This window comes from Acomys minous (assembly GCF_964271855.1).
Source record: "Acomys minous genome assembly, chromosome: 9".
Lineage (NCBI taxonomy): Eukaryota > Metazoa > Chordata > Mammalia > Rodentia > Muridae > Acomys > Acomys minous.
Genome location: NC_140490.1, coordinates 69,798,654 through 69,868,944, shown reverse-complemented (window position 1 = coordinate 69,868,944; position 70,291 = coordinate 69,798,654). Strand labels below are relative to the sequence as shown.

At 46.1% G+C, this 70,291-nt stretch overlaps 6 protein-coding genes across 6 annotated transcripts; 3 read left to right on the top strand and 3 right to left on the bottom strand.

The window, feature by feature from the left end:
* Positions 1–49,567: 49,567 nt before the first annotated feature.
* On the bottom strand, positions 49,568–50,022 carry LOC311605820 (histone H2B type 1-F/J/L). The gene has a single exon (XM_084796673.1). The coding sequence runs from the start codon at positions 49,988–49,990 to the stop codon at positions 49,610–49,612; it is 381 nt and encodes a 126-aa protein (XP_084652799.1). The 5' UTR covers positions 49,991–50,022; the 3' UTR covers positions 49,568–49,609.
* Positions 50,023–50,121: 99 nt separating this feature from the next.
* On the top strand, positions 50,122–50,714 carry LOC311605818 (histone H2A type 1-B-like). The gene has a single exon (XM_084796671.1). The coding sequence runs from the start codon at positions 50,137–50,139 to the stop codon at positions 50,680–50,682; it is 546 nt and encodes a 181-aa protein (XP_084652797.1). The 5' UTR covers positions 50,122–50,136; the 3' UTR covers positions 50,683–50,714.
* Positions 50,715–51,497: 783 nt separating this feature from the next.
* LOC311605819 (histone H4-like) lies at positions 51,498–52,083 on the top strand. Its single transcript, XM_084796672.1, has one exon. The coding sequence runs from the start codon at positions 51,513–51,515 to the stop codon at positions 52,026–52,028; it is 516 nt and encodes a 171-aa protein (XP_084652798.1). The 5' UTR covers positions 51,498–51,512; the 3' UTR covers positions 52,029–52,083.
* A 12,624-nt stretch (positions 52,084–64,707) lies between these two features.
* On the bottom strand, positions 64,708–65,299 carry LOC311605305 (histone H4-like). Its single transcript, XM_084795717.1, has one exon. It carries the CDS (start codon positions 65,282–65,284, stop codon positions 64,769–64,771), a length of 516 nt encoding a protein of 171 aa, XP_084651843.1. The 5' UTR covers positions 65,285–65,299; the 3' UTR covers positions 64,708–64,768.
* Positions 65,300–66,074: 775 nt separating this feature from the next.
* Positions 66,075–66,607, bottom strand: LOC311605276 (histone H2A type 1-B-like). Its single transcript, XM_084795698.1, has one exon. It carries the CDS (start codon positions 66,590–66,592, stop codon positions 66,107–66,109), a length of 486 nt encoding a protein of 161 aa, XP_084651824.1. The 5' UTR covers positions 66,593–66,607; the 3' UTR covers positions 66,075–66,106.
* A 149-nt stretch (positions 66,608–66,756) lies between these two features.
* LOC311606150 (histone H2B type 1-F/J/L) lies at positions 66,757–67,226 on the top strand. The gene has a single exon (XM_084797227.1). It carries the CDS (start codon positions 66,799–66,801, stop codon positions 67,177–67,179), a length of 381 nt encoding a protein of 126 aa, XP_084653353.1. The 5' UTR covers positions 66,757–66,798; the 3' UTR covers positions 67,180–67,226.
* Positions 67,227–70,291: the final 3,065 nt, after the last annotated feature.

Below are 70,291 nucleotides of genomic sequence, written 5' to 3'. Positions count from 1 at the left end.
CCAGAACCTTTGCTTCTGAGTCACTTGATCTGGCACAGAGAAATATAAACTCAAGGGTTAAGCTGAATCACCAGGCAACGTGCAGATTTCTACGTGAGGGCAGAAGAGATACAGACATGTAAACCGAGGCCAGCTTGGATTCCGTCTTTCAACCAGGGCTCCTGTCTCCTCCCTTCCTCTTCCCTCCCCGCTTCTCCTCAAGGAGGCACAGATTTTCAGCACAGAGAAACAGCTGTTCTAAGTCACGAAGATACAGAAAGGCTCTGCAAATATGCAGACTAGAGTCTCCAGCCCAGGGATAACAAATTATCTCAAAGGAATTTTTTGGAGACAGGCTATCACATAGCTCAGTGTGGCCTGGGACTCACTGGACTTTTACTTTATCTACATACATACATACATACATACATACATACATACATAATGGGCTTCATTGTGGTGTTTTACATATGTATACGATATTCACGCCCCTCAGCCTTCTCTTACCTCCTAAATGTAATGCCTCCTTCCAAAGCTAGAGGCAAGGCTTCAAGAAACTGTTGCCCATAGAATTCCAGAAAGCTGTCCACCAACCCTGGGAGCCCAAGGGTGTGAGGAACAGGCCATCTGTCATCCTGCAGGTAACCAAACAAACATGCAGATTTACTGTACCTGGTGCCTCTACAAACCCTGGTCCTCAGATGCTGAGACCTCTCAGACCAACTATGGTTTGCCCTCTCTGGCCTCACCTTTCTTGTTTGTTTGTTTAAGAAGTTTGTATTTTAGGTCAAGGAAACTTAAAGGGACTACCACTGGATAATTTTATGTTGTAGCCTTTTGTACTTCCTTTCTAAAGTGGTGTTTTGTTTTACTATGGCTTTTACTCTTGTTATCATACAAAAAGAACAACTTCCGCCTGAACAGGGACTTGAACCCTGGACCCTCAGATTAAAAGTCTGATGCTCTACCGACTGAGCTATCCAGGCTCTTGAGGGCAAGTTTAATCTCATGATGGAAAGCGACTCATTGGTCACTAAATTATGTGGGGTTTAAGAATTCAGAAGTTGTGGGGCATTTTTTTCATTCACCCCCCCCCACCCTCTCCCACGCAGTTACCATGTCCCGAGCCACAGCACGATAACGAAACCTTTTTCTTTTCGTCGGGAATTCCGTTCAAAACGTTGCACAATTATCATGTAGTATTTATCTCCAGGGTCATGACCAACTTTAGGGTGACATCCCCTCAGCGAAGCTCAGTAGGTTAAGATCCACCCTTGCTCTTTCTCCAACTCTGCAGAGCACGTGGAGGTAAACCGTACCTCTGAAGTCAAGAAAGTCGTGGTGGGGTCAAATGGTTTCGTCGTCTTCTGTGCTCTTTCCGACTTGACAGTTTTCTGGAAGCTTAACGCCGAAGCAATAGCCAAGCTTCTATGTGTTTGTTACATTTTGCTTTGGTTTCAGGTTTGGTACTGGAGGCCTCGCCACAGCTTTCTAAGTGTTCGTTACAGTCAAGAACCTCTGGACGAGAGGCAGAGATGGTAATAAAGAACCCATAAAACTGAAAATACACAGAATGGTGGACTGCTTCCCAATACATTGAGCTTAAAACACTCAAGAACTTTGGAACACCGGGTTTTCAGGGTCTGCCTGTGGGCCTTATTTTCTTTCCTACGCCTCAAGTCCTTTGGACAAGGATATATATATACTAGTAATGCAAGGGGGAAAGAAAACACAAGCTAGCAGAGGATGGTTTCGATCCATCGACCTCTGGGTTATGGGCCCAGCACGCTTCCGCTGCGCCACTCTGCTACTTAAGACAGTTCTCTTCCAGACACCTATCAATTCACATGGCCTTTAATTTATGCCTTTTGTTGATCTTTGTTTCCTGGAATCTGTTTTTTCTTGTTTTGTTTTGTTTTAATCTAGAATCAACCTCACGCTTTCTTTCAAAGTTGTTGCCTACAGTGATTAGCATGTCATTGCAATCTAGTTAAGAAAGCCTTATGTCAAAAAAAACTTTTAAGAACATGTACTTTATTTGTAATGGCGCTATATTGATTTGGATTGATGGATTTAGAATACAGACGTACCCTCTCACAATACTTTTGATGTTAGCCTGGGTACTGGGTTTCTGAAGAATTCTTCTGCTCCCCATACATTCAGAAAGCCTGATTCTCACCTCCCTCTCACACTCCTGCACTGCTTTGCTTTGAGGAGTCCATCACATACAATTGCTCTTACAACTTTTTTTCATTATTCTTTTTTCTCCCTCTTGGTGTATAGAGAATTCAACTCAGGGCAAGGCAAATGCTCTACCATTGAGTTATAGGCATATATACATAAGTACTTTCCACACAAATATGTATATATACACACGGTGTTTCTTGTAGCCTGGCTTGACCTCAAACTTGGCATGCTGCTGAAACTAACCTTGAATTCCCAGTCCTCCAGCTCCACCATCCCTATTCTAGACTAAGAGACCTATGCCAAACTGACCTTCCATGTTACATTGTTTTTTTTTTTAATATTGAGCCAGGGTCTTGCAAAATTGCCTAGGTTAGCCTTTAATTTGTGCTCCTCCTGCCACTGGGATTATAGGTGTGTGTCCAGCTTCGACTGAAATTCTTTTTTGTTTTTGTTTTTTTTCAAGATAGGGATTCTATATGTTAGCCCTGGCTGTCCTGGAACTCGCCCTGTAGACCAGGCTGTCCTCGAAACTCCTACCTCTGCCTCCTGAGTACAGGGATTAAAGGTGTGTGCTACCACTGCCTAAGTCAACTTAACAATTGAAACATTTTTTTTTTTTTAAGGCAGGGTTTCTCTGCATAGTCTTGGTGTCCTGGACTTGCTTTGTAGACCAGGCTGGCCTCGAACTCACAGGGATCCACCTGCCTCTGCCTCCTGAGTGCTGGGATTAAAGGCGTGTTCCACCACTCCTGGCACAATTGAAATTCTTAATTCACCACGCTATCTTTGGTTTTGTTCTCTTTGTTTTGAAGGTCGCTCTGTAGCCTAGGCTTGAACTTTCATGAATCGTTGTGTTGCATCCTATTAAATGATAAGACTACAAACATGATCCAGTACAGTTAATTCATTTCATATTTAAACTTAACGTCTTGTGAGCTTAATTGAAATGCTGGCGTATGCGCAGCATGGTGCACTTGTTAAAGCCTCAATCCTTTGTACGGGAGACAGGAGTACAAGAGTCAGCTTCTCCGCCTGCCTGCAGTTCTAAGCTTCCAAACGAGTCTATGCCTAAAGGTTAGAGTTAGGAGCCAGCACTTCTCAGAGTGAGGCACGATGGCTTTTGCCCCTCCATTGGTGAGTATCTTGCTCATAAATTTAAGGCCTGGTCTACATATCAATGCCCAGTCTATCCAAGGCCACAGAGTGAGATCCTGACTCAAAAAGCAGGGAGAGGGGGCTAGAAGAAGGCTGGATCTAGTAAGGATTTTTGTGTTTTTAAAAATCCAGTTATGGGGCTGGTGAGACCGCTCAGTGGTTAAGAGCACTGACTACTTATCCAGAGGTCCTGAGTTCAAGTCCCAGCAACCACATAGTGCCTCACAACCATCTATAATGTCATCTGATGCCCTCTTTTGGCCTGCGAGTATATATACAGGCAGAGAATGATGATGATGATAATAACAATATAAACATAATAATAAATAAATCTTTTTTAAAAAGTTATGTTATGTGAACGTGTTTTTGTTTCAGTCCCAGGTGTGGGATGTGGGGCTGCTTCAGATTGCCCACAGCTGCTGTGATTTGTCTCATGCTCTGGGAAGGGCATGAATTTTGCCAACTGCAGATAGTTTACGTTTGGAACTCTGGTGATTCTGTAGAGGGTACAAATGTGAGAGGCTGTGGTGGCTTCTGCTCTTCCTGCTGCTGCTTTTGTTATTGCTGGATTGCTGGTGCTAATACTCTGATGATAAAGACTGGACGTGCCCCAGGGAACTCCTAATCAGCTGGAAGTAGTCTAAAGAGAGCTGTGCCGCTTTCTGTCTAACCTTCCCTCTTGCCTACCTAGTTGGGGGGAGAGGGGATGGTGCTGGAAGGAATTGGGGTGGAGAAGGATGGTAGATATAGAAACCCAAATAAAGTAGCCAAAAAACCTGGCTACTCATACCGTGTATTATTATATATGTTATAATGTATATTACTATTACTTTAACCCATGTTTCTTTATTAAGTGAGTCTTTTTTTTTCTTCTCGAGACAGAGTTTATTAAGTGAGTCTTTAAGGTAGCTCAAAGTACAGTTGTTGGAAACGCACTAAGCAATACTCACTTTTGGACGGATGGGCAGTATTATTAAATGACTCATGTTGGAGTCCCACTTCCCTTCTGATTATGAAATTAAAAATAAGATTTGATTAATCTAATAAAAATCAACAGAATCCTGACTTCTTGCAAGCCTGACTTGTCACTAAAGCTATTTAGTGAGTGGGGGGAAGGACATTTTTTTCCAGGAAGAAATTTAAAATGCTATTATGTTAAAAGTTACTCTTTGGCCGGGCGTGGTGGCTCACGCCTTTAATCCCAGCACTCGGGAGGCAGAGGCAGCCGTATCGCTGTGAGTTCGAGGCCAGCCTGGTCTACAAAGCGAGTCCAGGACAGGCAAGGCTACACAGAGAAACCCGGTCTCAAAAAACCAAAAAAAAAAAAAAAAAAAAGTTACTTTTTAAAAGATTTATTTCTGTACTTTATGTTTATGGATGTTTTGTCTGCACGGACATCTGCACACCAGAAGAGGGCATCTGATTCCATAGCGCTATACCTATAGACGGTTGTGAGTTGTCTTATGGGTGCTATTCATCGGACTTAAATTCTCTAGAAGAGCAGCCAGTGCTCTTAACCACTGAGTTATCTTCCCAGTCCCTGAAAGTTGTTTTTAACATTTCTTTACTCACTTATGTGTACCATAATACATGTGGCGGCCAGAAGACAACCCTGGGAGTTGGTTCTCAAGGGCTGAACTCAAGTCAAGAGCCATCTCTCTAGCTCTGTCCTTGATTATTCTCACTTCAGGTGTGGTGTGTCCATTTGTTCAGGTGGTCAGCCACACTACTGAGACTTGTGACACCAGAGTTGTCATTGTCATAATGCCTTGCATCCGTCTCTCATTCTCTACATGTCCTGGGCTCAGGCACTTCTCAAAACACTGAATCTGGTGAATGTCTGCTGTTAGCAACTCTCACTCCTCCGGGTGCCACCTGGGCTGGAGAGTGAACTTGGAACAAGCCACTAATAGTGTGCACAGGCTATTAATAACATACAAGCGCAGGTTCCTTTCAACAATAGGTAACACAAAAGGGCTCATCACAGAAGGGAGGATCAGCCAGCAATTCAAGGTCAGTAAGTTGGAGGCCAGCCTGGTTTCCATTAAAATCCTGTTTCAAAAACCTAAGTAACAGCAACAATAATTTAAAATTCTGTAAATTTAAAAAACAGCAACACAAGCCGGGCAATCCCAGCACTTGGGAGGCAGAGGCATGCGGACCTCTGTGAGTTTGAGGCCAGCCTGGGCTACAAAATGAGTCCAGGACAGTCAAGGCTACACAGAGAAACCCTATCTCGAAAAACCAAACCAAATCAAACCAACCAACCAACCAAAAAACAAACAAAAAACCCAATACTCCCACCACCACAAATACGATGCAGTAAGTGCCAGCGGTAGAAGTAGCTCCTCTTTTGTTTTCTTCATTGTGTCTGCAAGAAGAAATTTGGTCACATCCCTATTACTCTTCGTCCTGTATTTCAGGTGTTAAGGATCAGAAGTCGGCAGTCTATTCCTTTCCCTAATAAGTATGATGTGTGACAAGAATCATGCAGGAAACAAAACAAAACAAAACAAAGCCCAAGCGCTGCTCTGCCCTATACATGATTAACTGGAGAATACAAACAAACAATTCGCCCTCAGGTCCCTACAGGTGCTCGACTTCATCCGAGTCCTACTGCTTTAGCGCCTGATGTGCTGAGATTTACAAACATGAGCCACCACGCCCAGCTAGCAAATTTAACCTCTATAATTACCAACCCCCCCCCCCCCCAAATAAAAGGAAGCGGGCGTGTGTCACAGAGACATCCTCTCTGAAATGACCCTTTAAAGAAGGTCAGGCAGGAGGAGAGGCTGCTGCAGTGCACAGGACTCTATTCTCTGTGCGCCTGCACAAATGAGAAAACCCTCAGGTTTCCTTAAAGAGAGCCAGGCTTTGTATTACAGAACTGGCTTTTCTGGCAAGATGACAGAGCTTCAGGGGGAAATCCAGAGAGCAGGGAAGCGACCTCCGCAACTTCCACACTGCGGAGGAAATTGTCTTGTCCCCGATCTAGAGAGCAGCATCCGGCGCCAGCAGGTGTGCAGGAATGTTGTGTGCCTGCCCATCAGCTCGCGCCTTCCACGAAAACTTTTTAGTGGCATGCTGGTTCCAGGTGAAGCGGGGAAAGATCACCTGGATACTATAGACTCGTGAACGCACCCTAAACGAAGGATGCTTTCCGCGCCAGGCGCGCTCCCGCGCATCCCTCTGTAGAGTGTGCACAGCCATCGCAGAGAAAGCATGCTCCAGTGGCGCAATCGGTTAGCGCGCGGTACTTATACAGCAGTATATGTGCGGGTGATGCCGAGGTTGTGAGTTCGAGCCTCACCTGGAGCATGTTTTCTTCCCTTTCCGGTTCAAACATGCTTGGAAATGCATTTTTCCTTCTAAGAAAACTACAAACGGTAATATTTTCTATGGTGCGAACACATACATTCCTATAATAAAGGGCACCTGATACATCTCAAATGTGGGAGTAAAACCATGAGTCATAAGGTTAAATTAATTAATTTAACTATGCATTAATTTTTGGAAAAGTGAAATGTAAGAGCCGCCGAGTTCCCCCAGCCCATCCGAAGACCAGATTCTTAGCTTTTGGCGACTTAGTCAGTACCTGGTAACGCTATCACTGGTCTTATGCTCTGCTATTTCCACAAGGTTTGCCGTGAGGCATACATTTATAATTGTGCTGAGTCCAGCCTCACCACCTGTTTTAGAAAAACCTGCCTGTATAACCCCTACACTGGAGAGGCTGAGGCGGGAAGACTGCCTGGGATACAGAGTGAAGTAAACTTAACCATCCCAACTCCATCCTTTGTCAGCTTGGCTCATATACACATCTCCATACAATATACTTTATCTTGTTACAAGGAAAACTACAGGATTGCGTCCCTCCTAACATGAAAGAACTAGTCTACATACAAATGAAAAATGTGCTAACCCTCGAAGATGCCATTCTGGGACCGATGGCCATGTGCCCCAACCTGCAGGGTTTGACTAAACTCAGGAGGGAGGTCACCTGTTGAGAAATGCAAGACACAAGGAAGGAGAGCAAGTCTGATTGATCAAGCTCTCAACTTAATTAGTCAGGCATCAGCTTTTATAATTCTGAAGGCAGGGAAGCATATCGCTATAGCAATGCAGTTGCGGGTTCTTCTCAAAACATAGGGAATTCCAGGCAGGGTCATCATGTCCTGCCACACAGGGTATCTTGCTCTGTCTTCATCTAGCTTTAGTCTAGCTGCTGACCCACAACAGGGTCGCTCCATCCCTATCTGTCTTTAGTCTAACTGCTGACTCACAACAGGGTCGCTCCATCTCTATCTGTCTTTAGTCTAACTGTTGACTCACAACAGGGTTGCTTCATCCCTATCTGTCTTTAGTCTAACTGCTGACTCACAACAGGGTCGCTCCATCCCTATCTGTCTTTAGTCTAACTGCTGACTCACAACAGCGTCGCTCCATCCCTATCTGTCTTTAGTCTAACTGCTGACTCACAACAGGGTTGCTTCATCCCTATCTGTCTTTAGCTTCTGACTCACAACAGGGTCAGCTAGTTTCTGGTGAAAGGTAAGCTCTGGGAAAGACAGAGACTTAAAGGTGCAGACTTGGACAAGATGGCTGAACATTGGTCATATGGCCTATCGTCCCCAACAGCCATGCCCAGCTATTCAGAATAAGCTTGATGCTGCCTCAGACCAAAGATCTTGATGCTTCTGAGCAGGACTAAACTGAGTTAGCCTTAAAGAACTCTAACTTCAATCTGCCTTAGGGCATCCTGAATTCGCAGTAGAGAATTCTATTCTTTATGGAGCATAGTCAGAGTCTCAAAAGTTTGAGTCCCTGTGACTTGTGCTTACATAGTGCAGATAGGCAGCCCCCCCAAGGAAACAAGCCCATACAGTTGTCCAACTCTGTGAGACCCACAGCCCAGACACATTGATACTGAAACACTGATGTGCCTGCTGCCAATGAATTCCGTGTAGACGCTTACTCTGCAGTAATGTCTAATTAATTCTACTTATACCTTCTGCCTTTGGAGAAATTCCTCACAGACTGAACTTCACCATCTGGTGACCCCTGTTCCCAGCATGGTAACATCTTCCCCAGAAAAGGAAGTGAAGTAGTTACATGATGTTTTTTGTTCACCTGATATCATGTAACTTAAATTTTATGAAGTAAATAATACTTTAAGAGTGATAGAAAGTTATTACTGTCTTTTGAGAGAGGAAAAGATACTTAATATATGTGCTTACACATGCATAAATCTAGCAAGACAGAGGGAAGATGTTGATGAAAATGATAGCCTTTTTAATTGTTTTTAAATGTATTTACATTTATTTTATATGCATTGGTTCTTTGCATGCATGTTTGTCTATGCAAGAGTGTCAGAACTTGGGGCTCCAGACAGTTGTGAGCTGCCATGTGAGTAGTGGGATTAGAAACTGGGTCCTCTGGAAGCTCAGTCAGTGCCCCCAACCACTGGCCCATCTTTCTAGCCTAAATTCTCTCTGTATATGGGTGTTTTGTTTGCATGTATGTCTGTGTACCACATGCTTGCCTGGTGCCCCTGAAGGCTGGAAGAGGGAGGGTGTCAGATCCCCTAGAACTGAAGTTACAAGGAGTTATAAGCCTCCACGTTGTTACTGGGAATCGAAACCATGTTCCTCTGGAGGAGAATAGCCAATGCTCTTAACCACTGAGCCATGTCGCCAACCACAGTATTCTTTTCAGTAGCTCATCATGTATGTGATCATAGCTGCTATTTTATAATTATCTGCCTCTAGGACTTTCTGCGTCCCTTGGCCTTTTACCAAACGGCTTTTCCCCCCTAACAGTTCTTTACCTTCATTTTCCTGATGGGTCTGTGTTAGGGGTTGGCCTGATGCTATGTATTCTAATGTTGATTACTGGACCCCAAGATCTGGTTACGCCCCAGACAAATACATTTTTACATGCACCAAGTGGTGCTGTGTAATTTTCCTCCCCTGTTATCCCTGATTAGTTAATAAAGCTGCTGACAGCCTGGGCTGGGCAGAATACAGGTAGGCAGGGCTTTGGTTCCCAGGCTTGGAGTTTGTTTGACAGGGACCATGAAGCCGGCAGGAGGAAGAGACAGAGGAAGCAGAAGGAGAGAAAGCTGGAGAGAAGGAAGTCGCCGTGGAGCCCGTGAGCACGAGGCCGTGAAAACAGACTGATGGAACAGGAGCAGCCCAGACAGGAATGAATAAGGAAGGTAACATGGGATGTGTAGCTGGAAAATAGTAAACCAGCTTAGAGGGCTGGTATCTGGCCAGCTTTGGTGCTTTAAAGCTTATAAAATACATTATAGTTTCTTTGTGTCAATTGTTTGGGGGGGTAGGCGGCTAGAGGGGTTAAAGAAAAAAACTGTTGCTTTATTGATTTCATGCTACAAGTCTGGGCGTCAGCTCTAATGCTAAGGCCCAGTACTCTTAAGAGATCACCTAAAGGAACTAAAGGACCTCCTGTGCGCCACACTGCCCCTCCCCCTGCCTCAACCCCCATACCCTTCAGTACATTAATAGTCCAAGTTCCCTTTGGTTGTTAGGGTAGATCATTCTAGTCAAACCAGTTCCCTTCTTGATCTGTGAGGCATGAGGAAGGCAAAGTGACTGAGTGGCAGTCTTATCTTCCAGGGCAGCAGCCTCATAATTACACCTTTTAAGGGAAGCATCCCTCCATCAGAGCTAAGGCTCCAAGCCAGAAGTTGTGGGAACAGAAATCAAAGATCGGTCACAGTGTATGATGCCGATTTTATTTTTATCTGTTCATTCTGGGTCTCTAAATACTGGTTGTGGGCAGGATGGCACTATGTACCAAATGGTGGCTCAGAATACACGTAGCCACCTAGAAAGTCTTGTGAGAGCTGTGCAAGGAAGGACTTGCCTCCTAGCTGGTTTCAGCCTGTCAAAGCAGCAGCTTCAGGATGTTGGGGAGTGGATAAGGCCAGCAAATTGACAAGTGTGGAGCAGTTGGCAAACTATTTTAGTGGCAAAACAATTCTCTGACCAGAAGCATGGTGTCTGGAATATCAAGACAGCAAGCAGGTGATCCGTAAGTCCACACATGCTGGTTTTGGCAGAAGCATTGCAAACAATCAAAGGTTAAGTTTGTGTCCACACTCACATCTATTTCAGGAAGGACAAAAGGCTTCCCTTCCCATGACTGAAATGGACAGATGGAACCCAACTTGCCTTTGGGTGGCTGACTCCTGACTCCCTAGGAAGGATCTCTACTATTCCTCCTATGGGGAGACTAGACACTTAGAAGTAGGAATTGGTGAATAAAAGTTAATGTGGTGGAACCTCTGCAGAGCCTGGATCTGGCTAGATATATCAGTACATGCTGCAGATCTACGTGAGCTTGAGGCCCTGCTTGGTCTATTTAGTGCGTTCCAGGCCAGCCAGGGCTTCATAGTGAGACTCTGTTTCAAACGGCAGCAAACCTTGTATTTGTGTCATAGCCTTTTTGTCATGAGCCCACGGACAATGATGTGGATGACAGAGGAAAGCTTCCTGATAGTGCTCACAGGATAGGTCGTGCTATCTGTAGAGGGCTAAAAGGCCTTGTGCTCACAGATTAGCCTAGGGCATTACTTTTAGACCATAAAACCCATCCTTACAACAGCCCAAGTGACTTCAGTGTTATCTTAGGGCCAGGCTAATCATGACTCCCACGGGCAGTATTTTTACCTAGTCATCCTCCCTAGACCCTTACCTTGAGCATTGTTTCTAAGTCAGCAAGGGCCCATCTTAGCTATCATGTCCCTTCGTAAGAACTATAGTGTAAACATGTTTCTGCTTTTATCCTCACTCACTCCTCTGTGAGTGAGGATACTTCCCCCCAAATGTCATTGACTTCCTAATCATGTGCCAAGTCCCCAGTCTCTTTGCTTAACGATTAGCCACACCATAGGAACTGGTACTTTATTGCGCGTCTGGCCATTTCTCCTGCCAAGTCAAGTGCCTGGCCAGTCCACTGCCCACAGTTATGCCTCCTGAGATTTCTTATAACACAGTGTTGCAGAATGTCGAAGGTAGAGCTTACAGTGCTGCAGATGTCTACTTGCTGTTGTTGCCTGCATCCAATATGCAGTCATGTCTAAAGGGACCCTCCATCAGCTGATTACAGAGAACTACCCGGGATGCCAGAAGCATGGGTAGTGAGAGAAACAGTCACTGAACGGATAACACTATGGGTGTTCTGCTTTCTTCTTTATGGAAACGACATGTGCACTTGGGACCCGATAACACACGGAACACTTCCATTGGATGATGGAGTGTGGCTATGCAGATCCACCTTTGTGTCTTGATCCGTCAGATGATACCCATTTCAGCATAGGAGTTCAGTTTGCATGTTAACTTGGAAGCCCGGGGTGGGGTGGTCAGTTTCCACGGAGACCCATTAGAGAGCTATGATGGGCAATCTTGACCACCAACTCACAGGATCTAGAGTCACTTGGGAGACAAACCATGAGGAAATTTCTAGATTAGATTAATTGAAGAAGGTAGATCGCCTCACCTGTGGTCAGTACCAATCTATAGAATGGGTCCCCACTGAGCTCGAGTATTCAGTGCTCTCTGCCTTCTGTCTGTGGAAATAATGTGAGCAGTCACCTCCTGTCACTGTATCTTCCCTATGGAGATGGACATGGACTATATCCACTGGAAGTGCAATCCAAAATAAACCTTTCCCTAGTTTCTTTTGTCTGGTATTTTATCAAAGGAATAAGACAAGTAACTAATGTTGGAAACTGATAAAGGAAATAGGGTCAGTGTTGAGATAAAATTTAAAAAAAAACCTGGGGGTGGTGGCGCACACCTTTAATCTCAGCACTCAGGAGGCAGAGTCATGAGGGTCTCTGTGAGTTTGAGACCAGCCTGGTCTATAGAGTGAGTTCTAGGACAGCCATAGCTACACAGAGAAACCCTGCTTTGAAAAACCAAACTAACCAAACAAGAAATTGCCTGGATCTCAGAGGTGACTTCATATTAATGATTTTGAACAGTGTTGGAACTATTAATGGCGATGGGGATTTTTGAAATTGGCCTGAATGTGTTTTGCATTATGAAATGGGCATAAAATTCTGGTGACAAATGATGTGTTTTGGTGTCAAGTTGACAGGGGCAGAATCGTGATGGTTAAATCTTAACTGTTAACCTGACAGAATCTAGAATCACTTTGGAGACAAATCTCTGTACATGTTGTCACATTCTTCCTCCAGAAGAGAAGACCTACTAGGCCTCCCCAAACAGCCACTAACAGGGGACTGGAGGGTCCAGGGAGCAATATCAATATTGAACCAAGGTACCAATATCAAATTACTGATCACTGTTGTAAGACTGAGACCTCCAGAGAGATCTCTAGTCTATACCCGGAGTCCCTAGGGAGAAAAGGAGTCCAATGTCAATGCAATACACATGGGAATTGTATTGAGTCAATGCACATTGAGGTCTGACAAGCTCTTTCAAGCTGCCGGCCTCCAAAAGCAGGTGCAAGTGCTTTTTATACCTTTTTGAAAAAGCAAAATTTAGCAGGCTAGCTAGGAGGGGTAAGTACATTCCAGGGGTAGGGGTAGTGGAATATTTTTAGATACAGCTGGACCCTCAGCAAAGGTTGGCTGGTCTTGAGTCAAGCTGGACCCTCAGCATAGGCTGGCTGGCCTTGAGTCAAGCTGGACCCTCAGCATAGGCTGGCTGGCCTTGAGTCAAGCTGGACCCTCAGCATAGGCTGGCTGGCCTTGAGTCAAACTGGACCCTACAAGGGGGCCAAACAGCTGCAGAACACACATAGTGATTTGATATTGATCCCTTACTTCCGGAACCCTCCACTGTGTGTCTGGGACACAAGGGAAAGCTACTTGCCCTCTTGTGGAGTCCAGCTTGTCCCAAGGACAGCTAGCTTATGTTTAAAGATAATAAAAAGTCCAACTTGACTCAAGGTCTCAGTCTGTCCCTAGGGTCCAAGGACATCCAGCTGTGTCTAAAAATATTCTACTGCCCCTAAAGTGTACTAACCCCTCCCTACTAGCCTGCTAAATTCTGCTTTTGCAAAAAGATATAAAAAAGCACTTGCTCCTGCTTTTAAGTCTGCAGCTTGAAAGAGCTGGACAGGAGGCCCCCCCCCCCCCAAACACATCAGCTCAATAAAATTCCTGTGTGTATTGCATCAACATCGGACTCTGTTCTCTCTGGGGACTCTGGGTATAGACTAGAGATCTCTTTGAAGGTCTCAGTTTTACAGGGACCAAGCATTTAAATGCTTGGACTATGGTGCTAACCAATCACAACTACGGGTCACAGTGACCAGAACAAATGAAAAACTCCCCCTCCCCCCCAGGTCTGTCCCTGGACCTCTCACTTAGCCCTGGTCACCCAGCCAATCAGTTTAAAGGGCAACTTTCCTGTACTCCTCTAACCTATCATGTCACTGCTAGGCTTGGAAATGGCTTGTAAACCCCCTGCCTGCGTTTTTTTCCGTTAAAAACCCTGTTCCCCTAGCACTAGGGGCCATCATCTTCCCTCCTCATGAGGGGGCTGATGGTCCAGGCTCTGAGCTTGACTAATAAATGAGACCCTGTGTGATTTGCACCCAGCTGATTCCTGGTGGTGTTTGGGGCTTTCACAACTTGGGCATCACGAAGACACTGACCAAATGGCATCTAAAAAGATCTCGTAGAGCAAAAATTCTCTTAGGAAGCCTGGCCAACAGTTTGCAGCTAGGAAGGTCATGGGCCTTAGTGAGGAAGCTACAGATAGATGCTGTTCAGAGGAAAGGGAAAAAAAGAGAGCAATGGAATATATGTGAGAGACATGTAGAAAGGCGCCAAGGGGGCCCAGCAAGGGAGGGGTTAGGGTGAATAAATGAAATAAAAGGAGGAGGGCATGACTAAAGCACAGAGAAGATTTTTATTGTAGATAAAACGGAGAAAGCAGGCAAAGAGAAGAGTGTCTGATCACGGCAGATTAAACCAGAACATGAGAGAATAAAGGAAGAGTGAGAGCAAGTGAGGGGGGCTGACCAGGAGAGGCAGCTAGCTGGGAGACCAGGTGTAGCTCTTCAGTGTAGGGGCTGTGGGCTGTAGATGCATCTATTGGGGTTGGGCACCCCACAGTCAGTTGTGTAGTGGATGTAAACATGTTTTTGATGCCAAGTGTGGGATGTTAAACTGCCTTGTGTGAGGGTGTGTGATGTTTGTCCAATAGAAAGGAAACTGACTCTTGTGGGGCATGATTTTTTTTGCCAGTTAAAAAACTCTGAGAGGAGATAAATAGGAGCCCCCCAAACCCGAGGTTTGCCATACTTCGTCGCATCGCTTGGCTAATCATCACTCTCGGTTTGAGATGCTCCTAGAAAGAGACGTGCCGCTGTGTTTCCTGTTGCTCCCACTGCTGCTTGCTCCTGTTGTTGTGTTTGCTGCGAAGAGTGGAAACGCCGGAAGGAACTGAGTCTCAAAAGCTCTGTTTCCACTGTCGTCCTTTCCCTCCTATCTAGGGTAGGTGGTGGATTGAAGAGAGGCATCAAAGAACCCCAAATAAAGTAGGGTTTTTAAAAAGATAAAACGTCTACACAGCTGTTCTTTGCATTTTGACCAGTGGCTTTCTGTAATGGTTTCTGACCGTTGCCCCAAAAGCAGCTTCTTTGATGAGAGGAGAGAGCTGCCCTTATCTATGGGTGTATTTCGAATGCCCTTGGGGGTTATACTGGCGCAGGAAGTGGTAGTGCTTGGTTAGATCAATGATGTCACCCTCTGTGTGTAATTAGCTAGCTTCGCAGTACCAGGCAAAGGTTTCTCTAGTTGAGCAGATGTTAAGTCAGGCTGTTGGTTCCTGCCAAAATACAGGCATCGCAGCTGGGCACGACTGTCTGTTGCTTTCCTCCCCTGGCAGCTCACACAGCATCTTCCAGGGCTGTGAAGCTGGTTCTCAAGGCGGAGCAGGCTCGTGGGTCATGCTCTTTTCTTCACAGGGACTTAACCTTCGACCTCTAGAGCCACCAAGGGCAACAGCAACAACAGCCTGTATTGTTGGAGGAGTCTCTTCTGAGTCCCTGACTCAGAAGGAGGTTTCTCGTGCCTGCTGCTGGAGTTTTTATTAGATAGTTTATGGCTTTGGAAGAATCATTATCATCCCATGTTTTGTAATTTCATTTAAACATACACACACAGAGTATGTAATTTTAAGTAAATATAAAATAATATGATCCCTTTTCCCCCTAATCTTAGTCTTATTTATCCCTCCTCCCTCATCTTCTCCCCCTTTCCCACCTAACACCCCTCTCCCCTGTTTTGGGGATTTTCTCCCTTTCCATTGCATGTTTCCTGCTAGTTCCCTTTTATTTTCAGCACTTTTTTTTTTTTTTGGCGGGGGAGTGGGAGGGTGGTGGTGGTGTAATGGAACGTTTATAAAAAAAACTTTAGACTGTAGAGAAATTTTGCTTCAAAGAAAGAAAAAGAGAAAGACAGATAGACAGGGAGAGAGAACCGGTTAGAATGGAGAGACATAGGGACAGGGAGAAACAAGAGTTTGATCCAGAAAAGTTGGGTGCTGGGCTGGAGACTGCCCCCAAGGTAATGAGATGTAGCCATTTTGCCAGGGTCAACCCAGGCAAGGCCAGTTATGGACTGGCAGGGCTTCGGGCGGGGCAGTAGTCCGGGATCTGGGGCTTGATATTACGTGGTCACATGTTCCAATCTGTTTTGTTTGCCATTCCAGAATGTACCTTGCTAAAGGGGGAAATTGAGATCTCTTAAGCTCCCTGAAATTCTGCTGTCTGGTGTCCTTTCCTGCCCTTTTCTCCTTCTCGGTTTGAGGGATATAAAAAAGAGCTGTGCCGTTAATAACTCGCTGGCTTGGGTCGTTAGACCTTACAACCCTCTTGACTCTTTCTTTTCTTGATCTCTTTGTTTCTTTTTCATCCCTAGTCCTCCTCCTGGGGACCCTGTGGAGTCCTGGTATGGCTGATTAGAAAGCTAAAAACAAGCCGAAGTAGCTCAGTTGGGAGAGCGTTAGACTGAAGATCTAAAGGTCCCTGGTTCAATCCCGGGCTTCGGCAGAGCAATATTTTTCCCCACTCCATTGTGTTTTACACAGTTCCGTCGCTGAAGGTGCACTACTGACTCCATGATATAAGGGGTTGCATAATTTTGTTTCTAGCATTAAAAAAAAAAAAGGCTTTTGAAAATCTTCACGTGTCTGGGAAGCTAGTACTTCCTCAGTTTTCAGTAATTCCCTAAGGGAAGAAAACAATGTATATATGTTTTATTATATACAGTACCTTATTCTACTTTCGTGTGGAAGTAGATGCTATTAGACGTATGTATAAGATTCAGGGAAGGGAGTGTGGGTCAGAGATAGTGGCCCGGTGTGCTAGGCTCTGGGCTTTGTCCCTAGCACCATCATGGTTCCCGGCACCTCTGTGTTCCAAGAGGGAAAGCCATTGCCGGTCTCCTATGCACCGTGAAATTGGTAGCCTCAGTTCTAAGCCCAGGTGCTGATGTGTGCGCTTCTGTAGACTCCATTCCCCAACACCACGGGGCTCTGAGGTTTGCTTTGCGGGCTGCCTCGCTTAGGAGCCAGAGAAAGGAGTTCCTGGCGAGTTTGCATGTAATGTGAGAGATTAGGTGTGTTTTAGAGGTAGTTAGGAGAGATAGATAGCTCAGCCGTTAAAGGCTAGGCTTACAACCAAAAATTTAAGAGGATTTGCTTTGAACCAATTTAAAAGAAACAGGCAATAAATAAGTGGTTGAGAAGTTTGTCATTTGTAACCTAGTAGATTGGCTGCTTCTAAAAGCGAAGCATCGGGCCATGAGGGCTTTTTCAGGAAAAGTTCATCAATTATTAAAGCTTTTGGTGGGAATCCGATGCTAAAGCATTTCAGATTCTCTTGCTTAAGTCTGTGAAAAAAAAAAAAACCAATAAAAACTTAGGTTTTAGCCGCACAAGTAAAAATCTCCTTTTGTCTGACTCTCACCCAAATGTGCATCTGGCCGGTTAGCTCAGTTGGTTAGAGCGTGGTGCTAATAACGCCAAGGTCGCGGGTTCGATACCCGTACGGGCCAAGGATGAGGTGTTTTTGATTCTGTCCCAGGTTTCTTCCGGCTATTTTAAAAATAAGACGATCCTTTCGTGGTCCAGCCCTCGGGAGGCAGAGGCTGGCGGATCTCCGAGTTCCAGGACAGTCCGGTCTGCATAATGAGACTCTAACCTGTCTTTAAAACAAATACAAGGGGTAGGGGGTTGGGGCCGTTGGGGGGCGGGAGGGGGGAGCAAAACCAGGCGTGACTGCTCGCGCCAGCAATCCTCTCGCCTGAGAGAGGAGATTCTAGAAAGTTTTCAAGTAAGGTAAGAGTGGTAGTTAGGAGAAGGTGCGAAATACTCTGTCTCTGTATCTCCCCTGCCCTCACGTCCCCTTCAGTATACAGAGGGGCTCGGATTCAGGATAGTCAACGAGTGAGCTGGTGAGAGGCGATAACAGCAGCAGGAAAGAGGTTTTTGCTTTTGTTTTTAACAGTCTCACTCCGTGGTTGGTGTTTGTGTTTTTTTAAGACAGGGTCGCCTGTAGCCGGGGGTAGCCTTGAACTGCTGTGTGTCCAAGTCTGGACTTGAGTTGCTGATCCTTCCGCCTCAGGCTCTTTGCCTGGCTTACATTTTTAGTCTTTCTGGGATGAGTAAACTCTGGGGTAAATAAAGCTGGCTTAGGTGAGGCGTCCCGGTGGCTGCCGCGAAGGATCTTCTTAGGCGTAGCCCTGGCCCGAGCTAGCTGGAGGCAGGCTGGGCTGATGTGGTCTGTAGGGCTCTGTGGGGTCCTCTGGACTGCGGAGGCCTCTGCACCCTAGACTCAGTAAAGAGTGTGCAGTACAAAGACCCACCGAGGTGCAAGGATTCCCCGTAGGAGCAGCTGGGCGCTTCAGGGTTTCTCTGTGATTGAGATTTCTCTAATTTAAGTATCGCTCGCCCAGTTTCATCTAATCAGAAACTCAAAGAGTTAATATCTGCTCTCGGCTGCACTGTGAGGTACGAATGGCCGATTCTTTGTTGGCTATTAGCGCAGAACCCATTATTAAATGCATCCCACCTGAGTCTGCACCGGAACTGGGATCGGAACACCCCGACGTATATGCACTGTCAGCTGGAGGCCGCGCTTAGCTTCCTTTACCTAACACGTCTGTACTTCGGTAATCCCCAAACTCTGTGAGAGGGAAGATAGAAAATCCATTTCCAAACTAAGAAGCTCTTAGTGTAACTGAGAAAATTCCTCCCACTTGACAGTTAACCTCAGCCTCCAGCCTCCCTCTCCACTCTGCCTGACGCAGAGAAAAACTTCGCCGTTTAGTGGAGTAGTCTGAGGCTTCCTTTTCCAGCTCCCTGGCTAGTTATGGTGTCTTAGTTCTGCCAGGTCTTGAATGAGTACCCCCTGTCGAGCGGGTCCGTGGCCGAACCGACTCCCCCAGGCTGGCTCCACGGAGTCCAAAACGCCAGTATTCTTCACCTCCACAGCAGGGCTTGTATCAACACTCGTTAGGGAGATGTCCCTTTCCTGTTGGCAGTGGGCATTTCCATAGAAAGAGCTGTGCGAGGGAGAAGAGACTCCAAAAGTGAGAATTTCTTCTTTGTGGGAAAAAGTATTGATGAAGCCAGATAGAAACGGATTGTTTATAGCTTGTTTGTTGAGACGGAGCCTTGAAACTGACACTTTCTGCTTTCTTCTCCTGAGCGCTGCGTTTCTGGTGTGCAACGGGTCTCTCTTTTAGGATGTTTATTTAACTTAATTTATATTATTTTTAAGGTAGTATACAGAGCAGTAAGTTTCCTTGCGACATTTTCATACAAAAATCACTATAATTTGATATTATTATTCCACTTGCCCTCCGGGGTCCCCTTCCTTGCCAGTTCTCTTCCTCCAAATTCTTTCCAGATCCCACACTTTTACCCTCTTGTCTCAAGCCCCCACCCCTCACCCCTTTACACCTCTTCCTACTCTTTCTTTATCCTCTTTCTGGAGGAAAACAAAGAGAGCCCTTTTGCTGTGGTGCACTAACACGCACACATCCATGGACATTTACATAATGTGCTGGCTGGTTTGCATACCAACTTGACACAAGCTAGAGTCATCAGAGAGGAGGGAGCCTCAGTTGAGAAAATGCCTCCATGAGATCCAGCTATAGGGCCTTTTATCCCCAGGGCTGGTGATTCTGGGTTCTAGAAAAAAAAAAACCAGAGTGAGCAAGCCATGTGAAGAAAGACAGTAAGCAGCACCCCTCCGTGGCTCCTGCGGCAGCTCCTGCCTCAAGGATCTTGCCTTGTTTGAGTTTCTGTCCTGACTTCCTTCTGTGATCAGCGATGTGGAATTGTAAGCTGAGTGAGCACTTCCCTCCCAAACTTGCTTTTTTGGTCATGGTGTTTTGTCGTAGCGTTAGAAGCCTGAAGACACATATGATTCTGCATACGAGAGAAAATATGCCATATTTTGTATTTCCCTCTTTTTGAGTTTTTCCACTCTGGTAAAGTCCCCTGCCACACTCCATCTTAGGCCTTTCAGTTCTGGGACAAACCACTGGAACTAAGGGACGACCTGTTAATCAAAGACACATGTTCCCAGTCGTAAGATTGCTGTTGCTGAATCCACACTTTTCTGACTCCATGGTCCTTACATTCTGCCAACTTGTGCCTTCTTTAAAATAATGAGTCCAGCTGGTACTGACCAGTCCAGATAAAACTGCCCCCTTCCTATATATGCATATCTGCTTAAGGCTTTTGCTTTTAAAAGACTGTAACAAGCTTGCCCTTTGTTGCAGTTTCACTCATGAGATTGAAACCCCGTCCTGGCCAGTACCTGTTGCCTGGAAAAGGAACTTTTTGCTCCACTACATGGTGTCCTTGGCGTTTTGTTTTCAAGACCCCAAACCCAACACCTATTTTCATAAAGATCAATTTAACCTCTGAGATATTAGTTTTGCTATAAGAATGCCCCGACCTGCAGGGCTCGACTAAAACTTGGGAGGGAGGTCACCTGTTGAGAAATGCAAGACACAAGGAAGGAGAGCAAGTCTGATTGATCAAGCTCTCAACTTTATTAGTCAGGCATCTGCTTTTATAATTCTTAAGGCAGGGAAGCATAACGCTATAGCAACGCAGTTGCGGGTTCTTCTCAAAACATAGGGAATTCCAGGCAGGGTAATGACGTCCTGCTACGCAGTGCATCTTGCTTTGTCTTCATCTAGCTTTATTCTAACTGTTGACTCACAACAGGGTCGCTCCATCCCTATCTGTCTTTGGCTGTTGACTCACAACAAGGTCACTCCATCCCTGTCTGTCTTTGGCTGCTGACTCACAACAGGGTCAGCTAGTTTCTGGTGAAAGGTAAGCTCTGGGAAAGACAGAGACTTAAAGGTGCACACTTGGACGAGATGGCTGAACATTGGTCATATGGCCTATCGTCCCCAACATAAGACCAATTTCTTCGATTTGTGTTTGCGTCTTTTTTCTGTGCCAAGTTTTGAGCTTTTTCTTACTACAGTTCTGCTCCGTCACTGCCCACACTGACTTACTACACTCAATCATCTGCCCACACTGAGTTTCCCGCTCTGTAGCTGAATGAGGGCGCTGATGAGGCACATGGTTCACCGAAAGTATACTGGTGGAAATGCACTTATTGCAAAGATGAGGTGCCTTTCCACACACATCAGAAGATATTAACCATAATCTTTCCCCCAGGTCTAATCAAGAAGTGTAGTTACTCATCATGGATAAGTTTATTGTAAAGTGGTATGTTACAACTCAAAAAACTAAAGGCACTTACATGTAAAACAGAATTTAGTTCTATCAGTGTTCCCTGGATGATTTCAGGCTTTAAAGGGTTCTTTCAGGGTAGGGTGCTGTTCCCACCACCAGACCATCAAATATTTTACAAAATCAAACAGGAAAACATAGCTGTAAGCAGGATTTGAACATGAACTTGGATGCGGAGCCCCACTGGACTCAAAATGCAGTGCCTTAACCACTTAGCCATCACAACCTAAAGTATTCATTTCAAAGTTAACACATATCATTTGCTAGAGAAGAGAGTGAGCTCCATTTGACAGGCACACTTCAGAGAACTCTCTTCTACAGCAACTGCCCAACTCCATGCATCTTCTACCATAGGTTGGGAGGGAGGTTGGTGGCCGTGCAAACAGGGTCTCTTAACAGGCAGGTGGCATGTGCCTGCACTTCTAGCACTAGGGAGATAGACCCGAATGTCCAGGAGTTAAATCCCAGCCTTTGACACTTAGCAAGTCTGAGGGCAGCCTGTCTATATGACTCATCTCTCAAGTCCCCCAAACCTGGACCGTTACCAAGTTGCCTATGACAGGCTACTTACTCTGACAATACTCTCAATGGTGTGATCTTTTCTCCCACTTTATGTATTTTCTTATACTTCACTTCTGCTTTTTAGGAGATAACCCCCTCCCCCCCCCCTTTTAAAAACTGGTATCTGTCTCTTCTATAGAGCAGAATTGAATGTCTAGAAAAATAAGAAATCCCTTTAAAAGAGCTGTAGTTAGGAAGCAGGTAAGACATTTTTGTATTGTTTAATCACAATCTTAATGCCATACTTCTCAGTTTTTACTGAGACAAGGTCTCACTATGTAGCCTTGGATGTCCTAGAACTCAGAGAGATCCTCCTGCCTCAGGCTCTTGAGTGCAGAGATGGAAGGCCAGCTTACCTCTTGCTTTGGAGACCAGATCCCTTCTCTTTGCTCTCAGTGTGGGAGGGAAAAGGTCTGCTTCCTCACTTACCATGGATGTTGCCTACCATGAACGTTACAGCCCTTTCCTACTTTTCTTTTTCTTTCATAGTCGCTTTTGGAGTTCAGAGGGTTCTGTTTTTGAGTCCCAGAAGCAGCCCTTGAACTTTTACTTTTACAGGTGTCCACGTTGCTTGTATCTGTGTTTAACTCTTTGGTCTGGACATCACCTTTCTTCTTTATCCTGCATTCTTCTTTTCTTCTGTAGTAAGACTAACATTGAGCTACAACATTTTAATTAATATTAAAAAAATACTCGCCAGCTACTCTTGAAATGGACTTGTTTTCCACCTACCTGTGAAATATGCTCCCACACCTCCCTATGCTCTCTCCTCTCTCCTTTTTTGTTTTTTCAAGATAGAGTTTCTCTGTATAGTTCTGGAAGTCTCTGTAGACAGAGCTGGCCTCAAACTCAGAGATCTGCTAGTCTGTGCCTCCTGGAATGAAAAGTGTGTGCCACCATGCCTGGTATGCTAGGGTTTTTGTTTTAATGCTTCTTTTGTAAAGTTATTAAACTAAAATGAAGAGCATTTTAAATTAAAAACAAAAAGTAAAGAAACTGAAAAGGCTGTAAAATACATTTTTAAAAATGCATTTTATTAGATGTATTTATTTTATGTGCGTAAATGTGTTGGTGCACCGTATGTTTGAGGAGTCCACAGAAGTTGAAAGAGGGTGCTGGATCCCCTGGAAACAAAGTTAATGGATAGTTTGGGCCACCACTAGGATGCTGGGAATTGAACCTGGGTCCTCTTGGTGCAGCCATTGCTCCAATCTCACTTGTAAACTATTTCACTATTGCTAAGTGCAAGTTTGTTTCTGCCAGGACCCATCCTCCCTTTGTAGTTTCTGCTGCTTTTGTTTCAAACTGCACAAAAGCCTATCGCTTAGGATTGCCAATAGACTGGTAGTGTTGTAGCTATGCTTATGGAAGGAGCATTGCCACATCCCCAAATATGTTTTCAATCCATCTTTGACTAACATCTATCTATCTATCTATCTATCTATCTATCTATCTATCTATTTATTTTTGTTTTTTCCAGACAGGGTCTCTCTGTGTATCCTTGACTGTCCTGGACTTGCTTTGTAGACCAGGCTGGCCTCGAACTCACAGCGATCCTCCTGCCTCTGCCTCCCAGGTGCTGGGATTAAAGGCGTTTGCCACCACCACCCAGCCATGACTAACATTAAAAAAAAAAAAATAACTCCTGTGAATCCAGACAGTCAAGATAACACAGAGAAACTCTGTCTCAAAAAGGAAAAAACAAACAAACAAACTCCGGTGATAAGTCAGGGACAGCATTAATACACAGCAACTATCTAGTCTCTAAGCATTTTGAAATTTCTTTTATCTTGAAATAGGCCTTCCCTATGCTTCGAGGGAGCACAACGTTTGTGAGAGCTTGCTTTTGCTACTCTGTTCCTAGGGCCTCTTGTATGTCAGGTCAGCGTTTACCATTACGCTATGTCCCAGCCCTACTGGTAGCTTTGGATTTAAAATTCTTCTGCTTCAGCCTCCTGAGTGTTTGACATTACAGATCTGTGACACTTGACCTGGCTTATTTCTTCAAGTCTGAATTCTGGCTTTCTCTGCCCCTCCCTCAGTCTTTGTAGTCACCTTCATTCACTTTTGTCACAACCCCTCCACTGGAGTCTGTGTGACAAATACTGCACAGCCTGAGGCTACGACCCCTACCCAGGGGAGAGCCTCCTGGACTGGGGCTGATGTTCCTGCCAGGAGAAATGGGTTTCTTTCCTCTTATTGTGTTGGAATCTATTCTTTCTTCTTAACTCTAACTCCCGAATCAGGACTTTTCAGGCATGACCACGTTGCTGTGAGATGACCCTAACTTGGGGCTAGAGCCAGGAACTGTTAAGGACTGGAGTAGTTCTCCCTCACTTCCGCTTACTAAAAGAGACATGACCGGGCGGTGGTGGCGCACACCTTTAATCCCAGCATTTGGGAGGCAGAGGCAGGTGGATTGCTGTGAGTTCGAGGCCAGCCTGGTCTACAAAGCAAGTCCAGGACAGCCAAGGCTACACAGAGAAAACCCTGTCTCGAAAACCAAAAACAAACAAGCAAACAAAAAAAGAGACATGACTGAAAATTAATTATTAGTTAATAATTTGTATTATGGCTTACAAAGAAATATAGTGTTTCAAAAGAAAGCTCCAGATAGTGGTGCTCAGATATTAGAAAAGATAACTAAAAGAAAAAAAAATGTCTGGGCACACAGGTGTTAGGCATAAGTTCTGTTTATGGGAGAACACTGACCCTGGACAAAGGAAGCGCATGCATATTGATACCAAGCCAGTAACTTAGAAGTGATGACGTCTTTGCTGCGTGTTCTGTACCCTGTACTGTTTCATTTAAAGTTGTATTTAAAATATGACAACAGAATGACTTTGCATTCTGTACCTGCACTGTGTATGCTTGATTGCTCAGTCACTTCCTTGAATTTACTCCTGGGGAACTGTCACCACAAACCCCTGCTTGTTTTTGAAATGTATGTATAAAAATTTAGCCTGCTTGCCTGAAAAATACACTCAGATGCAAACTCAGTTCTGGGTTGCTCTGTTTGTCACTTTGCCTTATCTCTACCCACAGACGCTTCGAGAACTCTCGTTCCCCAGGACCTATGCCTGACTGAGCCAGTCCGCGGCACACTTTCACCTTCTTACTAACTACATCCCATCAACGATCCTTCCTTCTGCAGGAACCCGAGCCCCATGTATTTCATGAGTTGACCAAAACCCTGGGTTCAAATTCTTCAATTTGTATAATCTTGGGCAAGTTAGTTACCCATGTGTGCTTCTCCTGGGCTGCAGATATTTTACCAATACTGCCTAAAAATGTTTATTATTAGGCCTATAATTATTATTGCAGCGGCATTTTCTAACCCAATAGCAATCATTGATACAGGCACCTGTTATATTTTAAAATAGCCTTAGTTAACCTGAAGCAGGGCAGATATTAATCCCCTAAACTACCTCCCATATTGAGGCAGGAATCCCATACCTTGCCCCAATCCCATGCCATCTGCTTCTGATAATTTCTGTTGTGCTACCTCCCATCCATAATCCCAGATACTTGCTAATTATCGTCATCTGGGCCAAATCTCCATCCAGGCTGGCCATGTGCTGCTTCCTTTCTCTAACCTATTGGCACAGCCTCCTTCCTGCTCTTCTCCTCCACCCCCTCTTTCTAAGATTCTCCCTTCCTCTCCCTCTCTCCCTCTCCCTGCCCCCTCTCTGTCTCCCTTTCCCCTTCTGCCTGCCCCCCTCACCCCCCAAGCCGAGGAGCATTAGCCATGCCTAGCCTATTTGCCCTGCCCTGGTGTGATGGCCCTTTATTGGTCAAACATCCTTAGGCAAGGTTACATAGTAACCTTGGAGTACAGAGACACAAGCAGTAGTTAGCATCAAAATACATCAGACCAACCACCAACACTTCAGCTACTGTGACTATACGTTCTTAGTCCAGAATGATTGTAAGTAACAATGGCAGTTACCAACAATTTACTTGTTAGTTTATGGAAATTCACTATGTATTTGATCTAATAGCTAGAAATAAATGGCAACTATTGTCCTGGTGAGTTCTTTCTTAACTTATTTCCTGCCCCTTTTCCTTCTTTTCTTTCTTTCTTTCTTTAATTTTTTTTTAAAAATATAGACTCTTGCTAGGCATAGTGGCTTGTGCATTTAGTCCCAGAATAAGAAGGCAGAGGCAGGCAGATCTCTGAGTTTGAGATCAGTCTAGTTTAGATTTGCAGGCCAGAAGGCCATTCAAGGATTGGTGAAACCATGTCTCAAAAAAGAAACAAGCAAGCCAGGTGTTGTGGCACACACCTTTAATCAGGGGCAGGCTGATTTCTGTGAGTTCAAGGCCAGCCTGGTCTATAAAGAGAGTTCCAGGACAGCCAAGGCCACACAGAGATACCTTATCTCAAAAATATAAAAAACAAACAGACAAACTGGGTCTTAATATGTAGCCTTGGCTGGAATCTTACTTGTGCCTCAGCCTTCTCAGTGCTGGGATTAAAGGTGTGTACTGTCACACTTGGCTTCCTGTTATAGAAATTGCAAAGACAAAGGCTTGAAGAAGGTATGTCAGGAGTCCTATGTGTGAGCACTTGTATACAAGTTCCACACCTCTAAAGCCTCAGAGAGGGCACTGCAGGTTCAGTGAGTGTGCTTAATATGTACTGGCTGTGCATGGCCCAGTGCAGAGCACTTTGGATTCATCATAGATTGAGAACACATATTGTTTTGTTTTGATGCAACCCACCTTTCAAGAGATAGTTTAGGTTATCACAATGATAAAGATAGAAAAAGCCACAGGACTTTCACTTAGGGAATTCTCCCAAGAAATCTAACTTCATCAAGAGAAAACTAGGCAAAGCACAGAGATTTCCTCCCCGCCCTGCCTCCCCCCCACCCCCCTTAGAGAGAGAGGTGTGTGTGTGTCAGGGGCGGGGAGGTGGGGGGGTGGGGGTGGGGCAATGACTTCTTGTGTGAAGCCCAGTGGTATGAGAGATGCCACTACAGGGCATCAGAGTCTATTCCTGGAAGCCCATTGAGAGAGTCCAGAGTCGATGCAAAAGCAAAGGGATTTTATTAAACCAATGCGCTGGAGTCCACCAAGCTCCGAGAAGATGGGAGACCCCGTCCTGCAAAAATTCAGGGTTTAAATATCTTTTACAGAAGCAGAACTCAGCACAGTGGTTAGCTAACGTTAACGAGTGATAGGCTAACAATAAGTGACCTTTTAGGTGAATGGGGATTTGAGGTAGTAAATTTAAAATAGGGTGAGATAGGAGCAGTAAATTTCGGGGGCAGGGTTGAGATGAAGGCTAGTGGACAATTTTTAACTTGTCCTCAGTTTACTGTTGGTTTTTTTTTTTGTCCTCATTATTGGCCTGCAACTTTTAACTTGCTTTGCTCAGCTAACAACGCTAATTGTTATGATGGTTAAGTCCAAGTTGCCTGGAATCTTATATTGCTTAGTTAATACTGTTACTTCTGAGTTCAGGCCACCTGGGCTCTTACACATCTTCAGGTATAACAAGCTACAAGAGACGGTGTCCTGTGACTTGTGGTTGGCAGCCAGCTGTATAAAATAGACTGTAATGTACTCTAGGGAGAGGGAGACACAGGACCTCATTCTAAAGCTCAGGCTAGCCCAGAATTTGTGTAATCCTCCTGCCTCTGCCTCCCAAGTGCTGATACTATGAGTCACAAGCCTAGCTATTTCAGGCCATCCAGGGCTGTTGTATTTAATGTTTGTTGAAGAATGTAGAGTGAATTTTTTTAAACTTTATTTATTTATTGTATATGAGTGCTGTGTCTGCAGAAGAGGGTATCAGATCACATTATAGATGGTTTTGAGCCACCATGTGGTTTCTGGGAATTGAACTCAGGACCTCTGGGAGGGCAGTCAGTGCTCTTAACCGCTGAGCCATCTCTCCAGCCCCTGTAGAGTGAATTTTAGCATGTACAGCCTTGGGTGCTGGGTATATTAGACTTTAACCCCAACACGTGAGAGGCAGTGGTAGTAGAATCTCTTTGAGTTTGAACTGGACTTGGCCAGCTTAAGGCTACTGCCCCCATGCACCACCTCCCCAGCTTATTTTTTCCTTTTTTGTTTTTGTTTTTGTTTTTGTCTTTTGAGACAGGGTCTCTCTGTGTTAGCCTTGGCTGTCCTGAACTTGCTTTGTAGACCAAGCTGGCCTCGAACTCACAGCGATCCACCTGCCTCTGCCTCCTGAGTGCTGGGATTTTTTTCCGACTTTTATACCTTTTTTCCTCCTTGAGACAAGGTCTACTCTGGTAAGTAGCTCTGGCTGTCCTGTGTATCTATCAAGCTGGCTTCAGTCTCACAGAGATTTATTTACCAGCCTCAGGCCTCTTTCGGTGCTAGGATTAGAGGCATGCATCATCAGACACGATTTGACCAGGATATCTTGAATCCGAAATCTTCTGTGATTCAGTCTCAAAGAAGATGCATTTTGATGTTAATTGTTGCTTGCTGTCTGTGTGATCAACCTTTTGTTTAATAAAAAGCCATCCCACCAGCCGGGCGTGGTGGCGCACGCCTTTAATCCCAGCACTCGGGAGGCAGAGGCAGTTGGATCACTGTGAGTTCAAGGCTACAAAGTCCAGGACAGCCAAGGCTAACACAGAGAGACGAATACAAAAAAAATAAAAGCCATCCCACCTGGGCAGGGCAAAGGAGATAGGTGGGGTTAGGAGAGAGAGGAATTCTGGCAAGAAAAAGGACCGCCAAGAGGAGAGAGACCTAAAGTGAAGAGAGGAGGGCGCCATGGCTTAGCTGGAAGAGAAGCACATGGCCAGCATGGATGGAGAATCCGGCCCAGATGAAGAACATGAGCAAGTATTTGGGATTATAGATGGGAGGTAGCTTGATAGAAGTTATTAAAGTTATTAAAGGTGTGTGCCACCACACCTGGCCTGGCTTTCTCAGATCTTTTGTGGGCACAGGGAGGAAATTTTTGAAGAAATTGCTGAACACCAGCTCTACGTCACTGTGACCCTGATCTTTGCCATCCATGTGGTCACATAAAGGAGTGATGTCAGTTTTGTTCAATGATGGTGAAAACAGTGAAGTCCACTTTCCAGGGTATGGGTTAGCAAAGTAGAAACACCATCTAAGGGTATGTGCCTGAAGGGAATTTGTACAGCATGTTTAACGGATGAAATCATAAAGCAAGTGGGAGCGGGGTGGGCAGGAGCATTGTCCGGTCATATTTTGACATAAGGGGTTGAGCTAGGGAGTTTCCATCATGGTTTAGATTCCACTTGGGCGGGCTCATCAAAGGATGGAGTAAACACTGGTGAATGGGCCTTATCCAGGCCACCTGGCCTCTAATTCAAAATTCAGACATGGCTACTCTGGCAAGAGATCACATCCAAAGACCTTCTAGGTCTATGTGATCCTGCCGGAATATAAACATACCTTTAATCCAAGAAACAGAGGCAAGCAGATCTGAGTTCAAGTCCAGCCTAGCATAGAGCAAGTTTCAGGTAAAGAAAAGCGTAGGCCCAAGTATAGTGATACACACCTTCAATCCCAAACGAAGGTAAAATTAATTTGTAGAGGGAAGCACTGAAGGAGAGATAAACATGTTTTTTGTTTAGATCACAAATGGGGCATGAGAAAAAGACTTGTGAGAGAGCAGGTGATGTTTATCCCCTTAGAAGTCAAACCACCATGTTGGGGAGATTGGGTTTTAACCAGCTAAAAAACATCCTTGAACAAATTCTGAGAGGAGTATAAATGTGAGCTAAAAACAAGAGGCGGGGCCTTTGGAGTCTTGGGATAGTTTTGGCTGTTCATCGCTCCACTTCGAGACGCTCCTAGAGAGAACCACTCGAGGGAAGGCTTTGGAGCTCTGTCTTCCTGCTGAGGTTCCAGGTTCTGGTTACTCCAGGTTCCAGCAGAAGAAATCCTGCTACCTACCCCAGGAGAATCATTCCTCGGAACTGATATCCTTATGGTTTTATTGTTGTATTCTTTAATCTTCTTTTCCTATTGTTTAGGTTAGTAGGGTTATAAGTGGGGTACTCTTGGTTAATAAATTCATATTAAAATATATTTCTTAAGAAAATTGAGCCTACAAAGCACCCATGTTTGAAAGTGATGTCTAATTGAGTGGCAGATAAGGTGACGAATCAGAAGATTTGACAGAATAGGATACACTCAATTCTCATGAGAAGAGAGAGAGAAAAGGGAAGCTACTTAGACAGTTTTATAGAAAGAGGCAACGATTACCAGGACAGTAATAGAGAGAACTTAGAAGGAATAAGCCAGAAAATGAGAAGCCAGAAGTTTAGAGCAGATGGCTGAGTTAGTTTGAGGTCAAGCAGAGCAATTTTGGGCAGAAAGAGAAGCCAGATGAAATAAGTCAGCAGGGAGAAGAGTTTGAGCCAGAACAGCTGTTTCCAAGCTCAGAAAGAACAAGTAAAGATGGGCTTATTAAACATTAAGTCTCAGATGCTGAAAACATTATAGGCCTAAGTCAGATTGAATGGAGACTAGAAGCTTCCATGACTAGGCCTAGGTTAGCAGACAGAGGCAGGAAGCCTCCCAGACTTGTGAGAGAGCAGGTAATGTTTATCCCCTTATAAGCTAGGAGAATAAAAGTGACTATTACAGGGAACGAAAAAGTGGGCAAGATGCATGTAGTCAATTAGGTCATGACAGGCAATCAGTTATATGCATTTACAACTTCTGTATCTTAGTTAGCAGGCAACTTCAACCTTTATATTCCTTACCGGCTAATAGACAAACAAAAACATCAGGACCAACAACAGGATAGGAGTTCTTTTCTTGGCCTAGTAACATGGACTTAGTTTGACCTTGCCAGCAAGTGTGCTTGAGATAGCTGGACTCAGTCAACTGTCTCCTTACACCATGATAACTCTGCTGTGCAGGTGCTCCCGCTCCACCCCGCCCCCCCCCCCCCCCCAGCTTTCTGTCTGTCTCCCTCGCTTTCTTCTACTTCTCTTTGGAGACAGGGTCTGATTCTGTAACCTAGGCTTGCCTGGAACTCAGCAGTCTTCCTGTCTCTGTCTGCCAGGTGCTGGCATTCCAGGTGGATCCAGTGTTGTGGATTCTGATCAAAGAGAACACTGAGGCGTCTCCAGGAGAACAGCTTGATTGCGCATGTGCAGAGCTGTTGCTTGTAAAGAACCTAAATGGGAATACAGCAAAACGGCGCTTTTTCATGTGGTGTCTGCCTCTTTGTCTCCCAATACGTTAAAGTACGATTCTAAAGGTAGCCTGGATGTGGACGAAGGGAGGGCAGCTTGGAGCCTGCACCAAGGTCTTACATAAACATTTTGGCAGAGACTAAACCACAAAGCAGCCTCCCAGTCCCTCCTTTAAAGTTTCCAAAAAGGCTTAATACGGAAGAAGCGGGGGCTGGAGAGATGGCTCAGCGGTTAAGAGCACTGACTGGCCTTCTAGAGGTCCTGAGTTCAATTCCCAGCAACCACACGGTGGCTCACAACCATCTACCTATGTTGTGATCTGATGCCCTCTTCTGGCCTGCAGGTGCGCATGCAGGCAGAGCATTGTATACATAATAAATCTTTAAATAAATAAATAAATAAAAAGAAAGAAAGAAAGAAGGGGATTGTAAGAAAGGTGTGTGCAAGGATGCTTCTCGGCCTGTGCAGATATTTCCGTTTTTCTTTTTTGGGCTCTTCCTGAAGTAAAATGTAATTGGCTCCTTCTTTTTGCTTTATTTTATAATCCAGCTCAACAATCCCTGGATCAATCTTGGAAGGCAAGCCCCGGGAGGTGTCCTGGGTATGCCTCCTGCAGTTTACATATCCTTTGCTTAAAAACACAGAGCTCTCAGGCTTGGTGGGGGCGGTTTGGAAGGGGGTGGGACACTCACTCTCCCATGCCTCCCTCACCCTAGCTTCTTGTTTTGGTTTGTTAAAACATTAAAACCTACCTCTTCGACTTTCGGCTGTTATTTTATTTTGGCTTTTCCAGACAGGGTCTCTCTGTGTAGCCTTGGCTGTGCTAGACTCGCTTTGTAGACCAGGCTGGCCTTGAACTCACAGCGATACGCCTGCCTCTGCCTCCCGAGGTGCTGGGATTAAAGGTGAGCACCACCACGCCCGGGCTTCAGCTGTTTTTATTTTGACCAAGCGCGCTCCTTTCTCTAGCTTTCTCTGAAAGGGGCGGGGGGCGGCGGAGCTTCCTTCCCTCACTGGAAGAAATGCAGACTCCCCGGCGCATTGTATTAGCTAAGTGCTCTGCGTGAAGCTGGGGGAATCGGACCAGAAAGCTTCCTCCCTGCGGAGGAGCCCCTTCGTGCAACCGGTACTCGGGATAAAGCCTTCTTCACTTGGTCTCTTGAAGGCTGAAGAAAACTCAGAGCTGCCTCCCTACTAGCAGAACCTACAACAGTTAGCGTCGTTCTGCTTGACCGGTTAGCGGGACAAGCCGCTGATGGGACCTACAACTATCAAGCTGTGGGAAGCATGGCCGCGGACAGCAAGGCACAGTGTGGGGGCAGTAGACGAGAGATTACCTTCTGATACCCAGGCGGGAGGCAGAGAGTGTGTGAGTGTAGAGGGATGTTAATTCAGAACAAGGCTGTTCTGGCAAGAGATCACATCCAAAGACCTTCTAGGTCTGTGTGATGCGGCCGGGATACAAACACGCCTTTAATCCAGGAGATAGAGGCAGTGGTGGTACATGCCTTTAATCCCCAAACAATGAAGGTAGAGTTAGTTTGTAGAAGGAAGCACCCTGTTTGAAAGTGATGTCTAATTTAGTGGCAGAAAAGGTGACAGCAGAGAAGGTTTGACAACAGTTTATCAGAGAGAGGAGGCAATTTTACCAGGACAGTAATAGAGAACTCAGGTGAAGATGGAACAGGCCAGAAAAGGAGAAACCAGATTAGAGCAGATTGCTGAGTTAGTTTGAGGCCAAGCAGAGAGATTCCGGGCTGAAAGAGAAACCAGATTAAATAAAGCAGCTGGGAGAAGGGTTTGAGCTAGAACAGCCGAGTTGAACCAGCCAGCCCAGCTCAGAAAAAAAAAACCAAGTAAGGGTGAGCTTATTAAGCAGTACTTCTTAGAGGCTGAAAACATTCTATGCCTAAATTAGATTGTATAGAGGCTAGAAGCTCCAGGACTAGGCCTAGGTTAGCAGACAGAGGCAGTAAGCCTCCCAGACAGCAACTGAGTTAAGAGAATAAAAGTTTACTAAGAGTCTATGGGGGTCTTTTTCAGTCAAACCACCACAGTGAGTTTAGCTTCTGACACAGACATGTCTGGGACTTGGTGGAAACTCCATCTGAAGATGGATCCCTGGGTTGCACAGCTGCTGATAGGCCCAGTGATGAACACATTTCTAGTGTCCACTGACTCCAGACACCTTACAGGGGAATGTCAGAGTTGGAAGGTGTGATGGAAGTTTTGGTTTCCTTGTAAACTCAGTCATGTAAATATGTTTTTGTTTTAATCCCAAGTGTGGGACTTTAGTTTGTCCACAGCTGATTAATTGTCTCATGGGGGGAGGGGCTGGTCTTTGCCAGCTGGAGCTAGTTGAATTCTGAGGACTCTGAGGGGTATAAATGAGAGAGCATAAAGCGAGAAGGTGGTGGTTTGGAGGAGACCAGTGGAGGACTGCCTGCTGCTTTGCTGCTGACACATGAGATTGGCAATACCGTAAAAAGAACCCGATGACATTGCCCAGCCAGAAGAAGTAAAGAGTCTACATCCCTGTTTTCTTCCTTCTAACCTTCTTTCTCTCTTACCAAGGGTTGCAGGTGGGAATGGAGGTGTTTAAGAACCCTAAATAAAGTAGTTTTGTGAAAAATCCAAGCTTACAGGAAAGTGTCAAGATGCTTAACATTTTTCTGTGTGATCATGATTAAGGGGTGTGGGCCCAGATAGCCAAACAATTAATTGTTTGATAGATACTCCTAAGATGCTGAGCTCCTACGTGGAACTGTGGACTCAGCCTCTGTATTAAGCATGAAAGAACCCGATCCAGCAGGCCCCAGGAGAGGGCCCATTGGAAGCCGTTTCCTGTGGCATGGTGGTTCTGCTGTTTATCTCACTCATAAAGCCTCTGGTTGAACTCCACGCAGCACTAGTTGGGCCTCTCTTTTCCAGTGTGCTGCTTTTTCCACCATTTTGTGGACACCGTCATCAATTCACCAGTTAATTGAGTGCCCAATGTTGAGAATTAATCCTGGATACAAGAAATACACATCTGGTCCAAGGCAGCACTAGGCCTACAGTTGGAGCACAAAGATAAAATGAGTATGCTACTGTACTTGGGAGGTAGATGCCTTGGTGTGTCAGGAGTTCAGGGTATGTAGTAAATCTGAGACCAGCCTGGGTTACAAGAAAACAACAACAACAAAAAACTTGTCTCAGAACAACAGACAGGACACTTAAGGACAGACCTCTCTATTTGTAAAGGGTAAGTAGACAATACAGTAAGTCTAGAAAGTATTGATCCTTGGCCATAGATGCTTGATCAATTTGAGGTCAGCCTGGGCTACAGAGGCCAGCTTCATCTATAGTGTAAGACACTGTCTCAGAAAGAAGGGCAGAAAGCCATCCAGCCATGCTTTGGCACAGTTGCAGCCATGAATGCCTGAGCCGTGTTTAGTCAGCTTTCAGAGCTACATATCATTCTGTCATTAACTTTCATTGTAAGGATAGTTGTTATTTTATTTAATTTTGTAGTTATAGCAATCTAACACAGGGCCTTGAGCAAGCAACGTAACCCCCCTGTCACTGAAGTATGTCCCAACCTAGGTGGTCCTTTACAGTGTCAGTCTTCTGGCACACTGCATAAACTCGAATGCTCAGCTTAAAAAAAAATTATAAAATCCAATTCTCTGGTTGTAGAATTCTGTGAACTTTATTAAAGATGGAAGATGGACATTTGCAGAGTTTAACATAATCAGAAAATACATCTTAGACTATAAAAAGTAGGAACAGAAACAGAATAAACATGCATGTCTTAATTTTTCGTAGTTTGATGTTTTTTTGTGTGTGGCTATTCTATGTAAAATGCCTGAAAAGACTCAAGGACATCAAGTCTTAAGAGATTTTTTTCAGTTACCTATAGGTAGTGGTTAGATACATGTTTTGTTACTAATCACTTTTACAAAATAGGACCTTGATATATATATATATATATATATATATATATATATATATATATATATATATATATATATATATATATATATATATCAGAATCTAGTCTTAACTCCTGACCCTTTCACTTCCTCGTCCCGAATGCAAGAATTGCAGACGTGGACCATCACACCCAACATATTTAAAGTTCGTAAATTATCAACAGTGTGCAGCCCAGGGAACAAACCTCAGCTAGTCTAGACTGACTACCCACCTCTAATCTCATGATTTTAAAATCAAAGCTCTGTTCTGTCCTCTGGAGTTATGAGAACGCTTTTCCTGAATTATTTTGTTTCCCATCTCCATCTTCCAATGCAGGGCTGTTCAGTTTCCCATCCAAGTTTAAAAGGGTGGATGTGCTCTAGCTCATATGATGCCAAGAAAAACCATGCGATGCAATCAGTTCGAATACCAGGTGGGATTAATAAGAACCAAGCAAAAAGGCCCCGCTGGGATTTGAACCCAGGATCTCCTGTTTACTAGACAGGCGCTTTAACCAGCTAAGCCACGGAGCCGGAGCTGGAGAAAGCAGTAGTTATGTATTATTTGAATATCATCTAACACGTTTATAAGGCTCAGAAATTCTAGAAATTAGCTTGGAAATGAAAAAAGATCAGAAATACCAGTCACAACCAGAGAGAACTTTCTTTTAAAATGGTTGCATGTAGAAGCTAGACCGAAGGACCGACCTCCCGTTGGCAAAGGCCTTTTCTGAAGCCAGAGGAAACGCCATCTCATCAATCGCTGTGTCGAAACCGCACCTTCGGCTGTGTAATTACAGGTGCGAGCCCGAGTCTATGGGCGCCGCCGGAGGAGCGAAGACAGCTCTTTTCTCGGCGCAGTTCCTCTGGCTTAAAGGAAAACAAACCAAAATTCGAAAGAATCCTAAAGGCAGCGCAGCTTTCCTTGTTACGGCCAAATCGGCACGATTCCTTGTTTTGAAAATCAAAGCCTAAGAAAAAGTAAAATAAAGTAAAATAAAATAAAATAAAATAAAATAAAATAAAATAAAATAAAATAAAATGCTGTTTGAGATCTTCATAGGGTGGAAGGAAGAAACTTTATAACGTCTTGGCCGGTTAGCTCAGTTGGTTAGAGCGTGGTGCTAATAACGCCAAGGTCGCGGGTTCGATCCCCGTACGGGCCAGTGGTTTTGCACTCAATGAATAAATAGACTTTAAATAGACTTAAAGATCGGCGAGTGTCTATCTCTACTGTACTTCACTCCACCAAGCATTTGTTAAGAGGACTAAACCTAGTGATAAACCTCACATTTTGTGTGTGTGTCTGTGTGTAATCAAACGTAGCTGAAATACCTACCTCACTTACTGTCTTTTTGTCCTTCACTTCCCTTATTGACACCTGGCTTTTCTTCATGTCCACCGGACCTGGACATCACTATGCTTGTTCTTCATTGTTCTAGAATAGTCTCCTGTCTAACAGCTCCTAGTGTTGAGGTGATGACAAGCTACCTCCCTTCTTTCCTGTAGTTTTCCTGTCATTTTCATATCGTTGAGGGCAATAATTTATTCCTTGAGAAGTGAAGCTTGGATCATTTTCCTAAGACAGGTATAGTCCCTATGTGCTGTGTGCTATGCAGGCAAATCACCCACACACATAAAATAAAATAAAAAAAGTCGAAGTCCTCAGTATATTTTATCCCTGTAGGAAGTAAAAACATTCAGAGAAGAAAGGTAAATACATCCATGGAATAATACATGATTGAATTGAAATCTATACAAAATCAGGCAGGCAGTTGTGACCATTTCTGTTCACACAGCAGGGACACAGCTTGACAGTGGACTGGGTAAGTTCTCAACCTTGTACTGCTTGTCCTTGGCTCAAAGAGCAGACTGAAAAGCAAAATCAAAAGGCATGGTCATCTTTCTACCAGGGGCGACCATCTTCACAGGACTCCGGCTTCACAGTCAGACCCCGGGCTGCAGACAGATACACTGGGGCGGACTTGCTTACTCATTGACGACACTCACTGTGCGCTGTGGGTCAGTAAGGAGCAAACTCGTTAACTCTGACTTGGCAGCTAAAACCAGATTAACAGGTGGGATTCCTTAGGTCAAATATGATTCTTCCGATTCTGAATATCCAGATACTTAAGATGAAAGTAAATAGTGTCCGACACGAGGCAGATGAATCATAAAACAAAAACAAAACAACAACAACAACAACAAAAACAAGCAAACTGTTCACAGCGACACATCTGCAATCCCAACATCTGGAGACAGTAAAAATTCAAATTTGAGATGACCTAGCATAGTCCTTGCTTTGCTTGCTCAAAGCCTTGAGTGTGATCTTATGTCAACAGAGGGGCAAGGTCCTCTGTGAGTTTGAGGACAACTTGTTTGTATGTATTGGGTGGTAGGACACTCCTTTAATCCCAGGCCTGAGGAGCAGGGATTACTCCCACCCTCCCCCACCACTAGCGGCTTTTCTTTGCAAATCAAGGAAAAATAAAAATTTCTCTAGAATGCTACAAGTTACCACGAAAAGCGATAAATCACAGAGAAAGGTTTTGTTGTTATAATCATTCTATTTCAGCAAAAATAGATAAGGATTTGGCAAATGTTTGTGGATTCCAGTAGTGGATGGTCTTCAACTACCCTGCAGTAGCACTGGGATGGCCGAGTGGTTAAGGCGTTGGACTTAAGATCCAATGGGCAGATGCCTTCGTGGGTTCGAACCCCACTCCCAGTAGAGGTCTTTTTGCTGCTTCCTCTAGTTACTTTGAAGTATAATTACATACCCTCATCATAAATGCAAGATATTATATATAAGTTATATATATGTACACATGTATGTGTATATGTACTTTTTCCTGTTTATTTACTTATTTTGCGGTAAGCCCTGGTAGCTGGGGCTGGATTCCTGATTCCAAAGCACCTAGCACAGGGGCCAGACTTAGAGCGGTCAGGTGGTTAATGGAGGTTTGGCTGAAGCCCCACTCACAGCCCCGTCTTCACGTTTCACCACAGCAGATGGTTTTCAATCACACGCCTCACAGGTTTCCAACGTGAGGGAAACCTATCCGCCATTATTGGTTTGCCTGAGTTTTAAATATTCTAAGAGTACTAACAGAACTTTTGAACTTTTTGTCTTTACAGAAATAAAGCTCCTGTTCTCCGCAGTTTGTAGACCCAGAATTCTCTGAATGAAGAACTCCTAATGGGATGTAATAACACATCAAAAAAGTTTTACTGTTAGGCTTTCTCCCATCCTTCCTCAGAAGGACTCTATCCCTATGCTAGGGTGACTGTATATTGTTGGGAAAAGAAACAATCGAACTTTCTGGGGGCTATTGATACTGGTTCTGAATTGACATTGGTTCTGTGCGACCCCAGGAAGCACGCGGCCCTTCAGTTGAAGCCAGACTTAGAGAGGTCAGGGGGTTAATGGAGCTTTGGCTGAAGTCCAACTCACAGCCGGTCCAGCAGCCCTTGAACTCATCCTGTGATTATTTCTCCAGTCCCATAATTTGTAATTGAGATAGATAGATTTAGAAGTTGGCAGAACCCCCATATTGGTTCCCTGACCAATAGAGTGAAGACTGTTATGGTTGGAAAGGCCAAATGGGGAGCCATTGGAGTTGCTTCTGCCAAGGAAAACTGAATTAAAAACAACGATGCATCCCTCGAAGGATTAAGGAAGTTAGTGCCACCACCATGGACTCGAAAGATACATGGGAGGTAGTTCCTACCACATTTCCCTGTGACTGTATCCGGCCTACACAGAAAAACAATGGATTGTGGAGAATTACAGTTGATTATCACAAACTTAATCGAGTGGCAGTTCTGATTGCAGCTTGGTGATGTTCTTACTTCAGCAGATAGCACACCTCCTGGAAAATGATATGCATCCACTGACCTAGAAAACGCTGTTTCTCAGTACCTGCCTACAAGGACCACTAGGAGCAAGGCCAACAGTATAGCTAAACAATCCTCCATCAAGAATATATTAACTCTCCAGCCTATGGCACAACTAGAAAGGGTCTCCTCTACACGTTATCACACTGGCCGATGGCGTTATGATGATTGTACCAAGTGCACTGAGGGTTTGGTAGAAACCCACACGCACATGGAAGTATGGAAAGTAAATCCTCCCATAATCCAAGGGCCTTCTACTTCAGTGAAATTTCTAGGAATCTAGTGATACAGGGCACCTAGAGATATAAAGCATAGCACTTAGTGGGCCTGTTTAGCCTCTGGAGTCAGTGCTTTTCTCATTTCGGTGTGTTACTCCAGCCCACGTACTAAGTGGTAGGGAAAGCTGCTAGGTTTGAGTGGGACCCCAAACAGGAGAAGTCTCTTCCACATCTCCAGGGCACTGTGCAGGCTGCTCTGGCACTTGGAGCATATGCTCCGACAGACCTGATAGTACCTGAGGTGTCAGTGGCAGATGGGAATGCTGTTCAGAGCCTTTGGCAAACCCCTGTGGGTTAATCCCAGAGGACACCCTTGGGATTTTGGGGCAAGGCGCTACCATTGTCTGCAGACAACTGTTCTTTGCAGAGACAGCTCGCAGCCTGCTATTGAGCCTCAGTAAAAGCTGGACTTTTGGTAGTGGGCTGCCGAGTTAACATGGCAGTGACTGAACTGCCCAGAATGAACTGAGCATTATCTGGCTTACCATGCGCACATGTACACAGATGCAATCCTTGTCAAGTGGAAATGGCGTGTGTGTGTGTGTGTGTGTGTGTGTGTGTGTGTGTGTGTGTGTGTGTCTGAACAGGTCCAGAAGGAATTAGAAAGTTGCATGAAATAGTTTCCCAAATGCCCATAGTTTCTGCTTCTCAAGCATGTGGCCATAGCCTCATGGGGGGTGCCCTATGATGGACTAGCCGAGAAGAAAGAGACTATGGCCTGGTTTACTGATGGTTCTGCATGATACTTAGGAGCCATACAGAAGTGGACAGATACAACCCCCTTTTGAGTCAATCCCAAAAGACACAGAGAAGGGAACACTTGGCAGTGGGTAGAACACGGTACAGTACTCATGGTCATATATCTTGCTAGGAAGGAGATGTGGTCAGATGTGCACTTGCCTTCTGATTCATGGGCTATATAGCCAATGAATTGGATGAATGGCCAGGGGCTTATAAAACACATGAATGGGAAATTGTGGAGAAAGAGACATTGGGGCAAGAAGTGTGTCCCTAGCTCTCTTTGAATGGGCAAAGGCTGTGAAGATGTTGTGTCCCATGTACATGCTCATCAAAAGGTGACTTCAGCAGAGGAGGAGTTTAGTAACCAAGTCACCGGCACTTGATTTTGTGGACAGTCTTCTTTCCCTGGTCATCCATGTCATTGCCCAGTGGGTGTATGAAAATGTGCCCATGGTGGCAGAGATGGAGTCTACTCATGGGCGCAAAAACCTGGACTCCCACTTGCAAAGGCTGCCCAGATTACAGCTGCTGCTGAGTGCCAAATCTGCCAACAGCAGAGACCGATATCGAGTCCCTGATATAGTACCATTGGCTGGGGTGGCCGTTTAGCGATCTGGGGGCGGGTCGCCTGCATTGTACTATATCCTCCATGGAAAGAACAGCTCTTTGTCCTTGCTGGAGTAGATATTTATTCTGGGTATGAATTTTCCTTTTCTGCACGTAAGGAGGCTTCTGACAAAACACCATCTATGGACTTACAGAATGCCTCACCCGCTGTCACGGTGTTCTACACAGCGTTGCTTCTGATCCAAGAACTCACTTCCCAGCCAGAGAAGTAGGACAGTGGGCCCACAGTCAAGGAATACACTGGTCATACCGTGTTCCCCACCACCCTGAAGCAGCTGGCCTCCTAGAAAAGGTGGAATGTCCTTTTCAAGACAGTTATTGTGTCAGTTTGGTGGCAGCAGCCTGCAGAGGTTCTCCAAAAGGCGGGAAGTGCTTTGTAATAGTGTCCGATATATGGCATGTTGCTCATAACCAGGATGGACAGGTGCAGGAGTTCAGGGGTGGGTGTGGGAATGGTTCTACTCACAGTTGCGCCTAATGACTCACTCTGGGCATTTTTACTTTCTGTTCCCATGGCCCTAAGTTCCGCTGGCCTAGAAGTTTTGGTTCCAGAGCAGCATTCACTCCTGCGAGAAGACACAGCAAATGGCCCATTAAACTGGAAGCCCAGCCTCCTCCCTGGCCACTGACTCTTTATCATAAGCTCAACGGTGACGAATGGAGTAGTTGGGAATGGCATTCTATCAATACAAATCTTTGAAAGAAATTCCCACTGGGTGAGAGAATGTCCTAACAGTATGCTTTCCCCCTGAAGTAAGTTTCACTCTAAACTTTTCTCGATTCTAAGTTCCCACAGACTCTGTTCAACTTGTCTTAGATGATATGACACTGTCTGGCAACTTAGGACACTGTAGACGAGAACAGAAGGCAAGGTACACTGTGACCTTGTTTCTTGTATTCATGGTTGGAAAATTATTGTCCCTGACTTCTGTCTGAGGCCGTACTGCTGTAAACTGTACTACGCAGACGCTTGCTTCTCTCACTCTTGTTAGCTCCCTCAGATCATCTCAACTCAGTGGTCAGTCATGTGCTATATATTCTTTAAAGCAACCCATATTATTATAACGTAGAAGATGCATCTGATACACTCTCCTTTCTTTCCAAATCCAAACTGGATTCCTGGAAATGCTCCAAGAAGCAGCAGCAAATGACAGGAATGCAGGAGTGCATTGCAGCAGAACTCCACAGACACGCTCAGGAGGAAAGACACCTTTTTTGGGGGGGGGGGGGAAAGGCCCAAGAGAAGACAGCTAGTCAAACACCCCTTTATAGGCAGTTCAAAGGCTTATGTAAAATTAATTTAAACTCTGTTGTTAGTAACAAATTTTATTGTTACATCTTCTTGTCACTCAAGTAAAATTGGAGACATTTTCTTGTCAAAAGCTTTTTGTTACCAGTTAGAGCCACACATGATGTTGAACTTCTGTTTGGTGTTGGTATATTTATAAAATTAGTAGAGTATGTGATAGTGGCTGTTTTGTTTATTTGGTTGTTGTTTGAGAAAGGGTTTTGATATATGGCACAGGTTGTCCTCAAACTCATGGATTCTTCTGTTTCAGACCCCCAGAATTCTGGGGTTACAGGATTCTGCCACTTTGCCTGGCAGAGAGTTGCTTATTGATTGTACTGGCATAGGTGTGGGGCCACCCACCTGGGCATCGGCAGCATCCTGAAGGACAGTGACCCTCTCCCACCGCTCACACGCTTTTATATATACACACTGTAATGCACACATTCTCATATTCACATACACGTACATACATAACATCCTCATACATTCCCCCCCCCCCTCCCTTTCTGGAGTGGCTCCCTCTGGAATCTGGAAAGTCTCTAGCGTCACAGGCTCCCAGCGCCTCCTGTTGGCTTTTTGGCTGGCGGAGCGCGGGAAGATAGAGCAAGCTGACGAGCCGACCTTCCAGCGTGTTCCTCATCTTTTGAACAGCTTTGCGTCAAGAAGCTGAGACGCTGTGGACATTTGTCTCGCGACAGAGTACACATTGAATTTCTTGGATCTGGGGGATACTGTGGCCTCCGAAGTCACCGAGGCAAGCCCCGAGTGTCTTGCGACCCTCTGGTGGACAAAGTGCTCCCTCTAGCGCCAGCCGCCTCAGCAAACTACAAATAAAAGTTCAATCAATGCCCGGCAACTAGCCGGCTCCTTGTTGGAGTTCCTTCAAGGCAACTCTTTTTGCAACTGTTTTGCCTTTCGCCAGCGGTAACAAAGACCGATAGGAAAAGGACCAAAGGAAAGTGTAGAGGAATTTTAATTCAGAACATGGCTGCTCTGGCAAGAGATCACATCCAAAGACCTTCTAGGTCTGTGTTGTCTGGCTAGAATACAGACACAACTTTAATCCAGGAGACTCAGGCAAGCAGATCTCTGAGTTCAAGGCCAGCCTTGCTTAGAGCAAGTTTCAGGTAAAGAAAAGCTTAAGTCTAGGCGTGGTGGTACACACCTTTAATCCCAGCACTCGGGAGACAGAGGCATGCAGATCTCTTGAGTTCTAGTCAGTGCTGTTCAGGCAGTTCAGTTCAGTGAGTTCAAAGGCAGTGAGTTCAAAGGCAGTTCGAGTCTTGGAATTCAGAGGCAGTTTTTACCCTGGAGAGTTTTACAGAGACACGTTAAAGCGAAAACAAGCTAGACACAGGTGAAGACAGAATGAGCCAGAGAATGAGAAGGAGCCAGAAGATTGGAACAGATTGCTAGAGTTAGTTTTTGAGGCCTAGCAGAGGGAAAAAGTCAGAAGCTGAGAGAGACAGAATCAGTCAGCTAGGAGAGGAGTCTGAGCCAGAACAGCTGAGTTGAAGCAGCCAACTCAGAGCTCAGAAAGAACAAGAAAGGGTGAGCTTATTAAGCGGTAAGTCTCAGAGGCTGAAAACATTCTAGGCCTAGGCTAGACTGTACAGAGGCTAGAAGCTTCCAGGGCTAGGCCTCGGTTAGCAGATGGAGGAGGTGAGCCTCCGAGATGACAATCACTTCAGGAGAATAAAAGTTACTTTAACAGAAACGTTCCTTACATAAGGTGGATTTCAGTCTCCCATGGGGAAAGTTCTGCAGCCTTCTTTCACAGCCAGACTGGAACATGCTAGTTCATCCATTTTCCAAAGCCAATAAACATCCTTGATGCTGTGGGGTAGGCGACCAAAAATGTACCACAGGTGGAGCTGCGGCCTGGGCCCTCAGCAGAGGCCCTGGGGCCTGCAGGTGGTACTTACTGTCTCCAGTGTCATCTTCAGACTCCTGCTGAGAGTGCATTGTGACATTTACTGACCTGGAAGAGAAAGGGCCTGGGGGCTTTGCGTCTCCTCCCAGCATCTTTAAGAGGGAAACAGGTGCCCTCAGCCCACAACCGTAGCTGACAGTGTGCATGAATAGAACAGAACAGAACAGAACCCTTCAGTTTAACCACGTAAGGTTAGTGTCTTCCAGAGCCTTCTGCAGCCAAAAGTGGACCTCCAGGGCTGCTGCCCAAGATGGGACTTGGGTTGGGGGTCAGGCTGGGCAGCTGAGAGGAGCCTTTCTTCCCCCCAGGGTGAGTTCTTAAGCAAAATTGGAAAAATTAGGGGCTCATGTTCACCGTTGAACTCCTACTTCGAGCCACCTGTGGAAAGACTGGAGCTAAAAACAAGACACAGCATGTGCTGTCTGGCCCAGGGAGGAGAGAGTTCACAAAAGAAGTAGAGTTTGAGGGCAGCATGGAAAGGGGAAACAGATCGGGTGCCTAAGCCCCATAAAGGGAAGCCTGTGCAGAAGTCAGCGTGAAAGTCTGCACGGTCAGCGCTAAGAATTGAGGAAGGAATGGAGATCCTGATGAGAACTATGGTAAAAAAAAAAAAAAAGCAATCCCAAACACACACACACACACACACACACACACACACACACACACACACACACACCAGGACAGACCTAGTAGCTGAGTCCAATCTTTGACACTGTTCAGGATGCTGCCATCTTCAGAGTACCCACTGTGGAAGTATTCAGTCATGCTATTGGCTTAGGGGAAAAAAGCCCCCCTCCCTTTTTTTTTTTTAAACAACTCATGTTTTAATTACTTTTATCATTTTGTATTTTGGCACATTTGCAGTGATTTTCAGCTGCAGATGCAGCTTTATCTAACGACACTGGAGAAATAGTCCAAGAAAGAAACCCAGGTGGCTGTGACTGGACGCAGTGGCCTGACCAGGAACTGCTGATCCATTGAGCTCCTTACTGTGGGTGAAGAGCGCATGTTTGTATCCAAGTTATTGCCTTCACACTGGCTATTTATCATTTCTCAGATACTGTTTTTCAGTCATAGGTTAAATAATGTGAACATTCTCAAATAGTAAAAAAAAAAAAAAAAAAAAGGTATCTTTTTAAAATGAATTTATTGTTTTCCAGGAGCAAGGAAACACCAGAAATGTGCCCTTTCTCTCTCACCAGAATGGGTCCCAGCAACTGGGGAGGCGCTATGTGGTATTGATCTAGGACCGTGGGCCTGCTTACACATGTAAGCTCAGATGTCTGAGGACAGATAAAATTAGGGACTGGTGTTAATACCGGGAGACACGTAAGTTTCAAGGAATAAGATTACTCAATAATGAAAAACCTGAGATGGTCCCATAGGATTTGAACTCAGATCACTCGGTTCAAAGCTCAGAGCAGTATCACCTTGTTGGACCAGCAAGTTGTCTGAAAGAGACTAAGTCATCTCTGACATACTGCTGACTGCAAAATTTGTCATTTTCTATGAAACTCTACCGCCCTCTTGTGGGATATGGTGACAATACATGGGTGGTTTGCGTGTCTGGAGGATAAAACTGACTTTTCAAGTTATACAGGGCAAGGTCAAAGAGGCTAAACTCGAGCGACGATAAGGGCAGTTCTGCCGCATAGAATGATCCCGAGGACCACTCAGCTTTGGGGAGTGTTTTGTCAAGTTTTCTAGGGATCCTGTCTGGATCCGTTGAACCATCCTCTCAAATGCAGGGTAGGATTTTATTGTGTAATGAAGGTTCACAGCTTTTCATGTCCAGGGGTGAGGGTGCTGAGGTGGCTGCTGGTGGTGTGGAGGGGAGACTCCCTTTAACGAGCTGAACTGTCACAGGGCACATCTGACTCTGTAGGAGGTCACCATAGTGGTCGCCTGAGAGTCCCAGCCCACTGTCAACAGCAGTCACCAGGTGTGTGTGGACAGGTCTGACGTGAACTCCAGTCCTCAGGGCCTACCCCACAAATATCCCAAGCCATTTTCTGCCCGAGCCTGCAAATCTCACAGATTCCAGCTGTGGTCTATCCTAGTCACTGGGCCCAGAACCCAGGATTATGATTAATGCTAATCAAAGATTGTAATACATGCTAATTCAGGATTGTGATACATGGTAGTTTGATGTCACTAAGTTTTGGATTGACATGCAATAGAACAGTAAACAGGAATTTACCTAAAAATCCACTCCGTGTTGTCTAACAGTACTCCCCCGCCCTCTTTTTCCACCATGGATCAGTGAACTTTAGTGGCTACAGACTCCTGATGGGATTATTGAATAATTTGTCACATATCTCCCCAAATGATACCTGTTTTAATATTGTTCACTCTGGGTCTGCAAGAGTAGGATAAAATGTGAAAAATTTAAAACAAATTAAGCATATTAGTATAATTTGGGCTTTAAAAAAAATCCAACACAAATAGTATTCAGTTTTAAAAAAATCTACCAAAACCATTATTTTTTAAAAATAGTTTTATTATTTGAAAAAGTCATATGACATATATTGATCATATTTACTCCTTGGACTCCCACCCCCCCACCTCCACCTACAGTTTACAAATCCACTTCTGCCTTCATATGTAATGAGAATTTTGGTTTCTTAAAAAACCCAGTTATGTTATGTGCATGTTTTTGTTTTAAGCCCAGGTGTGGGATCCAGGGCTGCTTCAGTTTGTCCACAGCAGCTGACTATTGTTTGCCTCCTGCTCTAGGAGGGGCATGGCTTTTGCCAGCTGAGGACAGTTTATGTTTGGAATTCTGGAGACTCTTATAAATGCCTTGAGGGGGGCCCGGGGGTACTCTGTCTGAAGAGGTCGGCTGTTGCCCCTCCCCCTTGCTACTGTGGTTTGTCAAGTGGTGGCCACAAAGAGATGAGCAGAAGAAATTGAATATCCTGTCAGCTAACATCAAATTTGCCTCAAGGAACTCAAACACCTTTAATCAGCAAGAAGTAATTTAAAGAGATCAACACCCACATTCCCCTTTATTCTTCTTTCTTTCCTACCCAGTGTTTCAGTGTTGGAAAGTATTGGGGAGGAGAAGGTTGGTAGGTATTCGAACCCAGATAAGTAGGCTAAAAGCCTAGTTAAATTCATACTCCTGAAGTTTTGTGTGCTCCCCTTTCGAAAAGAACCTATCAAATCCAATCGGTACTACCTATGGACTCCTAGGTGTGGGGCCATCCTTTGGAGTGTGGCCAACCTACCAGGGACCACACCCTCAAAGAAAAAAATCTCTCCCTCTCCCAGAAGCTATCAACGGTGCCAGATGTGGAATGCCTCCACTCGAGTTGTTGGTGAGAGGTGTACCAGCGATTCCCCCAAGAATACAGCTGGTGCTACTGGTTTTGGTTGCCCTCCACAACTTGATGGTAAGACTCTAGCGCCGAAGACATTGCACATAGGACAAGGATCTGTTCACGCCTCCTGGGCGGTGTGGGCTCGTGAGTCACTTTCTCCTTTCATGTCAGATCTTGTGCAGGCAACCACAGGGGCTGTGAATTCATGAGTGCAGTGGCCCTGTGGTGTCCACACGACATTGGTTCCCTCTGGTCTTCCCTGTCTGGTTCTTACAATCTTTCTGTCCCCTCTTCCATGAGGATCCCTGAGCCTTAGTTATGTGTGTGTGAGAGAGGTGCCCCATTTGTGGCATATTCTCTGTACTTTTGACAACTTGCCGAGTTTCTTTGTTAAACACTACCCACTGCATAGAGAGACCTCTCTGACGAGGCCTTAAAGCTGCACAGATCTGTGGGTTAGAAGTTATAAACTTAGGGGACTGGAGAGATGGCTCAGTGGTTAAGAGCACTGCCTGCTCTTCCAAAGGACCCGGGTTCATTTCCCAGCACCCACATGGCAGCTCACAACTGTCTGTGACTCCAAGATCTGACACTTTCACACCAATGCACATAGATTAAAACTAAATTAAAAAAAAAAAGAAGTTATAAACTTGGAGGGCAGCTTGATCCTATGTACACATAACAGAGCAATAGTAGTGGGCTCTCCCAGGGGCCCCTGAGCTCCCTGATGATGGGTTCTTGACTGGATTTATAGTATCAGGCAGTCGCTGTTTTCCCTTTGGTGGAGGCAGCCTTAAATGCAATGAGGAAGAGATTGGGTTTTCCTATAATAGTTGTGCTATTATTACACCCATGGCATCTGTTGCTGTTGTTCACAGGGTTAACAGCTAAGTAAGCCTCCCAAGCTAACCAACAGGAAGATTTCTGGTCAGCACTGTCTTGATTTCCCCATGTCTCATGTCCCATGTGCGGTGTCTACCAGCACCAGGGTCTTACGTTGTGGAGGGCAACCAAAACCAATAGCACTAGCTGGATTCTTGGGCATCTCTCACCAATAACTCAAGTGGAGGTATTCCGCATCTGGCCCTGGGCTTTTTAGTTTTAGATGCCTATGACTTCTGGGAGGAGCACAGTCCTGTGTTGGGTAGTTCCGATTTAGTTCTCTTCCTGTAATAATTCATTTCTCCTTAATTGGCAACATTTACTTTTCTGTTGGAAAACTGTCGTATTTGAGTCATAAAGCTTCCTGAAAACAGGCTGGCTTTCTACTCCTACACTGCAGATAAAGTAACGAGTCCCCCTGAGTCGTGCATGACTGCAGAGCCCTCAGTGGCTTCTGCCTGTGCACTTGTGCGACAACCTTCGTGGCCTTGAATCCTCCAACATTTGCTTAAGAGTTCTAACTGCTGCCTCAGTTCACAGAAAGGCACAGGAAAAGAGGCAACATTTGGAGGACTGGATTCATTTGCTTAGTCATGCCCACAGGCTTTCTTGTCTTTCCCTTCCTTCCCGTGCCAGTTCCTATACATGCGAAAATATTCTTTTAAACATGGCTAAAGCTGCCAGGAATGGTGGTGGCGCACGCCTTTAATCCTAGCCCTCTGGAGGCAGAGGCAGGCTGATCTCTGTGACTTCGAGGCCAGCCCTGTCTACAAATCGAGTCCAGGACAGCCAAGGCTACACAGGAAAACCCTGTTTAAAAAAAAAAAAAGGCTACATTCTTCTGTTTATACAAACACTTAGGTTCCAGGTACTTGAGAATCTGAACTTTGCTAGAATTTAAGTTGAGTGAATGCTAAGGAAATACTACTCAGGAATTTAATGTTGCAGTCTCAAATGTGTTTTAAAACTTAGTCCCCCCTCCCCCCAGCCCTTTTCCTCCTTCAGATTTGAAGAAAAGGCAAAGAGATAGAATTTGGTTATAAGAGGCTTTTTTTTTTAAAGGGGTGGGGGTGGGGTTGAGTGAGCTGGCTTTGAACAAGACGTCAACCTGCTTCTTGTCTCCAAGAGTGACTGGACTAAAGGCATGTGCAACCACTGCCCAGCTCTATTTATTTTCTATTTCTATCCTACCAAGCTTATGGGTAAATAGTAAGTAGATATTGAAAGCAATGTTAGCTGCAATGGGAAAACACAGGCGGCTTTAGTGCTAGCGACAAAAACAATTTTAAAAATGTACTTGAAGCCAATTGGGTAAGATTTTTTTTTTTTCTTCCAGATCTCAGGACCTAACCCTACGGCCTTGCGCTTGCTCTACCACTTAGCGAAATCCAAAAGTTGCGTCATTTTTTTCTTGGATCAAATACTTACATTCATGAGATCACATGAAGCATGAAAAAAATTCACTGCACAAACATCGCCCCCTTTAAGGAAAATGAGCACAATCGCTTTGTTAGGCCTACTCTTTTAATTTTGACAAGTTGAGTTTGGCCCAGTGTCCACTAAATAAGGGAAAGACCAAGGACTTACCCGTTTCGTCCGAGTACTTCGTTTCTCTTCACCTCTTGGAGAGGTTAACATGACGGAGCTTCTCCTCTGGGCGCTGTGAGAGGCAAAGAAACTCAGGGGCCTCACAGGAAACCTGAACTGCAAAACCTTATTAACACACATCCATGTCTATGACCCTGAACTAACTACAGAGACACTTGTGCAACAGCTTTTTCCACTGAGAGTGTGGGTGGCTCTGAAAAGAGCCTTTGTGTGCGGGGTGAGGCGCGCGCGCTCACTTGGAGCTGGTGTACTTGGTGACGGCCTTGGTGCCCTCCGACACGGCGTGCTTGGCCAGCTCCCCGGGCAGCAGCAGGCGCACGGCCGTCTGGATCTCCCGCGACGTGATGGTCGAGCGCTTGTTGTAGTGCGCCAGGCGCGAGGCCTCGCTGGCGATGCGCTCGAAGATGTCGTTGACGAACGAGTTCATGATGCCCATGGCCTTGGACGAGATGCCCGTGTCGGGGTGCACCTGCTTCAGCACCTTGTACACGTACACGGAGTAGCTCTCCTTGCGGCTGCGCTTGCGCTTCTTGCCGTCCTTCTTCTGCGCCTTGGTCACCGCCTTCTTCGAGCCCTTCTTCGGGGCGGGGGCGGACTTCGCGGGCTCAGGCATGATGAAACTCCGGCTAGAGCAACTGTACCGCTGAGACTGCCGGCCCTTCACTTTATATAAGAGTCTATTCAAATGAGGCTCAGGAAAGAACACTCATGATTGGCTGGTGGTTAGGTGACGTCATCTAGGAGGTTCGCCCAATCGACATGCTCAATGTCAGACTCGCTTCCATTGGTCTAGAGGAAAAGAGGAAGCCAGCCAATCGCATGGGCTCCTTTTCGATGCCAGAGAGAACTATAAAGGGCAAGCTCGCCCAGGTTGCGAACGCTGAGTTGTTAGTTGCTGTTTTCATTTCAAGGATGTCTGGACGCGGCAAGCAGGGCGGCAAGGCTCGCGCCAAGGCCAAGACGCGTTCGTCCCGCGCCGGCCTGCAGTTCCCCGTGGGCCGCGTGCACCGGCTGCTGCGCAAGGGCAACTACTCGGAGCGGGTGGGCGCCGGCGCCCCGGTCTACCTGGCGGCCGTGCTGGAGTACCTGACGGCCGAGATCCTGGAGCTGGCCGGCAACGCGGCGCGCGACAACAAGAAGACGCGCATCATCCCGCGACACCTGCAGCTGGCCATCCGCAACGACGAGGAGCTCAACAAGCTGCTGGGACGCGTCACCATCGCGCAGGGCGGCGTCCTGCCCAACATCCAGGCCGTGCTGCTGCCCAAGAAGACCGAGAGCCACCACAAGGCCAAGGGGAAATAAGTCCGGGCTATCATCCTTAGGACACAAAAACAAAGGCTCTTTTCAGAGCCACCTACATTTTCAAACAAAAGAGGCGTAACATCCCCCTTTGTCCTTGTGAGCGGAGAAACGAACGAAAGCAAAACCCCACGGTCCCCCATTAACACCTCAGCCTGACCTCCTTTCTCCCCTGATGGCCACTGATTTCATGACTTTGCACTGTACGTGGGTATCCACTCGCTAGCGCACGGCTTTGCTCGCGCCTCAGTAATAACAGTGTACGCCACAGCTCGGGCGCTCTAGCCCTTTTACTTTCGAAAACCAGCAGGGAGGGCTTGCTGCAAGGCGACGTCCACCGCCACAAGTGCAGCCATTTTCTTCCCCTAGTGGGCTGTGACAAGGAGACATGGCTGAAGAAACAGCTTAAATACTTGGCTTTCTTGTGTTTTGTTTATTCCTAGGTAACTTATAACTGGCATTCCCTTAGCGTTTATACTCTTACCTCAAACACATGGGCCTAGTTTTCCTGTACTTAAAATGATTTCAAAACCTCCCTGACTTTCACAACCTGTATACTGTTACAAACCGGCCAGTACCAAGCAGAGCCAGGCATCTGAGTTGGAAACCATCCGGGTTTATACAGCGACAAGAAGGGGATTCTCAAAATGAGCGTGAAAAACAGTAATGACAGGATTTAAAATGGTTCCCGTTACGAACACATCTCATAGAATTTTTAGCTGGTTGGCACAACTAGTGTTTTTCTCGTTAATTTATTGTTTGATTCACTAAAACTCATCTCAATACCGTTTTCCTAGACGAAGTGCTAAAAGGAAACACGTAAATAAGGGAAGATGGCGGATTTTGCTTCCTTTCCATTCATAGCCAAGGCTGAAAGGAACGAACCGCTGGGCTTTTGCCGCGCCGAGGGCTCCTCCCCCAGCACAGGCATTTCCCGCCCCTGCGCTTCCTGTTTTCACTCCGGTCCGCACGTTCCCTATAAGAGAGACCTGCCGTGGTGCCAGGGCCGTCAGTCCGCTTGCTCTTTGTGTTCAGCCATGTCTGGTCGCGGCAAAGGCGGGAAGGGCCTGGGCAAGGGAGGCGCCAAGCGCCACCGCAAAGTCCTGCGCGATAACATCCAGGGCATCACCAAGCCCGCCATCCGCCGCCTGGCCCGGCGCGGGGGCGTCAAGCGCATCTCCGGCCTCATCTACGAGGAGACCCGCGGGGTGCTCAAGGTCTTCCTGGAGAACGTGATCCGCGACGCCGTCACCTACACGGAGCACGCCAAGCGCAAGACCGTCACCGCCATGGACGTGGTCTACGCGCTCAAGCGCCAGGGACGCACGCTCTACGGCTTCGGCGGCTGAGCGCTTGGCCTCTGGTCCGCTCTGCTCTTCGCTAACGGCCCTTTTCAGGGCCACCCACACACTCTCGGAAGGGCTGACATTTTGTCTCTAGGACTTGTCTTTTTCCTCAGTCAGCTTGTAAATCTATACTTTACTTTGGTTGGGTGTCCTAGTTGTAATCTTACTGTCTCTGCAGTGTATTATAGGCATTCACTTCAAGTCAGGTTCCACCGTGGATTTCTCCAATGACTAAGTCACAATCTCTGGATGGCTCACCCCCATTATGAGTTTCTAGCATTTTCCACAGTTTGCTGGTCCCTTTGGAGACTGATCCCAAGTGTTTCACACTAGTTTCTAATGTCTGGGTTCCTGGGATCTAACACTCACTTCCTGTGGAACTGCCAGACTACGATATTTCTGTTCAAACTCAACTCCTGGGGTTCTAAATAGCATCTCTCAAGACTTCCAAGTCCATAGCTCTACCTGACATTTTCCTCCATAGCTTCTAAAATATATCCAACTTCACTTTTTCCACATATCCGGTTGTATTTTTTAAGACGGGATTTCATGCTGTCAGGGTGGTCTCGAACTTGTGCATAGGTTTGAGCGATGATCCAGCTATACCCTTCCTTCACCCCCAGTTTATGCAGTGGTGACTGAACGCAGGGCTTCCACTTGCTGGGCAAACTCTTGAACAACTCTACCAACAGAGCCACAACCTCAGACCCATAACTGTTTAGTGATCTAAGGAATGGTCTCTCACTAGTCTACGTTTGTCTTAGTCAGGATCACTATTGCTGTGATGGACTCCGTGACCAAAGCACGTGGAGAAGAAAAGGTTTACTCGGTCTACTTTTCCACATCGGTGTTCACCATTGGAGGAAGTCAGGGTAGGAACCTGGAGGCAGGCACTCAAGCAGAAGCCATGGAGGGCGCTGCTTAACTGGCTTGTTCCCCACGGCCCGCTGGGCTGCTTTCTTGTAGAACCCAGGACCACCAGCCCAAGGATGGCACCACCCACAATGGGCTGGGCCTTCACCCATCTATCACTAATTAAGAAAATGCCCTACAGGCTTGAAGACAGCTGGATCTAATATATATATATCCCTGCCTGCAGTGGTAGCAAACTCCTGTAATTCCAGCACTCCATGCCTGCCTGTCTATCTGCTGCTGCCTGCCCTGCTGCCTGCCCTGCTGCCTGCCTGCCCTGCCACCATGCTCCACACCACAATGATCATGTACTCAAACCCTCTGGAACCAGCAGTCTCAATAAACATATTCTTTTATAAATTGCCTCGGTAATGGTGTGTCTTTGAAGCAAAAGAAAAGTCACTAAGACAATAAATATCTCATGCTTGCTTATTTACTTATTTTTAGGAATAGGCTTTCTCTGTGTAGGCTTGGCTGTCCTGGACTTGCTTTGTAGACCAGGCTGGCCTTGAACTCACAGAGATCCTCCTGCATCTGCCTCCCGAGTACTGGGATTACAGGCTTGAGGGACCATGCCCAGTTCATCTTATGCATATTTAACATCTGGGACTATCCTATATTAATGGTGCATTATGAATGCTAATCTTTAGGTTCTTTTATATAGGTAAACACACATGTATAACTTACTCCTTATCTATATCTAACACTTTTTAGAATATTGTTTTATCTATCACATTTGTTTCTCAGTAACAGAACTATGTGATTTCAAATAGTAGCAGGAAGGTATTTCAAAAGTTCAGGAAACGAAGACCATGAATTGTTCCAAATATGATCCAATCCTGGAACGTTTGTGTAACAGATGGTACACTCTAATAAATCTAATCTTTGGTTCTAGTCTATTTTAATGATATGATTATCAAATGACAAAGAACTTGCTTGTTTTAAAACATTTGTTTTATTAATGTGTGTATATCATGTGTGTAGTGATCTCATGGGTACAAGTCAATCTTAAAGAGTTGCTGTTTTTGTTTTGTTTTGTTGTTTTTGTGAGACAGGGTTATCCTATATAGCCTTGGCTGTCCTTGAGTTTATTTGTAAACCAGGCTGGCCTTGAACTCACAGAGATTTGTCTGCTTCTGCCTCTGCCTCTGGGACTAAAGGTGAGCACCATTGTACCTGGCTAAGGAGTCACTTCTTTCCCTCCCATCCACCTTTATGTGGAGGAAATAAACTCTCATCATGATAGCTATGTAGTAAGAACAAAAAAAAAATTTTTTTTGAGACACTATGTCTCACTATGTAGCTCTGGCTGTCATAGAACTCACAATGCAAACCACAATCACCTGATTCCCAACTCCTGAGATTACAGGAGGGCACCACTATGCACAGCTGTAAGAAATCATTCTAGCCAGGCGTGGTGGTGCACGCCTGTAATCCCTGAACTCGGGAGGTAGAGGCAGAAGGATCTCTTCGAGTTCAAGGCCAGCCTGATCTACACATCGAGTCCAAGACAACCAGGGTGACACAGAGAAACCCTGTCTCGAAAAACCACACACACAGAAAGAAAGAAAGAAAGAAAGGAAAGAAAAGAAAAATTCATTCTAATCCATGTGAATAAATTCATCCCGCGAAAAGTAATGGGACTTAACAAAACCTTCTGTGTAAAATCTAATTACCGCTCACCTGAGTTTCCGTGTGAACAGGGCCAGTGCCTGTTTTCTGCGAATGTGTGTATGTGTGCCTGGTGTGGGGGCAGAAGAGGGAACTGGATGCTCTGAGCTAGAATTACAGGGGGTTGTGAGCTGCCATGTGGGCCACTGATTGCCGACTGGGGTTCTCTGGAGGAGCAGTAAATCCTCTTAAACCACCAAGCCCCTAAAGTATACATTTCCCACAAAGTCATTATTCTCCATTGCTCTTTGTTTTGTAAGTGCTCAATGGGCTCCAGACCTCGGTAGGTCCAGAGACCCTAGCTCAGCTGACTCCATGATGAAAGTGCCATTCAGACCGGAAACCCAGCTAATAGACAGCACCACCTGCCCAAACGAAAACAAAGACCTAACTAATCAAAGCCCATAGGTCTGGGAAAGTCTCTAAATGTACTAACCTTGCCTTTTGAATTCTACAGGTTTGCTTTTGGCTAACTGTTCTTGGTAAGTGAAGTATGTCAAGCCAGGGCATGCCTTGTGCGCTTCCACGCTCACACTGTGAAAGGCGTGTAGTTACCAGCTGACAGCTTTCTATTGGCTTAAACCCATGTCTGAGCAGTCTTTTCTAGTGAATACCCCCCCCCAAAGTTTTGGAGATCTGTAGGCTGTTTCTTAACAATTAAACTTTATTATACAACCCAATTAGCTTACGCAAGAGGGAAAAAAGGTTAAAGGGAAAAAAAAGTGAACCTTCTGGTATCTGTTCCACGGGATGGGTCCTTCGGTGTCTGGCCTGCATGCTGGTCCAGCCTGTTCGCTGAAACACGTGTGCTCAAGCCCAGTCTCATCCTGCTGTTGCTCTCCTTTCCGCCTGTCTGAGTCACCTTCTCCCATTGAGGGTCAATTAGAAACACAATAGTCCAGGTGGAGTCCGCAGGTCCACTTCCTGAATTCCAGGCCTAGGACTGCTCCAAGCAGTCTATCACAAGGTATCCATGGGGTGCCCAATGGTAAAGCCCGCCAAGACTGCTTTTACCTGTGACAAAGCTTACAGTCTTTCCCAGAGATCCCACTGAGTTTCCAGAGACCATACATGGAGATACCCGGTAGTGTGTGGTAGGGGGGGTGGTGTAAGGTGTTCCAGGGCTCCAGGGCTGCTTTTCAGCAGTCATTGCTTCAGAGGATCTGACACCTCCACTCTAAAAGGAACAAAATTAAAAAGTCACTTAGTCTCTCACTTCTGGAGGTAGATCGAGTTCAGGTGCCTTCTGTTTAAACTTCTAGGAGAAGTTGGATGCCCCTGTCCACCCACTGTCTAGGATCCAAGTGAGATGTCACTGGATCCCTCTGAATGTGTGGTGGCCCTGGTTGTTTTTGTTGTGTATATGTTTGTGTGTGCTTCTGTCAGTTGTATTTCCCTGTGTTGGTCAATGGCTTCCTCTGGTGTGGGATCCTCCCCAACCTGGCTTAAGGCCTGAGCCCCGTCCTGTTGGGGACCCGAATCCTTTAGGCTTGCCAGGTTGAGTTGGACCCTGGGAGTCCAATTCGGGAAGGAGGTCGCTGCAAGAAACCACTCAAGTCACACCAGCTGAGAGGTATTGGTAAAATTTATTACTGACACACCAAAGGTCCCAATTGTTGATGTGTCAGGGTCCCTCAGCACTCGGGAGGTGAAAGACCCTGAGTAGCGGTTACAGGCTAGTTTTAAAGGCAAAAACCACAAAACAGGTGGGGTTGCTTATCACTGGAATCTATACAGATATTAGGACATCTGGCCTGGGGGAACCTCTTGTGAGGACATCTGATATCTGCAAATTTGCATGTAACTATTCTGGGAATTAGGGTGGAACTCTTGAGGTTAGCAGTTCTGAGAACTGGGAGAAGCCTCTGGGGTCAGAAGTTTAGGTTCTCAGGCCACTGGGCAAGCAAGGCTGGAATTTTACAGTTTCTCAGTCACTCAGGGAAAGCCCCCAACCTCCACTCTGGGAGCAGGACTGCTTCCTTGTTTCATTGCTTGGTCGTGTGTGGTGGTAGTAAGGAGCCCCCCCCCCGTTCCCCCCCCCCCACCTATTACGGGAGGGGGGCTGCCATTGAAACCGAGTGTACATGGGACTGGGAGAGAGTTCCCACATGAGAGCACCTCTGCTCCACTCCATGCCTGCTCTAAGCAGCCCCAGCAAAGGGGGGGACTTGTGGAACTTCCCCTCCTTTCTCTTTCATGACTTAGGTAGTCTTTCCAACCAAGGATCCATAAACCTCACCATTCTCCAATACAGAAACAAACAAACAACATTTCTGGGCCAACACTAACTATGAAGACATTAAACAACTTTTCCTAGGTTCTTTTTAAAGACTGAAGACAGCTGCTAAAAAAGATTTCCTTTGTTACCCATTTGGTCCCAAATAGAAAAAAATTATAAAAGTTTAAAAAATTCCAAGGTATAAGTAGTTTCAGTTGCTGGAAGTGGTTGTTTAAAATAGTGTAACAAGCCGGCCCTGCCCTAAACACATGGGAGCAGGAGAGCTGGCCCTGCCAGGATAACAGCTGGCCCTGCCCTGAGACCCAGAATCCGGTGAGCTGGCCCTGCCCTGATGACAAGGGACTGGGGTGAGCTGGCCCTGCCCTGAGGACACAAGAGCAGGAGAGCTGGCCCTGGCATGATGACACGGGAGCAGGAGAGTGGGCCCTGCCCTGAGGACAAGGGAGCGGGCCATGATCCAGGGCTCTGAGTCAACTGCACCCCAACATCTACCCATGTATGACCTGCTGAAACTCGTGAAGGGGCCGGACCAGCAGATTCAAAGATTAAGAATCTCCTTGACACATGGCAACAACGTGATATCCGACAGCAGTCCCAGTGAGGATAGTGTAGGTCTCCAACCAGGCCCATGACTGGTAGCAATGAACATTTGAAAGTAAACATATGTGGACAAAAGGCTATCCTACATGATACACTACAATGTCTGTGACAAGATTTTTATTTGTTTGTTTTATTTTACTAGGGGAGGTTGCAACGGCAGAGGGCGGATATGAGGGCACGGGGAGAGCAGGAGGATTTTGGTGCACGACGTGTAAATCATAGACATTCAATAAAAGTAATAAAAAAAGTCTAACAAGAGAGAACTGATTGAAACAAGATCTTCTGCACAGATAAGGCACAGCTAGACTTACAGATGCCCCGTAAAATTTTGGTCTCACCCTCTATCAGAAGAAACCAACTCCCTCACCCCTAGGGCTGGCCCAACACCAGGCTCTTATAATTGTTCAACTAAAGAGTTCAGATATCTCCCCCGCACGTCTCTACCCCACATCCAGATTAAACACTACCCAGTGACCCTGAAAACAGAAGAGAAATTTGCATATTGCTTGGCTCGAAGAGACAGGTGTCCTGGTGCCTTGCCAGTCACCCTGGAATACCTCTCCTGCCTGGGCAGGAACCTGGGAAGCCTTGTTCACATAATCTGATTCTTCCACGTGTGCATTGTTTTGGACATGAAAGATGCATTCTTCAGGCTACCATGGGCAGAGGTGAGTCAACTCATCTTTGCTTTTAAACGGACAGACCCAGTGGGAAGTTACGGTAGGTAACGTATGGGAAACCTGTTTCCCCGGGATTGAAAGACTCTAAATGCAGATTTCCTGCCCTTTCTACAGAGGTTTCCGAGGAAATAGGAAACTTGCAAGCAACTGCTGCATGAGTTACAGACTTTGGACTACAGAGTGCCAGCTCAGAAAGCCCAACTTTGTATAAGGCTACCTATCCTGGTTACCAACTGAAGGCAGGCAAAAGGAGCCTGTCTCAGAGTAGGGTTGCTGCCATCGTCCTTCAGATCTCAAAGACTGAGAGATTGGTTCAAGAGTTCCTAGGTGCAGATGGACGTCGCCGCCTCTGGATACCAGAGGTTGTGGAAATAGCAAGGCCTCTATACACTGGCACAAAGTGGGGCACGAAGCCCTCTTCGCATACTTTTAAGAACTATTTTTATTTTGGGTTCCTTAAATCTCTTCCTATTCCTCTCCAGTCCCTTTCAGTAACCCAACACCAGGTAGGAGAGGAAGATTAGTGGGAAGGGAAGACGTTGTTTTCCTTAGCTACTTCCTGCTGTTTATGGTCATGTTTCCTTGGAGGCAAGTCCTGTCTCGGCCTGCAGGGTCTTCAATGGGTACCTGAGGAGGGGGCAGACAAGTGGGGACACAAGACAGGAGACACAAAGAAATGAGGGCAAGTCTGGGTTCTGATCAAGCCCCATTTATTGAAAATTTTCAGAGTTCTTATAGGCATGGAGGCATGGGTATTTGCGTAAGCAAGGGTTGCTATGGATACCTAACTCTGGAATGCTCCAGTAGGTGTCTACCTTTACAGCTGCTATAATCACAGAAGAGGAAGAAATTCCAGAGAGAAAGGGAAGTTGTAAAAGATCTGGTTAGTCAGGAAAAAGTTCCTGGAACTGCTGTTCACAGGCAGCTGGCCTTTAATCTGATTTTACCAGTAGTCTTACTGGAAAAGCTAGTTTATAGGCAGAAAGGAGTAGCTCTTACTATGAGCTCGGGGGTCTTAGAATGACCATCTCCCACAATAAACCACAACAGGTGTCTAACTGCCGAACCACGACAGGGTCAGTTGGTTTCTGGTAAATGACAGACTGCTGGAGAAATAGGAACCTAGGCTTTGACAAGATGGAAGAACATTGGCCATATAGCCCGTCCCCAACAAGTCTAATCCTCGCTTAAGGATCTCTCCAATTTCTTCTGGTCACACCACATCAACAGCAACCAGCAGCAGCAGAGGGGAAGCATCAGCAGCATTTTTCTTTCTCTGAATCACCAGTCTCTCTCTTTCTCTCTCTGGGTCTGGCATTTATTCCAACTGGTAAATGCCTTGCCCCCACATGAGGCAGTTTGGAGCTGATAAACATCACTGGTCCTCTCAGGAGGCAGTTATCAGCTGTGGACAAACTGGAGCAGCGTCCATACCCCACACCTGGCATTAAAACAAAAACTTCTTTACATCTAAACCAAAACTTCCATATAGAGCCCCTAACCTGGACTGAGATGGAACAAAAGACATTTGAGGCTTTAAAAACAGCTCTGACGTTGGCTCAAACCCTAGATGTCTCAGAACAAACATTTCCATTTGTTTGCTCTTGAAACAAAAGACAAAAGGGATTTTATCCCAAACTTTGGGGCCAAAGTGACAAACCTGTTTGTCCAAATGATTGGACCGGTTAGCCATAGAATGGACCACTTGTCTAAGAACTGCGGGGGCTACTTTGAGGTTAGTGAAAAGGAAAAGGACGTGGGGGGAGGGGAAGCAAGCAAGTTACCAGCACCTCATCACTCAGTTGTGTCCCTCCTCCTCCCAGCACTACAACAATGGCCATCTAATGACTGTGTGACCCAGAACCTACTCTTAAGTCCCGCTTAAGAAATACACCATCAATTTGCCTCCTGCTTGCCTGATGGAGCTGGTGCTCATCCAAGACTGAGGAGAGGAAGGATGTCACTGCAGGAACTCCAGTCCTCCATAAAGGCTATTCACTGGATCATCCGAGAGACCCAGCTCTCCTCCAAGTCCACCAACAGTTTCCCCTGCTCCCAGTCTGGTGATACCACCTGGGGTCGGTCGGGTAGCCAAAGGGGCACAGAGACCAACGTGGAAAGGACCGCACAGCAGTTCTCCCCACTCCACTGGCTGTGAAGGCATATGGCATTACACCGTGGCCCCATTATAGCCAGGTCAAAGGAAATGGAAGCCATCAATGCTGGGTTAACCTACTCCCACACATACCCTATCAACTGTGCCCTGTATTCTCTGTTATGGCCTACAAATTCTAAAACTACTTCAGAGGTTGAGTTTGCTAAGCATCTCTTACAGTATCATTTTGATGGCTCAAGACAACTCAGTGACAGGTCAGAATTTTGTGGCCTGGGCCTTTTGATGAGTACGTGGAAAGGAAGAGTCAGTTGTTGCTAGCAGCAGCTTTGTCGTGTCAATTTATTTCATGGAGCAACATCATTATGAAGAAGGGTAGCACTGGGTCACATAGGGTCAGCAGTAGTGACAGAGTCCCAGAAATTATTGCAACCACAGCACACAATCTACAATAACAACAACAAAAAAAAATCCCAAACCAACCAGAGCAAAATTAACCCGCCAGCATTTTGGTTTGCTTTGGTTTTTTGAGACAAGGTTTCTCTGTGTAGCCCTGGTTATTCTGGAACTCTCTTTGTAGACCAGGCTGGCCTTGAGCTCAGATCCGCCCTCCTCTGTCTCCTGAGTGCTGGGATTAAAGGCGTGCACCATCACACCCTGGCCCTTGCTGGCATTTTTAATGTTACTCCTTATCCTGAACACAAGGACGAATCACCATGCCCTAGAAAAGCTAGGGTGGCAGGGTGTTTGCCTAGCATGCTTACAGAGCACCTGAAGCATGCCTGTTCCAGATTCCGAACTCCTGATGCCAGTTGTTGAGCCTCATCGCTTTAATCCCAGCACTCTGAGGGCAGAGGAGGGAGGATCAAAAAGTAGAGTTAAGAACTGGTGGCCAGGCAATGGTGGCGCACGCCTTTAATCCCAGCACTGGGGAAGCAAAGACAGGAGGATCTCTGTGAGTTTGAGGCCAGCCTGGTCTACAGAGTGAGCTCCAGGACAGCCAGGGCTAGAATAGAGAAACCCTGTCTCAAAAAGACATAAAAAACAAAACAAAACAAAACACGTGTGTTGTTTTTGTAGATGGCCCAAGTTAAGTTCCCAGCAACCGTGCAGAGGTGGTGGGGGGAGGGGAGATCTCACAATTGTAGCCCTAGCTCCAGGGAATGCAGTGTCCCCAGCAACCATTGCACTTGTGCCACCCCACCCCATACACATAAAAATAAAAATAAAATAACTTAAAAAATTAAAGGTCCTTGGGTAGTTATCAATGCAGGATAGCTTGGTGGTGGGAGCCACACAGCTGGAGGAGCTGTATTCAGTATTGGGGCCTGAGGAAAACAAGTAACGGGTCAGCAACGACATGAGGAGTACACGTCAGCGATGCAAAGTCCTGAGGGTCCTGTGTCCTGAAGGCCCCTTGCTACTGCTAGCCCTTGCTGCGCGTGTTGCTGCCTTGGTCACCCTAGTTTTTGCCTTGTATGACTCTCCTTGGGGTGGGGGTGGGGGGTTCCTAATTCCCCACGGGGCAATAAAATCACAATACATAGCAACACCACTCAGATAGATTAATGATTTACCTGAAGATTTCTTAGAAAAAGTACAAATATATATGGTTAAAAAGATTAAGTCAAGTGTTCGTTTTTTGGGTGTTTTTCTTTCTAATGTGCAATTAGTTAAATTGGGTCAAGAGGTTTTGCAAGCTGCTTTGCATCAGAAAACCCATGGCACAAGAAAATAAAAAACACTTTTTTAGTTGCTAAATGAAAGGTCTGCTAAAGTCAGAGAGCAAGAACAAAGCAAGCCTGGTTGCTAAGGAACAGGCTCATGGTCAAAGGGAGTCTCAGTGTCCTCTGTTAAGATGGAGCTTCTGTGTCACTGTAAAATCTGATTCTCTTGACTTTTTAACTACAAATGTGCTGATGGGCTTTGGTGTGCTTTGAGGACGTGGTGCTGTGCTGTGCACAGACTGAAGAGAGCCTTCTTTTTCAGTTGTCTCAAGACAAGTAAATGATCTCTGTCCTAAAGCTCTCTAGTTAACTACACGTTTATTCAGTGTGGAAACACCGCAAGATTAGGTGAGTGCTTAGCTGTGTTAGATGGGTAGGAATTGTGGTAACTTAGAACAGCACAGTGTCTAGTTCCTTTCCTGTAACCACGAACTACTACCAGCCAGTGTTAGGGACGATAGGCCATATGGCCAATGTTCAGCCATCTTGTCCAAGTCTGCACCTTTAAGTCTCTGTCTTTCCCAAAGCTTACCTTTCACCAGAAACTAGCTGACCCTGTTGTGAGTCAGAAGCTAAAGACAGATAGGGATGGAGCGACCCTGTTGTGAGTCAGCAGTTAGACTAAAGCTAGATGAAGACAAAGCAAGATACCCTGTGTGGCAGGACATTACGACCCTGCCTGGAATTCCCTATGTTTTGAGAAAGGCCTGAAGTTCGGTTGCTATAGCAACATGCTTCCCTGCCTTCTGACTTATAAAAGCTGCTGCCTGACTAATAAAGTTTGAGAGTTTGATCAATCAGACTTGCTCTCCTTCTTTGTGTCTTGCATTTTCAACAAGTGAACTCCATCCCAAGTTTTAGTCGAACCCAGCAGGCTGGGGCAAGCCAGTACCAGAGACACTGGATGTGAAACTTGTTGGCTTGCTCAAATTCTGCCACTCTGTAAAAGAAAATCTTTACTTTAGCATATAGATGGGGAGAAGGCACATGAGAAGCTAAGTGAGATATGGAATTTAGGATAACTTGTTTTTAAAGTCTGAGCTGGCTGTTTTTAGGATGTTTTTAATAATGAGTACTGTGGTTAGCATTTTTTAAATGGGTAAATATTCTTATTGATGGGCTTATACTGATGGATTTCCTGTTTTGGTCTGCCCCTTTTTATACACAATATGTGACAGCTGTTTTCACAATTATATGAGTACTTACAAATGTCTTCTATAAAATGAGGAAGCAATCTAATGTGTGGCCCTAGTCATTTGGGAATATGTGAGACATAACCACTAATTTAATAATTTTGTTAATTCAAAATGTGATCCTTGAATTGGACAAAGGAAAATAAAAAGTTCTATCAAGGGTCTGGAGAGCTGTCTCTGTGGTTCAGAGCTCACACTCCTGCTCTGTCTGAGCTCTGCTCCCAGCACCAGTCAGGTGCTCATTATGCTCTGTACCTTAATCTCTAAGTGACCTGAAACCCACCAGGCCACTTAGGCTGTAAGGAAGAGACACATAAATAAGTCTGTTTGTTTGGTGTGAGATAGGGTCTCTCTACTTTGCTCTCGTCCTAAATTCCCATTACATAGAGATGCTCCTGCTTTGCTGGGATTTGCACTACTATGTCCAGCTAATAGTAAAAAATAAACCTTGAACCTTGTTACATCAGTCGAATGACGTTTCCTTACACCAGAACATAAGCATAAGGAAGCTCCAGGTTCCTTTTCTTTCTTTTGGCTCAAGACTGGGTGTTACTGTTACTCAGTTCTGGCTGTTAGAATTTAATATGTAGACTAGGCTGGCCTTGAACCCAGAGATTCACCTGCCTTTGCCACTCACTGGTGTGCAGAGACTGTTGTTGGTTGATGGGAAGGGCTGATTTTTTCCAGTGTAGGGGAGAAGGGAGGAGAAAACGTTTGTTTTGTTTTTTGAAACAAGATCTTACTATGTACCCCTCACTGACTTCAAACTGACAAGGTTAGCCTTGAACTTCTGGAGTGCTGTGATTAAAAGTGGTGGCGCACGCCTTTAATCCCAGCGCTCGGGAGGCAGAGGCAGAGGCAGGCGGATCTCTGTGAGTTCGAGGGTCTACAAAGCGACTCCAGGACAACCAAGGATACACAAAGAAACCCTGTCTCACTTTAAAAAAAAAAAAGTGTGGGCCACTCGGCTCCTATTAAAGTGCCATTTAAATTATGTATACCATGCTGGACGAGTGCTCCACAATTCTCTACTGCTCCATGGAAGCTCAAAAGTTCAAACTCAAAACCCTTTTTATACATGACACGGATGCAAATTGTTCAAAAGCTAAGTATAGAATGCGTATTACCATTTCAGCCTAACCAAAACCAAGTGAGGAGTTAAAGACACAGAACACCGTTATGTGTACTTGACTGTGGAGAATTCTTACTAGCTCAGCAAACAAAACCAAGGACCACCACGGTCACTAGACTACGGGTTATCTAGATCAAAGAACTGAACCACGTGGGGGACCTAAGATCTTTATGGACAAAAACCACAGCGGCATCACGCATGATACGGAGCTCAGCCATGTTTCAATCCCTTAATGCAAACTGGATCATAACTCCAATACGAAGCACATTTGTATATGAAACCTCTCGGGTGGATACCCCGTACGCGAACCGCTCGCACTGACAACCGAACAAAAACTCAAGAGGAGGCAGGTGACCGAACACAAAACATGGACGGAAGCTTAAAGTTAGAAGATTGGCTGCAGCCCTTCCGAGAGTGTGTGGGTGGCCCTGAAAAGGGCCGTTAGCGAAGAGCAGAGCGGACCAGAGGCCAAGCGCTCAGCCGCCGAAGCCGTAGAGCGTGCGCCCCTGGCGCTTGAGCGCGTAGACCACGTCCATGGCGGTGACGGTCTTGCGCTTGGCGTGCTCCGTGTAGGTGACGGCGTCGCGGATCACGTTCTCCAGGAAGACCTTGAGCACCCCGCGGGTCTCCTCGTAGATGAGGCCGGAGATGCGCTTGACGCCCCCGCGCCGGGCCAGGCGGCGGATGGCGGGCTTGGTGATGCCCTGGATGTTATCGCGCAGGACTTTGCGGTGGCGCTTGGCGCCTCCCTTGCCCAGGCCCTTCCCGCCTTTGCCGCGACCAGACATGGCTGAACACAAAGAGCAAGCGGACTGACGGCCCTGGCACCACGGCAGGTCTCTCTTATAGGGAACGTGCGGACCGGAGTGAAAACAGGAAGCGCAGGGGCGGGAAATGCCTGTGCTGGGGGAGGAGCCCTCGGCGCGGCAAAAGCCCAGCGGTTCGTTCCTTTCAGCCTTGGCTATGAATGGAAAGGAAGCAAAATCCGCCATCTTCCCTTATTTACGTGTTTCCTTTTAGCACTTCGTCTAGGAAAACGGTATTGAGATGAGTTTTAGTGAATCAAACAATAAATTAACGAGAAAAACACTAGTTGTGCCAACCAGCTAAAAATTCTATGAGATGTGTTCGTAACGGGAACCATTTTAAATCCTGTCATTACTGTTTTTCACGCTCATTTTGAGAATCCCCTTCTTGTCGCTGTATAAACCCGGATGGTTTCCAACTCAGATGCCTGGCTCTGCTTGGTACTGGCCGGTTTGTAACAGTATACAGGTTGTGAAAGTCAGGGAGGTTTTGAAATCATTTTAAGTACAGGAAAACTAGGCCCATGTGTTTGAGGTAAGAGTATAAACGCTAAGGGAATGTCAGTTATAAGTTACCTAGGAATAAACAAAACACAAGAAAGCCAAGTATTTAAGCTGTTTCTTCAGCCATGTCTCCTTGTCACAGCCCACTAGGGGAAGAAAATGGCTGCACTTGTGGCGGTGGACGTCGCCTTGCAGCAAGCCCTCCCTGCTGGTTTTCGAAAGTAAAAGGGCTAGAGCGCCCGAGCTGTGGCGTACAGTTATTACTGAGGCGCGAGCAAAGCCGTGCGCTAGCGAGTGGATACCCACGTACAGTGCAAAGTCATGAAATCAGTGGCCATCAGGGGAGAAAGGAGGTCAGGCTGAGGGGGGGGACCGTGGTGTTTTGCTTTCGTTCGTTTCTCCGCTCACAAGGACAAAGGGGGATGTTACGCCTCTTTTGTTTGAAAATGTAGGTGGCTCTGAAAAGAGCCTTTGTTTTTGTGTCTTAAGGATGAGAGCCCGGACTTATTTCCCCTTGGCCTTGTGGTGGCTCTCGGTCTTCTTGGGCAGCAGCACGGCCTGGATGTTGGGCAGGACGCCGCCCTGCGCGATGGTGACGCGTCCCAGCAGCTTGTTGAGCTCCTCGTCGTTGCGGATGGCCAACTGCAGGTGTCGCGGGATGATGCGCGTCTTCTTGTTGTCGCGCGCCGCGTTGCCGGCCAGCTCCAGGATCTCGGCCGTCAGGTACTCCAGCACGGCCGCCAGGTAGACCGGGGCGCCGGCGCCCACCCGCTCCGAGTAGTTGCCCTTGCGCAGCAGCCGGTGCACGCGGCCCACGGGGAACTGCAGGCCGGCGCGGGACGAGCGCGTCTTGGCCTTGGCGCGAGCCTTGCCGCCCTGCTTGCCGCGTCCAGACATCCTTGAAATGAAAACAGCCGCTAACAACTCAGCGTTCGCAACCTGGGCGAGCTTGCCCTTTATAGTTCTCTCTGGCATCGAAAAGGGACCCATGCGATTGGCTGGCTTCCTCTTTTCCTCTAGACCAATGGAAGGGATTCTGACATTGAGCATATCGATTGGGCAACTCTTTTAGATGACGTCACCTAACCATCAACCAATCATGAGTGTTCTTTCCTGAGCCTCATTTGAATAGATTCTTATATAAAGTGAAGGGCCGGCAGTCTCGGCGGTACAGTTGTTCTAGCCGGAGTTTGGCCATGCCTGAACCAGCGAAGTCCGCTCCCGCCCCGAAGAAGGGCTCGAAGAAGGCGGTGACCAAGGCGCAGAAGAAGGACGGCAAGAAGCGCAAGCGCAGCCGCAAGGAGAGCTACTCCGTGTACGTGTACAAGGTGCTGAAGCAGGTGCACCCCGACACGGGCATCTCGTCCAAGGCCATGGGCATCATGAACTCGTTCGTCAACGACATCTTCGAGCGCATCGCCAGCGAGGCGTCGCGCCTGGCGCACTACAACAAGCGCTCGACCATCACGTCGCGGGAGATCCAGACGGCCGTGCGCCTGCTGCTGCCCGGGGAGCTGGCCAAGCACGCCGTGTCGGAGGGCACCAAGGCCGTCACCAAGTACACCAGCTCCAAGTGAGCGCGCGCGCCTTACCACGCACACAAAGGCTCTTTTCAGAGCCACCCACACTCTCAGCGGGAAAAGCTGTTGCACAAGTGTCTCTCTGTAGTCAGTTCGGGGTCATAGGCGTGTCAATAAGTTTTTGCGTTCAGGTTTCCTGTGAGGCTCCTGCGTTTGCTGGGTGTAATCAAACGGAATACACGAGACGAAATGAGTCTTCAAATAGGTGCTGTTTGCTCAATACATTCACAGGTACCGTATCTGGATGCCTTTGGCAGCTCTGTTTCCTGTCTCTGCTATCCTGAGTGCACATAGCTTGTATTTTAAGCCCTGGCCAGCTCCGCTCACGCCTGCTTTTCTGTCTTGTAGTCACCTCAGTGTTCAGGTATCAAGGTGCTGTGTCCTCCAGTGGTAACTAAGGTTGCAACTTCCCCGTGTCCCGATGATCTCTTTGGGGACACCAGCCCTGCCACAAGGTGTCATGGTTTCTGTGACCCTTTCTTTACCACCCCCCCCCCCCCATTTCCCCGTTCTTTATTTTTTTTTTTCCAAGACGGGCTCTCTGTGTAGCCCTGGCTTTCCCGGACTCGCTTTGTAGCCCAGGCTGGCCTCGAATTTACAGAGATCTGCCTGCCTTTGCCTCCCAAGTGCTGGGATTAAAGGCGTGCACCATCACACCCTGCTCTTTTTACCTTTTCAATCTGTTGCAACTGAGGCTGCATCTTCACCAGTGACCTCTCGGTTGCCAACCTGTAGCAGTTCTTTGTGATTTCATACCTTCAAAACCAGTGCTGCGTGGGAGGCTTACAGATTACCAAATTCTTTCAGTTTGAAATTCAACCTTACCCTCTGTCTCCAGCCTCGCCCTCCACTCCCTGTTCCAGCCCCACAGGAAAACAGCTTCTGAGTGCTGACCCCGAGTGAGTAACTACTTTTGACTCAGTGATGAGGTGCTGGTCTGGAATTAATTACAGTTGAACTTTTCAGCCCCAGTTTACCAGCATCTCTTGTCCTAGCAAAACTAAGTTGAAAAACTTAACCACAGCTGCTTCTTCAGCCCCTAGAGACCAGAAACTGCCGACTATTAATTCAAAATATGAGAAGAATGGTCTAGAGCAGTGGTTCTCAAGCTTCCTAAGGCTGTAGTCCTTTAGCACAGTTCCTCATGTTATGGTGACCCTCAAACATACAATTTTTTTTCCTTGCTCCTTCATAACTGTCATCTTGCTACTGTTATGAATCCTAATGTAAATATTTTTTAGAGATAGAGGTTTTCCAAAGGGGTCACAGCCCACAGGCTGAGAAACTGTGGATTAGATAGTGTTATAAACCACTTTAAATTTCAGTCATGAGCTGGCAATGTTTCTTTATAGCCGTATCTGTTAAGATGCTTCTGTGAACACTCAGGAGTGCTGCCAGTGTCTGGCGTCTTTAGGCTCCTTCTGACTCAGTGATGCATTAGATAGCAAGGCAACACGAGGAAGACGCTGGTGACGGCTGAAGCATGTGTAGTGGACGCTGGGAAGGGCACCACTCGCTCTTGCGTAAGTCATACTTCAATTCGTCCGTCTCTCAGCCAACTCCACCCCTGTAAAGTGAAAGAAATGCAGTCTCAGCTAATAGACAGGGCTTTTCCATGTTAGATACCCACTCAGTGTTCTAGGTTAAGTCCAGCAGTGTAGCCTCAAATCTTGCAGCTCACTGTCTGGAAATCACACAAAGAGAGGACAGCTAGCAGGAATTGCTGGCTTTAGGGAGGAGTTGGCCGAGCTGGGGTCCTACCATCTTTAAGATTACTCGAGAAGAGCTGGCTCCATCTTGTGGCCATTTAGGATAATGCAGTTGTGGATTTTTGCTGGGATCCAATAGCTTGTGTACAAGAGCCCAGTCAGTCCGGTTCCGGGCAGTCTCCAATGCCCCATTTCCTTTATCTTCTTGTGGAGGGAATATTTAAATCATCTATGTTTTTCAGCTTCTATACCAAACTCCAGTCACACTCTTCTTTAAAAAAGACGTGAACAAAAAATGACATGCTATTTACCAGTTCAAGGCCACATCCGTCCTCGGCAGGAGCCTAACACCTTTAGATGACTTATTGGGAAAATTCAACCAAAGCTGCTAAAGATGCACTCTGAACTTGTCAGCTCATGAGTTTAGGGCTCCTGCCTCCCAGGTGGATAACTTACGCCATTTTCTTCACCCCAGTCTTTCATCTTCCCTTGGGCACATCCCGTTTCTTCTCCACAGGTGAGCATGGGGCTTGGCTCCTTTCTTTACTCTGTTATCTTTAAAATGTTTTCACTGTATTAACGGATGCTCAGCTGTGTTTATTTTTGACACTCTGCCGAGAGCCATGCTTATTAGTTTTACATGTACAATATGTAAAGATGAACAACAGGGCTTCTCTTTGCCCTCTTTATGGATTCAAATGACTGAGGTTAAACAACTTCCTCATGTCTCCTGTTCTGCTTTCGTCATTAGCTTCTCAGAATCCTTTTTCTTTCATGAGTAATGTGACTGAAATAGCTTAGTAGTTTAGGAGTACACCGGTTACCTGACCTGAGAAGGGACCCACTGCATGCATGGCTGCTGAATCTTCTCTGTGAGGATTAGCCTGATGCTCATCTTCGAGAGGAAGGGCAGGCATGTGTGGCTCCTGCAGCCAGGATCTCTGTGCGGTGGACACATGGTTATTCTCTTTTTTAGCTTGGGACCCTCACTCTGTATGGAAGCATTCCTGACAGCAGAACTGCTCCCTTTATGAGCAATGTCTTCTTTGCCATCTACACACCCACTGATAACACAGGTTTTTTTGTTTGTTTGTTTGTTTTTTGTTCCAGGATCTAGGATTTGGCATACTGCTGTTTTCTTGTTCATTTGCTTACTACCCTCACTTCCCCACTGTCTCCACTAGAAGGTAAATGCCCTAGGAGCTGGATTTGGTAGAGGCCATGTTTTGAGAATGTGTAAAGCATATTTTGATCACTTACGTTTCCTAGGTTCTAGAGCGGTGCATCCAGCACTGATTATTCGTTTTATGCTAGTTTTATGCCGACTTGACTCAAGCTGGAGTCGTCTGAGAGGAAGGATCCTCAATTGAGAATATGCTTCTGTAAGATTGGACAAGCCC

Bases quoted from the DNA above. Each gene is read 5' to 3' on its own strand.
- LOC311605820 (XM_084796673.1), bottom strand. From the start codon at position 49,990: ATGCCTGAGCCCGCGAAGTCCGCCCCCGCCCCGAAGAAGGGCTCGAAG.
- LOC311605818 (XM_084796671.1), top strand. From the start codon at position 50,137: ATGCTCAATGTCAGACTCGCTTCCATTGGTCTAGAGGAAAAGAGGAAG.
- LOC311605819 (XM_084796672.1), top strand. From the start codon at position 51,513: ATGGCGGATTTTGCTTCCTTTCCATTCATAGCCAAGGCTGAAAGGAAC.
- LOC311605305 (XM_084795717.1), bottom strand. From the start codon at position 65,284: ATGGCGGATTTTGCTTCCTTTCCATTCATAGCCAAGGCTGAAAGGAAC.
- LOC311605276 (XM_084795698.1), bottom strand. From the start codon at position 66,592: ATGGGTCCCTTTTCGATGCCAGAGAGAACTATAAAGGGCAAGCTCGCC.
- LOC311606150 (XM_084797227.1), top strand. From the start codon at position 66,799: ATGCCTGAACCAGCGAAGTCCGCTCCCGCCCCGAAGAAGGGCTCGAAG.